This window comes from Carassius auratus, chromosome 49 (assembly GCF_003368295.1).
Source record: "Carassius auratus strain Wakin chromosome 49, ASM336829v1, whole genome shotgun sequence".
NCBI lineage: Eukaryota > Metazoa > Chordata > Actinopteri > Cypriniformes > Cyprinidae > Carassius > Carassius auratus.
The window spans coordinates 9995708-10067796 of NC_039291.1; the positions used below are offsets into that span (position 1 = coordinate 9995708).

At 35.5% G+C, this 72089-nt stretch overlaps 4 protein-coding genes across 16 annotated transcripts in view; 2 read left to right on the plus strand and 2 right to left on the minus strand.

Moving 5' to 3' along the window:
• Positions 1 to 5489: 5489 nt before the first annotated feature.
• Positions 5490 to 7279, plus strand: LOC113065946 (C-C motif chemokine 8). 2 transcript variants are annotated; one of them, XM_026237478.1, is made up of 4 exons: positions 5490 to 5696; positions 6683 to 6809; positions 6892 to 6959; positions 7045 to 7279. In XM_026237478.1, exons 1-4 carry the CDS (start codon positions 5618 to 5620, stop codon positions 7065 to 7067), a joined length of 297 nt encoding a protein of 98 aa, XP_026093263.1. In that variant the 5' UTR covers positions 5490 to 5617; the 3' UTR covers positions 7068 to 7279. The 2 variants fall into 2 exon arrangements, with proteins under 2 accessions (XP_026093263.1, XP_026093265.1); XM_026237480.1 differs by lacking the exon at positions 5490 to 5696 and adding an exon at positions 5924 to 6072 and having other exon boundaries at positions 7045 to 7278.
• A 13328-nt stretch (positions 7280 to 20607) lies between these two features.
• Positions 20608 to 48728, minus strand: LOC113066148 (vasoactive intestinal polypeptide receptor 2-like). Its single transcript, XM_026237839.1, has 13 exons — positions 48500 to 48728; positions 43007 to 43109; positions 40182 to 40289; positions 35776 to 35870; positions 29945 to 30042; positions 29446 to 29581; positions 28171 to 28321; positions 25864 to 25924; positions 25622 to 25691; positions 24366 to 24457; positions 23693 to 23828; positions 23185 to 23226; positions 20608 to 22434 (listed from the first exon to the last, which is right to left on the minus strand). The coding sequence occupies exons 1-13, from the start codon at positions 48557 to 48559 to the stop codon at positions 22261 to 22263; spliced, it is 1326 nt and encodes a 441-aa protein (XP_026093624.1). The 5' UTR covers positions 48560 to 48728; the 3' UTR covers positions 20608 to 22260.
• A 4876-nt stretch (positions 48729 to 53604) lies between these two features.
• On the plus strand, positions 53605 to 68531 carry LOC113066151 (zinc finger MYND domain-containing protein 11-like). 4 transcript variants are annotated; one of them, XM_026237851.1, is made up of 17 exons: positions 53605 to 53787; positions 55799 to 55930; positions 56023 to 56182; positions 57708 to 57731; positions 58067 to 58099; positions 59479 to 59640; positions 60550 to 60627; positions 60751 to 60843; positions 60936 to 61023; positions 61118 to 61173; positions 61821 to 61898; positions 61980 to 62098; positions 63229 to 63472; positions 63566 to 63634; positions 63705 to 63998; positions 64138 to 64323; positions 66484 to 68531. In XM_026237851.1, the coding sequence occupies exons 2-17, from the start codon at positions 55815 to 55817 to the stop codon at positions 66604 to 66606; spliced, it is 1923 nt and encodes a 640-aa protein (XP_026093636.1). In that variant the 5' UTR covers positions 53605 to 53787; positions 55799 to 55814; the 3' UTR covers positions 66607 to 68531. The 4 variants fall into 4 exon arrangements, with proteins under 4 accessions (XP_026093636.1, XP_026093638.1, XP_026093639.1 ...); XM_026237852.1 differs by lacking the exon at positions 53605 to 53787 and adding an exon at positions 53830 to 53949; XM_026237853.1 differs by lacking the exon at positions 58067 to 58099.
• A 100-nt stretch (positions 68532 to 68631) lies between these two features.
• LOC113066150 (disco-interacting protein 2 homolog C-like) overlaps positions 68632 to 72089 on the minus strand; it is a 100679-nt gene continuing 97221 nt past the window's right edge. For all 9 annotated transcript variants that reach the window (XM_026237848.1, XM_026237849.1, XM_026237844.1 and 6 more), the window contains 2 exons: positions 71906 to 72029; positions 68632 to 71002 (listed from right to left, as the gene is read on the minus strand). In XM_026237848.1, coding sequence (XP_026093633.1) covers positions 70750 to 71002; positions 71906 to 72029 — 377 coding nt within the window. In that variant the 3' untranslated portion in view covers positions 68632 to 70749. The remainder of the gene's footprint in view (positions 71003 to 71905; positions 72030 to 72089) is intronic.

Consider the following 72089-nt stretch of genomic DNA (forward strand, 5'->3'; position numbering starts at 1 on the left):
TCTTAAGATACACACTTGGGGACTTAACATATGTGAACTTCACCCAGAACTTGGTCTTCACCAGCCGTGCCAGCAAGAATCCTTTTCCATCCCTGTTACACAATCCTGCTCTATGTCTCTTCTACGCTAATATGCTGAAAACATTGCACAAAGGAAACAATCTGCTTTCACACTTAGCTCTTACGCAGTCGAAAGTATGGTTATCCCTTTGTCTTATTATTTATTTTTCAAATATTGATGTTTTATTTATAAGGCTTAATTTATAAATATTTAATGTCTTTTTAGAACTGAATGTATTACACATTTGCAGACGTGTATGTTTTTGTTTAATATATTTATTTTGTTTCTAATTTAACAGAGCATATATTTATTTTCCTATTATCACTCATGTAATATTATTTTATTTTTTTTTCTAATGACAAACATCAGTTACCTTTCTAACAGTGCTTAAAAAAGTTTATCGGATCCAGTATGTATATAAACAATGAGAAACTTTAATAAACACTTTACTAAATATCAGTTTTCAACTATAAAAAATATTGTGGAATTTGATTTTTTTTTAATACCAGTTAACAGAATTTAAGTTAGTTTAATTCTGATTGTCTACTGAGACGGTCTTGACCTTTGATTAAAGGCCTGAGGCATACAGCAATGAAGAGAGGTTAGCTACCTCTTACAAAAGGTAGCGTGCGTTTCACAAGTATTCTGGCACAGATTTAACCCAGAGGTCGCAGTAGAGATGAGATGAACAGAGACTCACACCCTGCTGTCTGATGAAACAGCAAGTGTCATCCGTTCCGTTTCTCTGCAACACTCTAATGATGGGAACTGTGCATCACCTTCCTCCAGATTAATGACTGTCAGACATGTCTGAGAACTTACATTTACGAAATGTTTAAAATAAAGCTGTGACTACTGATGTCAGACTTGTCAGCCTTCAGGACCATGTTAGAAATTATTTATTTAATAAAACATTTAATATAAACAAAGGCTGTGAAAATAAATATTTATTCTTTTCATCTTCCATTCAAGAAAAATCGAACCTTTCAGTTGAAGTAGGGTGATCTTATTATGAAATAAATGTGTTTCTCCACCTCATGGTGGCCACAGTTATTGAAAATTTTAACTGAATACTATTTTTAACCTTCTTTTTCTAAGATAACAGCTTTGAGTCTTCTCGTATAATGCCTAATGAGGTTGGAGAGAGCCTAACCCATGTTTGTGTTGATTTCGATGTTAGTTTTTGGTTCATTGTCCTGATGGAGGATCCAACCTATGTTTATTATAAGAGTCAGTCAGGTTTAGATTTTTTTTATCTGTTGGTTGATAGAATCCATGATACACCTGAACAAGATGTCCAGGACCAACGGCAGAGAAATGCACAAACCATTAATAATTCAGTAATATTATTTAACTGTAGGCATGGGGTACTTTTTTTTTACCTTGTGTTTTCCCTAACCCTATCTTGTGTGTGCCAAAAACTTCATCTGAAGTTCCAGAGTTTGTTTTTGGATGAGGGCAGAGGATTATTTTCTCTCTAAACCCTCCTTAACAACATGTGGTGATGCTGATGAGAGGATTTTTATTGATTGATAGGTTGAGGCGTTTTGACTCCAAGACTCAACTTATATCTGCAGTTCTCCAGATGTGATCCTTAGAAGGTCTTTGGCCACTCAAACTCTCCTTCTTATCATGCATTACGATGATACAAACACACATCAACAAATGGGTATTTTCAATGCTTTAACTATTTTCTTACAGCCACTTTCTATTTAGTGAAGCTCAACAATCTTGTTCCACACATCAGAACTATATTCTGTTGTGGTGGATGATAATTGAAATTTGACTTGGTATTTACTCATATTCATACTCCTATGAAACAGGAAGTCATGACTGGACAATGTCATGTTCGTAGACACCCTGGTGTGCTAATATGTGGAATGCAAGGGACGATGAAAAAAGATACTGAGACTTTTCTTTTTATCTTTTGTGTGTGTGTGTGTGTGTGTGTGTGTGCGTGCGTGCGTGTGTATGTGTGTGTAAATAATGACCATCTTTTTTGGGTGAACTACTTTTTGTTCTGTCTACATTTCACCCATTTTATTATATATTTTAATATATGAATTTAGTTTTTATATATCCATTTTCAAAATATAATAGACTTGCAGTTGTCAATGTATTCTAATCTGTTCGTAAATGATGCCGTCATAATGAGAAACTGAAAAAAGTGTGTTGCAGTTCAGAAGAATCTGACAGTGTGGAGCATATGAGTGTGACAATATTCTGAAACTGAAAAACTTGACCCATGCAATCACACCAGCAAATAAAACTCCCCGACAAACCTCTTAACAGTACCAAGTTAGCTCTTCCTTCCTATGTTGCTTCATTTGACAACTCAACTTTACGAGATATTTCTGAATTACTGAATAAAAAACAAAACAAAAAAACACAAAAAAAAACTATTGATAGACTGACTTGTCCTATTGGCATATTAAAAATAAAACACTTTTTGTCAGCACGCACTGAATTTATATCAATTAAATGACGTTAGAATTAAATATCATGCAAGAAGGTTTTCAAACAGAGATTTCCCCATTTACACATAATAATTTAGCACATGATGTTTACATGATGAAAATTGTGAATTCATTCACAAAAATAAATGGCCTTAATGGACAGGATGTAGCCAATTCAATTTAAGTTATATTGACTATTTAAGTCGAATTAGTAAGTGTCTTGAATATATTCTCTCTGACACAAGAAGTGAGAGTTGAAGATCGACTGTGACAAAAGTGACACGAAGGATACTCACGAGAAGTTTAGCAGTTGTTGTTATTGCATATGTGATCTAGATTATAACAGGTAAAGTGTTTTAACTGTTCATACATTATTCTATCTGATGGAAGATGCAGAATATTGAGGCTTAGTTGGTTCTTCTATCTTAGCGCAAGATAAAGTGAAATCATGCTGTACTCGAGTCTCCACAGCAAAGGTCACCGAACCCATCAGCAGTTTCAGGAGGCAAAATGAAAGTGTTCCATGTGTGAAGGCCATCATGTAAGAATCATAGCCCCTTTCTAAAGAAAACTTGACATGATTAGAGATCAACAGCTTTTGATGTTATATTTATGCGTTTTCAAAGTTTCAGTTCTTTTTGACAGATTTAAGACTGAACTGGGAGAGTTCTGCTGTGATCCTAGACAACGATGGGTGAAGAAGAAAGTTGAGCAGTTAGCTGAATCTAAAAGGTATGGTGTGACATCACAGTATTAGTACCAGCATAAAACATATAAAACATATTGTGAAGCATTAAAGGAATACTCCACCCCAAAATGAACATTTTGTCATTAATCACTCATCCCCATGTCGTTCCAAACCCATAAAAGCTTTGTTTGTCTTCTGAACACAATTTAAGATATTTTGAATGAAAACTGCAAGGCTTGTGACTGTCCAATAGACTGCCAAGTAACAAGTTTGACAGTGTAACTTACTTAGCAGTCTACTGGACAGTGACAAGCCTTGCAGTTTTCATTCAAAATATCTTAAATTGTGTTCAGAAGACAAACAAAGCTTTTATGGGTTTGGAACGACATGGGGGTAAGTGATTAATGAGAAAATTTTAATTTTGGGGTAGAGTATCCCTTTAAGTATAGTATTCTTGTATTCAAGATTGTTGTTTTGTTTTTTGTTTTTTTAGCAGAACTCAAAGAAACAAACACCCGTCCTGACTTCCACACCACCAGCATCATCTATTAGTGACCAAACTGGAGTGGGAGGATCTACACAAGCAAATGACAGTTCACCAATCATGAACATCAAAAAAAAAAACACTCATAATGAGAACACATTTATATGCTGTTCTATTTTTACTTTTTTTGAATATATAACATTTAATATTTAAAATAATATATGATGTAAAATACATGTAGGGCAATTTGACAGAGACAGTTCTTAATTTATTCGGAAACTGAATTACAGTAAAACTGTTTTAGAATAACACACATTGAAATAGATTTCATTCAATGGTTATGAACTTGTGTCATTTACTCATGAAACAAGAAGGGTGACACAAGTCATTTTAGACTGCTTTGTATAAGAACAGGTCTGAAGATGCACATGAACAGCTGCAGTCTGAAACTACAAATAAACTGTGATCAGCATCTACTGTTTCTGTTTTGTGGTTGATGTTATGAGTACACAGTTGTGCCCATTATGTGGTTCTGAATGTGTGCAAGAAGTCCTTCCTCAGACATGAAGACATCTTTTCTCTTTAGCATCTTTAATCTTTCCTTCATGACTAGTTTCTGGCTATGCACTATTAATTGTAATGTGTACTAGTCATCATGTATACTTCATCCATAAACAAATGTTATGTACTGTAGCATAAGTAAGTTGGTACAGTTTAAATTTGAGTTCTGACGAAAAAGTATTTTTTTTCCATATAATAATGTATAATTGACTTATCAGCTTAATACCAAAATATCATCATAAACCATATAAGACATTAAACACAAAAGTTAAATGTTCCTTCAGCTTCAGGCACTTTTATGCCCCGTGGGTTCATTTTTATTGAACAGATTGGTTTTTTTATTATTATTATTATTATTTATCTTATATGAAGGTGAGGGGAAACTTTTACTTATGTCCTCATTTATAAATGATCCTTTTTTTAAATGTCTTTTATTTATACATTCAAAGTCTGTAAAATAGGGTTTAATGTACTGTTAAAATGAAAAAAATATTTCTGTATTGATTGATATGAACATGTTGAATTATGCATTGCAGTGTCGCCTTTTAGGGTTAAAGAAAATGACAATAAAATGTAATTTTACCAGTATGTTTTCAAATTTTTTACAGATTTTTTTTTAAATGTATATTTTATTGTAATATCTTTGACTCTGACTTTTAATCTTCAAATATGAAACACAAATATGAAAAACAAATATGAGAAACAAACAATTGTGTGTATTTAGGATACATACAGTTCTAGCTATATATTAACTATATGTAAGACAAAGCAGCTGGCCAATTCATTCCAAAGCTGGTTTAATTTTTACCACCATAACTTCTTACACAGAATGATAGTAAAAACACAACACGTGTGAAACGCTGAAATGAAAATGTGGTTGAAATCCAACAACAATCCACAGAAACAAACGTGCTCATAGTTAAACACCCAGTTAAAATGATTTAAATATGTAAGGTTTATTTTGTTTTTCTAAGATAAAGAACATGAAATTACATCCAAATCAGTAAATCAGCACTTCAAATTAAGACGTACGTTTTCAGTTAAAGTTATTAACCCTTAAACTCATTTAACCACTTAACTCATTTCATGAATTGTTGCCTGTTTAGCATTTTCTTTCTGAGGGGGGATATCATTTCTCATAAATTATGTTGATGGGTAAAATTGTGGGTGAGAGGTGTGAATGCTTCGATGATCACTTGAGGCAATGATTTCAGAAGGGTGGTGGTAAGTTTGTGACGCATTATTTCCTTCTGAGTGCTACTATACATCACTTAAAAGACCTCCGCATGATAACTCACCTACATAATCAACACCGGCTAACTGACCATCACCCAAAGTACCTTTGATTTGATTTGGACACCAAGAGCTATGGCATGGACTTCTAGATTAATCAGCGTTGCTGTTCTGATCGCACTCATGGGATGTTTCACTGGTGCACTAGGCAACTGTAAGTAACTTAACATGCAGCACTCAATATTTCAATACCAACGTCAATGTCACTGTCTCTTCATGTACTGCTGATGATGAGAAATCTTAGGATCATGATCCGTCATTAGGATCTCATACTGCTGTGATCATGAATTTTACTTTTGTCACATGGGGTCTGCAGGCTACTCTTACTGGTTAGAGATGTAAAGGAAGTGAATATCCTGTCTTCATAATTAACATATATAAAGACCTGAGTCTAGGTAGCATCTTCAAAACTAGACTGCAACATCTTCCTCGTCTGGTCATCGAAATATTTTACAACATCATGCAGCTTTGGTGGAAATTAGCTCTGATGATGATGGTTATTGTGTGTGTTACCGCGCAGCAAGTCAACTGTAAGTTTTAGGATTTGTTATTACTGGATTTTTATTTTTATAATGCCTTTTGTTATTATTATAATGGATCCTTTGATTTTTAATTAACTTTTTTTTCCGATTTACACTTTCATTTAATTTAATCTAGTATTGATGTTTAAAGGCTTAATCTACAATGTAAATTTGGGTATCGTTTACTCATCCTCATGTCATTACTAACTTATATGACTTTATTTCATCTGTGGAAGACAAAAGAAGAAATTTCGAAGAATTAAAGAATATCACGAAACAGTTTCGGTTCCCATTGACTTCCATTGTATGGACCAAAAATATAGTACAATTCAATGAGAGCCAAAACTGTTTGGTTAACAACATTTTTTTAAATATCTTAATTTGTGTTCAGCAGAAGAAAGAGTAATTGATGACAGAATTTCAGTTTTTTTATGTGGATGATCCTTTTAATCCTTTTTACTGTAAATATATATATATATATATATATATATATATATATATATAGGTGCCACAGTTTTGTTTTCTTTGATGAAGCCCTTATCACAATCACAATCATCTCGTTTTCACACATATACAGTATGCAGACAATATAAGATTTCAATCTCGGTCTCTCTTTCAGATCGTCGTCCCACTCGTGTTGGAGTGAGCTGTTGTAAGGAGGTGTCGAGAGCAAGAATACCTGCTACAACTACCCTGATTGGATACAAGCATCAGAATGCTCTGAGTCCATGTGTGGATGCGATAATGTAAGCTCTCTCGACTGTGTTATTTCACAGACATTAATAATATGCATGATATTGTGTTCATTTTCTTTAATCTATCCTGCAGATTTTACACAGAGAAGGAAAAGTACTGCTCTGATCCAAAAGCGCGCTGGATTAAAGACCGTCTGAAAGGTACAACACTAGCATTAATATAACATCTTAATTTGATGCTTATGCACTGATGAAAAAAATCATACCTTGATCTTCTTTCCCCCAGATCTGGAGGAGATAATGGACTGAGCCAATGAAAGCCGAGAAGCTGCTGCAGATCTTTCTTTAATCTTTTATATCAATTCATCCATCTATAAAAAGAGAATATATATTAAAAGTTTTAATACAATTATAAAAGAATATTAATAAAAGCTGTTTGTTTTGTCTGCTTTCAAAATAAAATGCAATTTTTGAAAAATAACCCTTCGGGCTGCTTACTTTCCCTCACACATCCAACCTTTTCTCTGTTTGGACTGTACAGTATTTATGCGGAATAATTATAGAATTAGTTCACACAAAAAGAAATTCTGTCATTTCCAATCCATATGACTATCTCTTGTGTATATCTTTTATAATTATAACATAATGTTACATTATAACGTTGTTCTTTTTGAGGCTTCAAAGATTTAATTCACTGGTAACTGAATGAAAATAATTAATATTATGTATAATCCTCTGCCTTCTAACTATGTTGCATTTCATCTATAGTAGGTCTCCATCTAGTGGAGAATAGCACCGAATGCACAGAGTAGCTTGTAATGCATTTTATCAACAAAATTATGTCAACCCGAGAGTAGTTGGCTAGCAATTAATAAACAGAAATAAAAATTAACAAAGTAATAATATACCCCCCAAAAATGACATTCAAAAACAAATTTGAATGAATATTAAGATTTTCCTGCTGCTAAGAGGACCGATGCCAACATATATGCTACCAAAGTTCCAGAAGTGATTCACGCATAAATGCCGGAATCCCTCTCAAAATTGCAGTGATCGACATAGTGATGATCATAGCAATGGACAGGAAAAAATATGATACGTCAAACATGTGAGTTAAGCAATATAAATGTAGACTAATGTTTTAATAGTTAAACATTCAAATATTCATTGCAAACTGAAATGCTGATCCAGTTATTTGTAAAAGTATGACTTGTAGATCTTGTGAATCTTAATATTCAAACAATCAAAACATGTTCAGAAATTAACCGTATTGTTAAATCCTTTTTATTCTAACTAAGTGGTTGAATAAAAATGTTTGGACTTTATATTTAAAAATAAGCCTCAGGTTATCAGCTAACAATATTTTTCAAATAGACTATTATAATTTAGTAATTCATAAGTATTGATTATGTTCTTTTTCATTTTAAGATAACACTGCCTGTACACTAATATTGCTGTAAATGTATAAAGCAAATTGCTTTGTCAAAATGGGGCCATTTTACCTCCCCCTTTATACAAATTAAATTTGTGTTCAAAATTTAATCACATGGAAAAAAAATATTTTTCACACTTGGTTAATAATTTATGTCATTATCACAAAAACTATGATAAAACTTTTGTTTCAATGAAAAAAATGACCCACTCTTCCCTACTCACTCTCAGGCCATCCTAAATGTAGGTGCCTTCCTTCTTCAGGAGAATAATAAGAAGATGGTCATAGGCTAAAGATTACGTGGAAATAATGTTGTAAATAATGTTCAGTTTCATGCACAGACCAATTGTTCCACTTCATAAGACTTCACTATCTCATAAGGAGCCACAGGTATTAATTTTGTGTTCCTGGATATGGTTTTTGTTATTCTCAGAAACAGGCAGTTGCTGACTTGCATTTTATAAATCACCAAGGCCCACGGTTTCAGCTAAAATTCTTCTTTCCTGTTCTACTCAAGAAAGAAAAAAGTCATCTAAGTTTTGGATGGTCTGAGGGTGAGTAAATTAACAGAGAACTCTTCCTTTAAGACAGTCGCTTCATTCCTGAATCATTAATTGTTCTATTAATTGCTTCATCAATCAGCCGTTTGAACAGATTCACTGAAGGATTGATTCTGTGGCAAAGGCAACTTGTCACTATCTACCTGCAGATTTATTTTAATTTTGTAGCGCAAGTATGTATTTTGTTGATAATGATTTCATTTTAATTTGCCATTTATTCTACCTTATTGTTTTTATTATTCTACTTGAATTTATTTTTACACATTTAAAAAACTGAAAAGTTTATAAATCTTAATTAAGAATTTGACATAAAAGATGACACATGCATTTAATAAGATAAGAAAAAAATGGCCTTACAAAGATTTTAAAAATTGCACCCGGAAATCAGTTTAAGGAATGAAATATTTCCTCGTAATGTGAAGTTTATTTTCTGTCATTGCTCAGAAAGGACTCCTAAGACGAAATGCAATAACAGAAGCATGATTAACTAATATTAAATGTACATTATGTCACTTTTTTCCTTTTTGGTAAAAAAAAAAACTGCATGCATTTTGAGCATAGGATAGTGATAGTCCTAATTACTCTGAACTCATCATCCCTAGACATTTTCATACCATTCTTTCTAACAGTTTTGCATAGGGCTCCCAAAAGTCTAGAATCAGCACTGAGCGGATGTGTTCCAATCTGTCAGTAAAAAACTCTTCCTTGCTTTTTTTATTCATTTGAAAACTGTAAAACTAACAAAATAGGCCTACAATATATTTGAATTACTAAATAAAAAACACACCATATTAATATGCTGAATGGTCCTATTGGCATATTAAAAATAAATCACTGAATCTATATCAGTTAGGGATAGTTCACACAAAAATTTAAATGATCCCATGATTTACTGGAAGAATGTCATATACACCTAGGTTGTGAGGTTGAGTAAATCATGTGGTAATTTTTTGGGTGAACTAGAAATGACTGACAGCAAGGTTAGAAATTAAATATCATGCAATAATATCCCCCTATCAAGCAGAGATTCCTCCATCAACATTTACATATATTAATTTAGCACTTGACATTTACTTAACCTACTGTACTATCACTAATAAAATCCCTCCCAATCTAATCTACATGGAAAGCCAGATGATGAAACAACGATGAGATCATCTATAAAAATAAATGCGGTCGCAATGGACAGGATGCAGCCCATGCATTTTTAAAACCGCTATATTGACTATTTGGTAAGAGTCTTGAATATATTCTCTCTGACACAAGAAGTGAGAGTTGAAGATCGACTGTGACAAACAAAAGTGACACGAAGGATACTCACGAGAAGTTTAGCAGTTGTTGTTATTACATCTGTGATCTGGACTATAACAGGTTAAGCGCTTTATACTGTTTGTATATAAAGGTTTGCAGTTTTTGTAAGTTGAACCCAATAAGTATGGTGATAAAGTGTTCACATTGATGTATTTGCTATAGTTTACCTGTGTTCAATTTTTTTGTTTGTCATTCTTTAGAGACCAAACTCATGTGGGAGGATCTACACAAACAACTGGCAGCTCCTGAATCCTCAGTGTCCAAAAGTTAGACGTGGTTGTATTTAGAAAATGTTTGTCATTTTGCATGATTAAACTAAATATTTAAAATATTGTGTTGTCAAATATACATAGGCCAATTTGACAGTGATGGTTCTTAATTTATTCAGAAACTAAATTACAATGAACCTGTTTCAGAACAAATGTGGTTTAAATTAAATATTAGCATACATTATATTTCACACTGAAATATATTTCATGTAGGCCTATTTAATGCACTGATAATGGACTTACTAATGCACTCCCGTGTCAAGAAGACGGACTCAAGTGAATTTTATACTGATTTGTATGAGAACAAACCTGGAATTTTATTTTTCAAATGTACATCTGCGATCTGAAACTCCAAATAAACTGTGATCAGCATCTACTGGTTTTGTTTGTGGTTGATTTTTCTGAATGTGTGAAAGAAGTTCTTCCTCAGACATGAAGACAGCTTTTCTCTTTAGCATCTTAAATTTTTTTCTTTGTGGCTGTTTGCAGGTAACACTACTGATTATGTATATTTCATCCATAATCAAATGTTACTTTGCATTAGTACATTAGTACAGTATGAACTTGAATGCTGACAATGATAAAGTCATTTTTCTTGTGTGTAATTTCCACATTTACTGTATGTTTGACTTCTCAGTTTAATTACTAAAATAATCACCATAATCCACATTAAATATTGAAAGCAAAACAGTTAGATGTCTCTTCAAATTCAGGCACTTTTTATATCCCAGAGGTTGATTTTTATTTAACATATTTTTTTTTCTGTTATGTATTTTTTTTACACAAATATCGAGGCATTTCTTTGCAACAGTTTGGACTGTATTTAATCATAGTTAAGATGAATCATTAAAAATATAGCTCATTCTGTCATAATTTCTCACCCTCTTGTCAATCTGAATCTATGTCTTTCTCTCTTGTATGGAATACTATAAATATACTATAATGTTTTTTTAAGACTTTTTTGTTGTTGTTGAGGTTTCAAAGATTTAGCCAACCTGTAACTGAATGGAAAAATCAATAGTGGGTACAATATTCTTCTCCCTACTAACTACATTGTGTTACATGTGCGCCATCTAGTGGAGAACAGCGTCTAATGCACAAAGCAGGCACTGCAGTTTATCAACCAAATAAAGTAGCAACCCTTGTTTATTTCATGGTTTATTTGCCTAGCAACTAAACAATTGACGCATGTTATGGGATTCATAAACAGACAAAGCCATAAACAGATATAAACATGAATAAAGTAACAGTACACAACCAAGACGTTCAAAAAATAAATAGCACGTTTCTCTGTAAAAAAAAAAAAAAAAAATAGTACAGCGGTCATATCAGATGCTGATCGCACGTTACAGGTTCTCCGTATTATTTAAAATTATACAATTTTTTATGGTAATTTGTGGGCAGAAAAATTTATTGAGTGCTTATAATTATAAAATGCTTATAAAGTGTTCACATATTTAGTATTGTGTTCTATACCATTCTAGTGGTGCTTTTACAACAATACTCACATGTACCACTTAAAGACCAAACCTTACCTAGCCCTTGTTTCTACAAGTCATAACCCTAACCCTTTAAAAAAAAAAAAAAAAAAAAAAAAAAGATATTACGTTTTATTGATACATTCAAATTTACACTAAAAACAAGAATAAATATCTGTCATTGGGGTATTAAAACAAAATTTCCCTTTGAAATAAGATATTTCTGAACACACTTGCAGGCAAGGGCGCTGCTAAGGATTTTGGGCCCCATGAAAAGAATCTTGACAGGGCCCCCAACACAGCTGAGAGTTTTTTCATATTTAATTACATAAAATCATGCGCTTTTATGATATTTTGATTATCATTCTCATATATTTAAGTCAATCAGACAATTGAACTCCATCCCATGTTCACACCCGTAATTTGTCCTCTGTAATACTACACTACTGCACTACTTCAGTACTGTGTAATGTATATACTGTGCATAGTTGTAAATGTGTCATATAGTGTATTCACAAATATTTAAATTTGTATGAATGTACTGTACATATTTGTACTGTACACTGGCAATGACAATAAAGTTAATCTAATCTAACCTAATATTTTTAACATGACAGTTGAAATGTAAAGGAAACACTGAGCACTCGTAATACAATGAAATGTATTTATATTTATTTGCTTCAACACTGATACTGAAATTTCTAAATAATTCAATAAAAAAAAACAGGAATTACAATCTGTGGTAGAAAAAAAATATCAGCAAGAAAACACCACCATAAAACAAAATGGCCAAATAAAATGTATAATAATTTAAGCAGAACTTGCATAATATACTATACCAAAGAATGGCCAAGGTATAACATAGATGAGTCTGAGTTACTCTTTCCACATCATTTCAAATCTCTTGTACTTGCTCAACATTTCTAAACAAAAATGTCCAACGTCTGACCTTTTCAGCTGCAAAATCATTAGTCAAATCTTTGAAGTCGAGCTCTCTAGCCAACTCGCTCTCAGTGGAAAGCATAGCAAGCCTTTCTTGAGACATTGTAGACCTCTCAAGTAGTAATACAACTCCACATCATCTTCAAGAGATGCACTGAAACCTCACAAACAGCTGATAGTAGTTTGTACAGTAGCTGGCAGAGGATTTTTATCAGAGTTCATGAAGTTAGATTGCTTGCCAGACAGGTGCAACAGTGTGGACCGCAGCAGCGTGCTGAAAGTACAAAGATGCCGACACCGGCTACATGTGAGGCAAAGCCGTGCACCCACTGCACCCTGCTCTATCGAAACGTGCTAACTTATCGAAAAATGCTATCGTAGAGACCTAGGGCCTCATGTACAAAGCGTGCGTACGCACATACAAGTGCCGTATCCTACGATCATTGTCACGGCCGGTCCACTAACAATTTAGGCCTAACAGTTACTTACAAACCCACCTTTTCTTGTGAAATATTGGGTAACATACTGTCGATCCTTTGCCTCTTTTACTTCTCTTATTTTTTTTCTCTTTCCGTTTTTGACTTCCAGATTTTTGAGGCATTTTCACATCCTCTGTCAAGTTGAATCTGCCGGCGCTATAAGTGTAGTCAAGCTGTTTGTGTTGCCTTGGTTACTGGATACTATTTGCGCGGACTGAACCATTTTTGATAATCGAGAGGGGGAGAGGGGCCACGGACGTTTGTGTTTCCTAAAAAAAATATAATAGAATAGAATAATTTAAAGTTAATAATTTTTACTATCAAATATTTTTTTTTAGCACCACAATTTTATTGGGGGCTTCTCTGGGCCCCCTCTTAGTCATGGGCCCCGAGAATGAAAGAAAAGAAAGAAAGAAAGAAAGAAAGAAAAAAGTGACTTTTCCCCCAGTACAAATATCTAAAGATTCATCAATCAAGATATATTCAAGCAAAATGACAGAAAAAGTCTTGTTTAAGTTCATGAATAAAACAGGAACAGATACCTGCCATTGGCAGTGGTGGTGTATCAGATAGCAAGCGTTACTTGCAGGTGTTAACAAGACCTTTATCACTGGAAAAAACTGACAATTTTTTCAATTGACATTAGTCAAATGTTCACGTAATGTAGTCCACACTACTGCCCTTTTAAACAAACATCAATTTATCGCAATGTATCAAAGATTACCAAGCAGATATAAACCTCATCTACATTCTGAGTGGTGTGACCATATTTCCATCCATTGTTCTCTGAAAAAATATCACGGTCTCTCTGGACCTGCTCTGGTCAGATACCACAGCACATTTCACACATTAGTGGCTCATTGTGCTAAAGCAATATATGTGGTTACTGATAGCAGTGAAAAACAGGACGTGGTTAAAGACCACTGAACAGAATATATGTCTAAGAAATAAAGTCATTGCTTCAGATCCCCACCAGAAAATGCATCTAAAAAAAGCTTCTTAAATCTCTATTTCAGTTCTGATTGTCACTTTATTAGAAGAATTTCTATAAATAGAGTGTCTCGGTTTAAAATGCATGAGATGTCTTGCTGATGCTTAATTTGTATTAAAGACAAAAGATAAAGTTTAGTGTATAAAATAATTTTGTAATAATGAATTAAGGTATTGGTGTATACAAAACTTCAGCCAGTGTCCAATCACTTTGTCCAATTTTACCCTAGAAAGCAAGAAAAAAACAAAATGTGAGTTTTATGCGGTTATTACAGATGACCAACAAACAAACTATATTTAAAGGGAGATTCTGACCTGAACAATATGAATCCAGACCTTGTTCAGGTTATTAGTTCTTCCACAACCTTTAAATAAGAAAACAATTACACCAAAACATATTACTGAACAAATCCGTGGTAGAAATGCTTAAGTAAAATCTACCTTTCCACAGTCCTGTTCCTCTCCAACACACATAGACACTTGACAGCAGTAAGAGCAGCAGAAGCAAGCAGATGACAGGCAGCCACGGGACGACACTGATGATCACTGGATCATGACTGACATCCACATCTTCAGTGCTCACTTCTACACAACAACACAGAAAAATACAGATTTCTACTTTAGTATTCGTTTTGATTCATAGGAAGCAATATAAAGTCAGTGGTCACATTCTTTCCTCTTGTTTTAGGTAAAAAATAAAAATGTAAATGCAATTAATTAATGGAATGTACTTAATAGAAGAAAATTGAAACAAAACCTACCTTCATAGTCCAGTTTTGTGCAGTGAGTTTGCTCAATCTTATAGTCAGTGCAGCAGTAGAGCATGAGATCAGTGTCAGTGATGTTCATCAGAAGCAGAGAGTGAGTGTTTGTGGATGAACTGAGAGCTCTTATACGACCTGCGTAACTGGGGTGAATATTGGAGGGCTCTGGTTTAGGTTCTGGACCATAACCATATTCTAGTCTCAGAATTCTGACAAATGTTTGGTTTCCATTTGTAATGATCCAGGTAATCTCTTTATCATTTTTAATGCTACAGGGAAGTGTTTTGTTTCCTCCTGGATGAACTTTCACTGATGCTCCTTCAGTAAGAATCTCTGATACAACAGTGAAACCTAAACATGAAAAAATACAACAAAAAACATAGCAACGTTTAATCTAAATATGATGACAAACGATGCATATATTTGAACATTAACATCTACTCTAATCTATTAGACAATATTAATATCATAATATATACACTGTAAACAATGCACTTCATGTGGGACTGAATCAGCCAGACTAGATTACTGAAACGAAACTCAGGTTAGATCAAGTAGAAATAACTTCTTACCATAACAACTATATGAATCTATTTTACAGTGCAGGTCTTTATGAAGTAATCATAGTGTTGCAATTCAATTTTATCCCTATACAGCATACTTACATATTAAAACGCTGATCATTGTGTTCTCAAACAGGTACTTGCCCTGCAACTGCTGTCTAGAGGAAGTGTTTCGTGCAATTGAGGAGGTGCTCATGCTGCGCTTTCAGACTTCAGCAAAAAGTTCATTGCTCCTTGTTACCTATGTTACCTACACACATTTAAATTCTGATTTATTAAAAACTAAATAAATAGAATTTAAACTGTGCAGACTTTATCAAATATTTACATACTCATTTATATTTCAGTAAAATCAGTAGTTAGCTGGTAATCTATCACTTTCTAAAGTGACAAAACATTATTTATAATTTCATTTGAAACCAGTAAAATTATTTATTTACTGTAGGTTTATAACTATCATTGTTTTTAATTTCATACAGATAAATTAGTTAACTATGACATTTTGCAGTTTTTATTTTACCTGGCAAACCATGCTCTGGATTTATCTCTGTATGAGATTTTTGAAGGGTCAAGTCAATTCTTGAAATTCAGTGAAAAAAAAGTGGTTTTCAGGTATGATATGATATGAGCTCAGTAAAATATTCTAAAATGGTCTAATTGACCTGCATATCCTCTCATTTAAAATAAAATTAAGACATATTTGGCTACATAGTAAAGTATACAGATATACTTTTAGCCATCCCTGACCAAAAATAACATTATTTGAATCGATTTTACACCCGTAGTAAAACAAATAAATAATTAAATAAATTACATGCTTGTTTTTTGTGTATTATACATATATATATATATATATATATATATATATATATATATATATATATATATATATATATATATATTTTTTTTTTTTTTTTTTTTTTTTAAGAATTTATAAATAATGCTTACCTATTTCTTTTAAATACAAGGTAATTTGAATAACCAAATAAAGGCATGATTTGCGTAGCCTATTTACCTCACATAATGTTACAACACACCCAACAGTGAAGGTAGGTTGTAATAACAGCATTATGTATACTTGATATTAATTTAGCAATGAACTATAGATGTCAGAATTTTAAATGTCAAATGTGACATCTAGCTCAACAGCTGCTGTCACAATTCTGCACGTGTTGCGCCATGCACTGTTTGTAGCAGGACTTTCACGCAGGACGCTGGTTTTGATGACACAACTTCTGCTTGTATAGAACCAATCCACTAGAGGGCGCTGAGTAAATTGACATACAGATATGTCCAGAAATAAGTATACTATTTTATTCCTGTGAGGGCCAAAAGAGGGAGACAGAGAACAGTGGATAAGGTAACAAACGAGCATTTTCCTAAATTGAGAGAGAAAAATGTAGGCTTCTTGTGAGCATCTTGCTGTTCTTCATTGCTTTTCTTTCTTAGATCAGCAGCTTTAAAATATGTTTCAAAAACAATAACAATTTCTTCTGGCTTGAGTAGGCTAAGTCTTGTCTCCTGAATTTTTATACCATTTATGTCTGCCTCTGGTGCCTTAAAGAATAATGGAGACAGTTAAATACACTACAGCCAGGAACTTAATAAATAAATAAATATAAAACTTCAATTCCTTGCTGTATAATTAATCTATGTGATGAAATAGAGGGATGTTTTTCTTTGCACTGTAGAATGTCAAACCATCTCTTATGGACTATTACACCCTCAAATCCAATAAAATCTATCAAGTTCATTGCTCTAATTCATGTGTGTCCACACCAAAGCTCCTAATTCACGCTGAGCATTTAAAGGGGTCATAGGATGCCCATTTTCCAAGTTTACATGATTCTTAAGGAATTAATGAAAAGTTTGTAACATAGTTTGGTTGAAATTTCTCAGTGTAAAAAACAGCTCTTTTCAGAGATAACCATTTTGTAGCATTTTCCTTTAAATGTTAATGAGCTCTACTGGCACTGCTGAGAAAGGGGTAAATATTTGAGCAGATTAAAAATAAAATAAAAACCACTGGGTGTATTTTTATAATTTTTAGGGTGGTTGGTTACACATATTTCAATTCAAACATCTTGTAAAAGTACATGTAGCATCATATGACCCCTTTAAGGAACATCAGCAGCCCATTTACTCTATACCGCATGGATATTTTGGACATGTCCCTGGAGATGGAGCTCAGAATGTTCTTTTTTCCTGGTCAGAAAATGCATTATTCAACGTGTGTAAACCCTCCATCTGCTGCCTGTCTGGCTTAAACACTGCTCTGTCCATCTGAGCCAGTGGAAATGTTTGACTCCATCACCTTACTGTATAAGTGCCACAAACATCAGACACATACATAATTTCAGCATCACCTGGTGTTGATCTGATATTTCACCCTCCAAAGGTATCAAGACTGGGTAACAGTTCTGACATATACATTAAAAACATTGCATTGAAACACACACACACACACACACAAACAAAAACAAAAACCATCAAAAAAACATGGCATTACCTTGAAACTAAAAGAAAAGTAAAAAAGGATGATACTGTATAACCAAGATACCAGGTCAAAAATACATTATGTTGCCTTGGTACAGGTCCAGAAATATGTTAATACTTTGATTTGTATCCATATATTTTTTATAATATATATTTTTAAATATACATGTATGCTATGTTTTTGGATATGTACTAAGACAATAGCACATTTTTGGACATGTGCTATTAATTTTAACACCATGGCTTTTGCATAAAAAATCAAGATATTACCATGCTTTTTGAACATCTACCATGTTAGTACTGTAATTTTTGGATTTGTAATAAGATAATGCCATATTTTAATATGTTCCAAGCTAATGCCACAAATTTTGGGGATTTACCATAATATCATGGTACTAAATTCTTTACAGTACCTTTGAGAACAATGTAAAACATAGCCATCATGACATCATTGTCAAACCAACCAACCAATGCTGCTCATTTGAGAAAAAAATAATACAAGAAAGGTAGCAGTTAATATATTGCCATGTTTTTGGACACACATACTAGGGTAATATTTTGGTTTTTGGACTTGGGAATATGGTAATACTGTAGTTTTTGTATATGTACCAAGATAATATTTTTTTCCATGGTAATGCAGCAGCATTCTTTGAGCACCATGTAAAAACATAACATAGAAATATGTAAATCACTCTGTACCACAGTATACTGTATATCAAGGTATCATAGTATTACCATCTGATACTATCATGGTACCCAGCCCAGCAATTTTGTATGGGTGAACACATGCCACATACCCAGTTATAAATATGTACAGTACATGTTTGCTCAAAGTGTTTGTTGGTTTTGCCTTTTTTGTGGCATCAATCTCAACATATACACTCCAGAGTGACCTGGGCACGTACATCCACTCAGAAAAGAACAAGATCTCAGTGAGAGGTTTCTGTTACAGCAGGAGGTATTGATGAGGCCAGAGGAGAACGGGACAGTTAATGTGTACAATCGTCCTGACTGAGGAACACAAGGAACTTCTCACTGTGAGGTGACACTGACAAAAAGGGGACTAATTGATAAGTACAGCTGTTCCTAATGGACAACATATTTTCAAAGACTCCCAGTGTGTGTGAACGGGGGTCAGTGACTGGTCATAGCATCCCAAAAGACCATTTCTATCCCTCTAAAGCACATGCCACCCAACTACAAATACCAGTAAGTTAGTCAGTGTGCATTTGAAATGCCGGTCTATTTCCATCCGATGCATGGATTCTGAAAGCAGATTTGCAGTTCCTAAGAGTATAGTGTGTGGAGGTTTCCGCTTCGCTGGCTTTTAAGCACACGGTTCTAGCCACTCACTGATCACCACATCCACAGGCCTCTTGTCACAGGATTGGATGCATGTCATTACGGCCTAAGACCCATGTCAAATGATTTAGCTGAGGCAGAGGTCAACAGCACTGATAAGTCAGGATGAATCATGATGGATCACTGCCAAAATGAAGCATCTGGAAATTCTTCGGGTGAAGGGATAGGACACAGGCGCCAGTTAGCAAGTCAGACATATGAGGTTGTCTAATGTAAGCAAACTTTTAATTTACTAATTTTCTTGAAGTTGTGACAAAAATACATTAGCACAACTTTTAAAAATTCAAAATTGTGCAAAATTGTGACTCTCAGCTTGCCTATTTTGCATTTTTTTTAAAGAAAATATGGGTTGTGCATACTTACTGCCTCTATGAAGGTTGGTGTGTACCGGGAATTGCTATGCTATGTTGGATTTTGAAGTGAGAGGACAACAGACTCGTATTTAAACTAGTTTAAAGTTAAAACACCTTAATGACAGATACAGTATATTTTTTTTCCGAACATGCAGCTTTTCGTTTCACAACACTTTAACTGGTGTACTGGAGGGGTATGGATTACTTGTGGAGTATTGTGATGTTTTTATAAGCTGATGGCAAACATTCACTGCAGAAGACGCATTGGTGAGCAAGTGATGTACTGTAATGCCAAATGTCTCCAAATCTGTTCTGCTGAAGAAACAAACATGTACATCTTGGATGGCATGAGGGCGAGTAAATAAAAAAAGAAAAATGTGAAAATTACAAAACAAACAGTGCTTTGTAAATGAATTGTGAATGTGGAGGTCAGCAGCATGAAAATGAGAGCTGTTACTCTCTCTGTACTTTTCTCCAAGGAGAAGCATGTTCACTCCTTTTTGAGGATACAGGAAGGTGAAAAGACAACAGACAGCAATAGAATGGGAAATGAGTGGAAACAACATCATCTGTGTGTGATATAATCTGTGTTGATGGTGAAGCTCATCTGTTTATCGGCAAGGGAGAAGTGTAATCATATTTCACCGGTCTGTTTTTAGCATCTCATTTATTGTTCTCAAGATCCAGGATCATAAACACAAACCCTACCAACGTTATCTACAATGCACTAGCAAATTATTTTGGTGTATTAAATAATTTCAGTTAGCGGAATATGTGCTGAAAATTTAATTCAGATTAAATCAGCTACATTAGTGGGGCCAAAAAAGAATCACTACAGTTGTAAATAGTCTTTCTACTACAAATGTTGCGTTTTATTCACTGTTAATTGTTGTGTAATAATGGTGAAATTTACATTTTTTTTTTTTCACTGTATCAATCAAATTCACATACTTACTAAAAGCAGTTTAAAAACAACTTTCACATTTAATAAAAAATCTCAATACAGTCTACAAGAAACATTCAGCAAAAATGTAAGAACCGAAAAACGTTTCCAAATTTTCCAACTAAGCATTGCAAATGGTTAAACACAATTAAAGAGAAGTGCATAACATTATGGCCTGTTATATATTTTTTTCTACATCATAAATGCATCTGTCAAACACACCATATTCTTCACAGACCAAGACGTCTTTCAAAATGAAGGCATACTTTATTACACAATAAACTCGGAAACCCTCCCTCAATATTTAATTCAGAGTCGCCCACAATTCAGTTCTGCCAGCTCTAATTAAAGCTCCATCTTTTCTTCTCCCTTTGACCATCTGATAATGATGCTGAATGCCTCAGCCCATGGCATCTGTGTCACTTTAAATGAACACAACCTCACATGTGGTGTCCCGGGGACCTCTCACTCCTCAGGCCTGGCTGTAAGAGATCCGATCTCCTCTCCAATCCGTCGTGAAGTCTCTGGACTGCAGTTCCCAGAATCTGTTTGGGACAATAACGCTGAGCACAGCTCACACTGAAATGTCACTTTCATACGCCTTCACACTCACTGTTTAGTCAGTTCACTTGTCCTAAATCTGCATCCAACTGTCTACTGGATTAATTATCTGTTTTTCAGCTGAATGGAAAGAGCACCGGATTCACTGCAGTGTACAATTCCCCAACCCCCCTGACAATGTGAGGCAGAGCAACACAAAAGCAAAAATAATATTTTTTTTATATTGTGGCTTTTCTTCAAAGAATATAAGAGGGGGAAAAAGTCCAAGGGGTAGTATAATGACAACATAACACTATCAAATGCTGTAGATGCAAGAACAGTTCAATACCAGTTAAATAATTTTTGCTTTTTCTTACAATCACCATTTTTCGTTTGAATGCACGACTGTCTTTTCAGCTTTAACATGAATCTGAAGTAACACATACTCTCCTGAAATGAGTCCCTGGCTAATTTGGACACCTCCAGCTATAATGTCCTCTTTAGAAAACCTCACATTTGAGTTTGGCATTGAGGTGACCCACTTCTTGAATTCATTCAAGACATGTTCTTGGTGAGGTGGCTGAGTTGATAGCGCTGTGTCTTCATTAACGTCTAAGAAAATTGCTGTGGGCCTTAAGTAGCATTTACATAACACTATTATATAATCTGACCCTAATGCAATGAAAGAGTTTACAAAGAGCAATGCATATGTAATCTGCATCTGAAAAAATGGAATTGTAGTTTTAAATGCAACCAATATTATCCCACAGAGATTTGGTTTAATGTGCTATTTTGGTGGTTTATAGCAAAATGTGCTATGAAACAAGATTTTGCATTGTATACTGACAAAACAGTGTTGTGCCTCAGAGATGCTGAATCCTCATCATATCTCCTGCACGTCAATCTCATGCTTCAGAAAGCTTTGTCCTCTTCAGCTTAAAGCTTTTGAAAAATACTGAGTTGTTAGCTGAGGGGCAGTGAAGTAAGAGCATGATTCATATAGCGCCGCTTCTGGATGTCTCACTCCACGGTTGTCTCAGTCTGTAGGAAAGACTGGGCTCTGGAGTTCCGATGGAATCGGACCATGTTTTCCGTGCCGTTTCTGGAAATGGATGAACTGTGCAGACGGTAGTCTTGACCGATGTAACGCTTTAAACGCAAACTCCGCCACTTCCTCTTGAGTTCGCTCTGGACCTGCAATGCAGCCAAACATCTGTTAGCATGGTTTTTAGCATTAGCACAGCCACACACAGGGTGGCAAGTCAACATGAAATCAAGACTGAACCAATTTATGCTCAAAATATGTTTCTAGTTTTATTGTAATTGATTCAGGGCATTATTATTTCATCAGACTTTAATTATACTTGCTCTTCCTCAGGAAAAAAAATATTTCCCTTTAACCACCATTCATGTAGAGGCAACTTTTGCAAGACCCATTCAATTAATCTTATATGTTTATCTCCTTTTTCACTCAGAAATAAATTAATAAATAAATTAAAATGGGTTGTGAATGTTTCATGTTGAGTTGAACTAGGAAGGAGAACTACTACTCTGTTCCAAAACCTAGTGAGCTGCCTGAGGATGTAGCATTTTAAGGCATCATATGCACAGAAATTAAGCGTGCTGTAACTTTATCACATTGCCTTTTAAAATACCTTGTTTAGAATGCATTGAGAAAAGCTCAGTTAAAAAAGAAATCGATGATGGTAGATGAGGTGGAAAACTAAAAGTTGATAAGTAAAAATGTCATCTGATATGTTTTTTTTTTTTTTTTTTTTTACTATTAGTGTTGATTCTTACCTAAATTATTTTAAATTGCTCAATTATGAGATTCAGTTATAGTTAGGATGCAGTCTCAAAAGTCCATGTAGGCAATAAGCAGCTCAGGTTTTGGAATATAATTAAAGTAAGATGCATCAAAGGTCAATAAAATTGTAGACTAACCTCACTATTCAAAAAACAGTACAAAATCGCAACCACCAAGCCCTGTGAAAGGAACACAAAGAGTTAATGTGGTACAACTAACTGATAAAGCATAACATATCGTTCCAAAGTTTTAAGATTTTTTAGTAGCAATAGTAATTTGAAGTAAATTTGTGAAATATTATTATAAATTAAAAGTACTGTTTCAATCTACTGTTTCTATTTTAATATATTTTAAAATGTAAATTATTTCTGTTGGCAAAGCTGAATTTTCAGCCATTACTCCAGTCTTCAGTGTAATATTTTTGTAGAAAGTGTGATACTTTTTTTTTTTGCTAGTTTCTTTGATAAGTAGAAAATTCAAAAGAACAGCATTTATTTGGAATAGATTTGTTTATAACAATGTATGTATTTAATATCACTTCTGATGAATTTAATGAATCAAAAAAATCTGCAAACTTTGGAATGGTAGTGAATGTTTAAGTAGATACATATAATCACTAGTGACACATTTAGGCATATTCCTTACCTGAAAAGATCCCAGACCAAGGTCAAAAACTATTTTATAGTTTCCCATCTCTCCATTTTCCTCTATGATGTAAACAAAAACAACATAGTTGATGCCAAAGAGAGGGATCAAGAGAAGTGTGGATTTGGCCAACCTCCTAAAAACAGAAAAAGGAGTAACAGAATTTAAACGGGGTGATGGGGTGGGATGTTATGATAGTATGGCCATTTTTGTCAAATAGGCAGTGTACAGTATTTTCAAGCACATAATGGAGATCTCCAAACTGAAATCTTAAATTTAGGTGAAAAAAAGGGAAAAGCGCATCTGGGAGAGCCATCAAATAGAGCACAGCCTCTCGTGCATTAGCGACTGGGCACTAAAATGCAGAAGGTGCCACTCTCAGAAGAACAAAAACTCAGACTGCTACAAATCACTGCATAAATATTTCACCCCCATTTCAATGCATACACATTTAGCAATGCACAATAGATAGTGGAAGACCTGGATAAAAATGGAAAGCAGCCATCCATTTCCAAACATTTTTCTGAAATTCTTGCTAGAATGCCATTCCTGGTACATTTTAAAAGGATACTGTATCTCAGCTATGACCAGAATAGCATGTAAGAGGGTTCAACTATGGTGCCTGATGTCATGTTTGCAGAATAGAATATTAGTTGTTATCCATTTGGGATACCTGTACTGGGACTGATCATTTCCTCCGACATCAGGACACCTCAGTTTCTGGACCAGGATTCGAATGATGCTGATGAACAGGATAAAGTTTAACTGTAGAACACAGAAAGGAAGAGAAAAATATTTTTTATCATTCCTCTTTTATACAATGACATTATCCAGACTAAACATTACCACTCTTGACTGGATCTGACACAAGAAATTCTCAAAACATTGTGTAAGACTTATCAGAATACAGAACTATTACACACACTGTAACACAAGGTCTTAAAGGAACAGTTCAACAAAAAAATTAAAATTGTTACTATTTATCTTTTCACCATTTTAAGTAATTCTAAACTAATAGTATTTGATTTTTTGTCCATAAAATGAAACTTAAACAGGTCTAGTGTTGACACCATTGAATTTTATTGAATGGGCAAAAATATCTTCATTATGTTCCACAAAAGAAAATTATGAAAATTATGACAACATTTTAACTTTTGGCTGATTATCCTTTTAAGGATTTGATCTGGCCTTTAACATTACACTAAAAACATTAATGTCATTCAAGTTAACAAAATCTATGCCCTGAATGCACCAAAAGTTGTCTTGGATTTGGTTTGGCAAATACATAACTTCGAATGTAAATTGATCATCTTTAAATTTTATCTTGTTTGAATCCATCAGAAAGATTGTAGAAACAAAAGAAGCCACCTGTTTCTGTTCCCCATAATAATGCCCAGCATTAAAACGTAAACCAAAACAGAACATCTTGTCCAAAGTTTCATCTACCAGTGGTATTCTGGGTAGCAGAGAGATTGTGTGCAGAGTTCTGTGAGAGAGTCATCTAAACACACCAGAACTGAGCACATTTGCCAGAAAACGTATGATGTTTTATTATTATTATTGCATTCCCAGGCTCTGGAGTGCTGAGGAACAGAAACATTTTGACCTGGATACTTACGGGGAAAACTGTAAAACACAGCCATCATGCTGTCCAAAGACATTTGATCTCTTACAGGTGAGGGTTTACAAAATGGTAATGGCACAGCGGACACAAAAGAGAGTCCTGGCACGTGTGCTGAGAGAGGCACTTGTGACAGAGTTTCCTGACATGCCTGCACTAACGTCCCATCCAGGACATAGAAACTGTTCGTGAGAGTCAGCACATCCCCCCGCCTGCTTTGCCGGCAGAATCCCTCCCTGCCTGACATAATGCATACAACATGAGGCTAGTCTCAGTGTGTAGAAGTGCTGGTGTGAGGTTATACTCACAATAACAGATGCCATGATTGGCCAGTTAATCAACCGCCAGGGAATCGTAACATCATTTCTCTCCCAGCATCTGTTATGAGAAGACATCAAAGAGTTACAAGTGCTTTCATAACAGCGGTAGCGAATGGGAATGCATTTCATCTTCTTTTGCCTCATTTTAATCTCTTGGGTTTAAATATCTGCTATTAAGAGACTCATGTGAGTTTTGTCACTGTTTGATTATGCTGTGCTCAACTGCTCACCCTGTGTCCTCAAGGTAAATCCTACATACAATCCATGGAATCAGAAACACGGTGGGGAATCCTGGAGGAAGGACAGCAATTATCAAATATCAAGAGACTTCTGTACAATCAATCTAAATATAGGCTATGGACAAACAGTCAGACTGACAGACTGACAGACTGACAGATAGATAGATAGATAGATAGATAGATAGATAGATAGATAGATAGATAGACAGACAGACAGACAGACAGACAGACAGATAGACAGATAGACAGAGGGACAGATAGATGGACAGAGGGAAAGGTAGACAGACATACAGACAGACCGAAAGACAGAGGAACAGATAGACAGACAGACATACAGAGGAACAGATAAACAGACAGACATATAGAGGGACAGATAGACAGACAGACATACAGACAGACATACAGACAGATGGACAGAAAGACAGACAGTGGAACAGAGGAACAGGTAAACAGATAGACATATAGAGGGACAGATAGACAGACAGACAGACATACAGACAGAGGGAGGGAAAGGTAGACAGACAGAGGAACAGATAGACAGATAGACATACAGACAGAAAGAGGGACAGATAGACAGACAGAGGGACAGATAGACAGAGGGACAGACAGACAGACAGACAGAAGGAAAGGTAGACAGACAGACAGACAGATAGACAGACAGACAGACAGACGGACAGAGGGACAGACAGACAGACAGAGGGACAGACAGACAGACAGAGGGACAGACAGACAGACAGAGGGACAGACAGACAGACAGAGGGACAGACAGACAGACAGACAGACAGAGGGACAGACAGACAGACAGACAGAGGGACAGACAGACAGACAGAGGGACAGACAGACAGACAGACAGAGGGAAAGGTAGACAGACAGACAGACAGACAGATAGACAGACAGACAGACAGACGGACAGAGGGACAGACAGACAGACGGACAGAGGGACAGACAGACAGACAGAGGGACAGACAGACAGACAGAGGGACAGACAGACAGACAGAGGGACAGACAGACAGACAGATAGACATACAGACAGAAAGAGGGACAGATAGACAGACAGAGGGACAGATAGACAGAGGGACAGACAGACAGACAGAAGGAAAGGTAGACAGACAGACAGACAGATAGACAGACAGACAGACAGACGGACAGAGGGACAGACAGACAGACAGAGGGACAGACAGACAGACAGAGGGACAGATAGACAGACAGAGGGACAGACAGACAGACAGAGGGACAGACAGACAGACAGACAGACAGAGGGACAGACAGACAGACAGACAGAGGGACAGACAGACAGACAGACAGAGGGACAGATGGACAGAGGGACAGATAGACAGACAGAGGGACAGACAGACAGACAGAGGGACAGATAGACAGACAGTTGGACAGAGGGACAGATAGACAGACAGAGGGACAGACAGACAGACAGAGGGACAGATAGACAGACAGAAATACAGACAGACAGACAAACAGACAGTTAGATGGATAGACAGCAGACATATAGACAGACAGATGGACAGATATATAATGATAGACAGACAGACAGATAAACGGACAGACAGATAATGTGACGTTAGGACACAGCATATTTGCTTAGACACCTGCTGAGAAATTGCTACTTTTATTGTTTCAATAGTTTCCTGTGGGGATGTGTGGCACTATCTCTAAACAGAGGTAAAGCCTGGGAGGAAAAGCTGGTAAACAGAACATGATTAAAGAGGTCATGTTGGTCGTCACTGTCATGATGAAAGCGAAGCTTAATGAGGTGTTGATATGATGAGTCTAGCAAGCCACACCCAAGCCTTTGCTCTAGAAATGAATGAAGATCCTGCTCTCCTTTCTCTCGTCTGGAAACTCCAGGGACACAACAAACTACAAAGACATACTAATACATAATGTAAGACAAACAGACTGAACAAGGCTGATGGCACGTCATCTTGTTCCCTGCGCTGTTTTTCCTCTGAGTAGTGAGCGACATCTATTCAGAAGTGCTTGAATGAATTAAGGCAGAGACATTCAGTGCTACACCGTGAAGAGGTGTGTGTTCTCAAATGATTTTCTATGCACGCATGTGGTTGTGTCAGATAAGATGAAAGCTTAAGCATCAAATGCAGTGGGAAGTAAAAAATCTCTAAGCTTTAGATTCGAATAATCCTTTATTTACTCAAATACCAGCTTGTATGGGAAAACACTGACATGAATAGCTTTAAAAGACTGAAAAGTGATTCTGAAAAGTAACAATTGGTTTTGGAAAATGGAAGCAGCTTAAAAAGTTCAGTGTTTCAAATGAAGACTTACCCCAGCCGATGAGGAGATAGATTATGAAGTGTCTATTCTCAGAGAATATGACCATCAGTAGAGTATGTAGGTACAGTCCTTCCACCAGCAACCAGTAGAAGTTTGCAATGATGAAGTAGTTGAAGATGATCAGACTGGCCTTGCAACCAATCTAAACACAAGCATAGAGAACTTCAATGTGCACTACTTATCTCTGAAACGCCAAAGACTGTGACAAACAAACATGAGTGCAAATTTGGCGGGTTTAAAGGGTCTGTAGTGACAGAAATAACACCCTATTAAAACCGATGAAGCATAAAATGTGTTTAGTTGACTATTCATGCTTTCAAATACTGGCTTAGCTCAGTTCAGACCCTTAAAGGTGAAGTGTGTAATTTTTTCGATGTTAGAATACTGTCTTATGTCCTAGTTTAATGTGCACAGACAGTTTGAAGGTGGACTTCCTGAAAAATATTAGCTCTTTCAAACATTGCTATGTTTGTTTGAAGCATCTGGTAGGACAACTTCTGGTTTTAGTGTTGTGAAACCCTTTTTATCGGTTTTTAAGTCACAAATTGTGCAGAAATTATCCAAATAACATTTGTTTAAAAGTTTGGGGTGGAAAGAATTTTTTTATGTTTGTAAAAGCTGCATCTTATGTTCACTCAGACATTTATTTATAGAAATACAGTACAAAATTACTGTAAAAATAATTGTTTTATATTAATATATTATAAAGTGTCATTTATTTCCATGCTAAAAATAAATAAATAAACATTTCTTATTACCAGTTGAAAACTATCAATAAATAAAAAATGATAATTGCGACTATTTAACTCTCAATTTAATCAAACTTTGTTTATTTTACCTTCAGATTTGCAAAATATAAGCTCAGAATTCTGTCTTTTTGTCTTGTAAATCGAATTTACAAATCGATTTTGTTCACGGAACAAAAAAGAAAAAAGGTAATTGCGAGTTTATTTCTCACAATTCTGACTTTTCTTCTCCGATCTGCGAGTTTATGAACAATTGCTTAATATTTTTGTGTAAACCCTGATATATTATTTTGGTTTCTTTGACAAATAGGAAGATCAGAAGAACAGGATTTATTTGAAATAAAAATGATAATAATTTGCAACATTATAAATGTCTTTATTGTCCCTTTTGATCAATTTAATAAATCGTTAAAAAAAAAATTAAGCATTAATTTAAAAAATAATAATAATAACAATGTACATTCAACATTAATTTATATGAATTGACTTGTGGATCTTCAGGATGGGAGATTTCACTAACCAGTGATGGCTGCTTTGTACATTCTACATTCTGGTGGGAAAACAGAATGGCATCTTTGACCAGGACAGCGATGGCCCTCAGAATGAACGAGAAGAACAGGTTCAGATGGATGTAGTTCCTGGTGCAGTGGAGTTTTCTGTTGGAGCGAGACAGAGATGTAAATAAACATGGCCTCTTTCTATTTTAATTGTGCTTATAGTTAGCTTGTGAGAAAAAGTCAAGAGTCTTGAGCACTGCTCCATTTATCACATCAACAGACAACTTCCTAAATTATTCAGTTCATTCCAGATAGATAAACACTATCAGGTTAAAACCTTGCGCCAAGCATAATGTTTAGCCTCAATGTCAAAAAGTTTAAAATATAGTCGTTCAGAAGCCTGCCAAATTCAACCCCTCAACGATTACAATTAATATAAGGCAGGCTCATTCATCCATACAAAGTGTAGCGTAATATAAAACAGACACAACTACTGGAACTATTTAGGGCTCTGCTTCAGACCTGAACAGACAGAGGATGGTGCTGCCGGTGATGAGTGCGATGAGAGAGAGGCTGTGTCCGAGTGTGTAAAGGGTCTTCATCACCATGTAGAAAACAAGCTGGACAGAGAGAGAAATCAATTCTGAGGAGCACTTTATATTTGCAATATTACATTTTTTGTGGTTTAAAACACCAGTAAACTCTTTGTTCACTATGACAAAAATCACTAAATAACACTAATCGTTCAGTCGTGTTGCACATTCCTCAGTATACTATATATTTGGTTCTCATTTAATTTACATAAAAATAATACATTTAAATAGGGTATATGAAATAATTTTAGGTTAAACAAAATATATATACCAGACTATCCCAATTTACATATGCAGTATACAAAATAAGTAGTAAAAAAAATCCCCATTTCGTCATGTTTTATCAGGTACCAGAGTAATACCATGCTTTTTTTTTGGAACAAACACAATGGCTATATCACAGACAACCACCATGGTATTCTTTGAATTGCCTCAAAGTGCCAGAGTCTTTGCTCCTAAAACTACAGCACTTTTTCCAAAATAGGCATACAACAAAAAAGACCCAACTACAAAACCATGTTAAATAGTCTACAGTACATAATGCTTATATCCCTTACAGCTTTCCTTCAGTCAAAGAAATACATAACATACTGTTTTTCCAAATCACAGATTTAGCCCACAACTGTTCTACTTGTTTGAATACTTTTTTCTTTATTACCTTTAAATATCAGTGGTTTTAAAAATATTTTTTTCTAATTAAAACAATAAATTAATGCAATAAGGTTTTTGTGTATTAATCACTACTTTGAAAAAAAAAAATGTCAGTAGCACTGTTCCTATATTGAACTGATTACAGCATACAAAACGTCTTTTAAAAATACATTTACATTTACCCCACTTAACGGCAATGCGTTTAACCTCTGTGCCATGTTTTAAATGTGATGAAATAATGTACACAAGCTAAATGGGAATTCTCTCACAGATCAAGAATGACTAATAAGCATGGAAATGGTTGTTGGTGGTGGAAGAGCATGATGAAGCTCAGACAGACTCATAAACAGCATTCTTTCAGTCTGACTTACAACCTGGCACACTGGACATCAACATCCCCACCAGGAACATTCCTCCTGCGCTTCTTTAAACATAAAACTCACTAAACTTAGCGTGAGATGGATATTTTACTACTTTTGGTCTGTTTGTTCATTTTTTTGTCTGAATGTGTGCATGTGAATGTGTCTTTGATTCCTGATTATGTGTATATATATATATATATATATATATATATATATATATATATATATATATATATATATATATATATATATATATATATAAATGCCTAAAAATTCATAACTTTATTTTACAGTGTAAAGTATTAGGTACTGTATGTCACATTATAATCTAATGATCACAAGCTTGAGGTCAAAATATTACTAAAATACAGTATACTACTACTATAAAAAAAATAATGTTAACGATATTTTTAAAAGAGTTAATTATTTTTGTTCAGCAAAGAAACATAAAACTGACCAAAAGAGACTGTTAAGACATTTATAAGGTTACAAAAGATTTTTGATATTATTCTGTAATAAAAAATGAATTACTGTAATGAAACGACTGACTCTGTTGTCTTGCTTGGGCTAATTTAATTATGTGAAACAAATACACGTGAAATTTACAATTGTTTAAAAGGCTATTGAATTTTTTTTTTTTTTTTTAAAGTCTATAAAAAAAAAATACTATTTTTTCTTGATTTTCGTCATGTCTCATATTTCATTTCATGCTCTGCACTGACACTGTTGTATATTGGTAAACAAGTAAACTTATTTAAAAAAAAAAAACCTTAAAGGGCAGCACATTTGTTTGGTCACAATTCGGGAAAGTCATAAATTATATAAAGGATTTCCCCAATAAATATCGAAATAATTCATACTTAAATTTACTGATATTTTTGGGAACAAGGATTAAAACATAAAACCTACAAAAAAGGAATTTGAAAATCAGACAAAAACTGTAACAGTTTGGTAACAAGTTTCCAAGAGAGTTTGAATCTATAAAAACAAAAACAAATAAAAAGATTGAACATTCAAGTGACAAAAAGAAACTACTTTAAATGTGACAAACAATCAAAAACATACCTGAAGTTGTGAAAAAAACCCATCAATGCAGAAGTAAAACCAGTGACTGAGTTTTTTTTTGGTCTAGTCTCTCTACTCAGCGCTATCTTTGACATATGTATTTCATACTAAGCCTGGAATACATCATCCATAAACAACTAGGTGATGTGCAGGTTATCAGACGAGGAGACAGAAACCAGCCTGTGTGTTGGCTTTGGATGAGATGAGAAACTTCTTCCTTCTTCAGACGGTCTCTCATTTATTGTTGGATGTGGTATGTGTTTCAGGAAATACCCAAGGAAAACTTCTGGAGAATTTCAGATTAAAAGTGACACTTATATGGCACTTGGACCTCAACATGCCATGCAAGGCAGGAGCATTATTTACATGATGTCTAAGTAGTCTGTTTAAACTTTAAGGCGATGTGTCTCATCTTTAATGTTAAAATAAGAGGTTGACACTGACTATGTAATATTTATCAGTTGTCTCAATGCTGGCTCAACCAGTGGCATGAGTTTCAGACCAACAGCAGTTTAAAAACATTAATTCATTTTGAGATTCAATTTGCTGCAGAAATTTTTGATGTGTTTTAACAAATCAAAGCCAGAACCTATTAAACCTATTAAAAGCCTCTGTTCCTTTCTGAAGAGTAATCTACTGAAGAGTATATTTAAGCTAAATATAACCTTCACTCTAATGTAAAGAGACATGTAATGTAAAGACAACTTGATTGAATACATCTCTACATTTATCAGGTGATATCACTTGCTGTGAACCCTAAAACGAATATCAAGTGTCCCTTTAAACAGAATCAATACCCCAAGGTTAGAAGATCAATGTCCAATTTAATTCAAGTGCATGTTTTAATTTATCTAAAGTGTCCTGGGACAGGACTTCTTTCAGGCGAAGCAGGACATGGCTCAAGAAATCAGGTTTCAGACAGGTTTGACTCAAGGTCAATCGGTGTTCTTATTAACACCTTAGGAGGACAACTTTAGTCATCTCTGTTAATTTCCACAAATGAACTCTGAGAGGATGGGAATGTGCCTCTGTTACTGTCTCTGTACCCTTCAGGAAATTGCTTTAATGTTTCATTTCCCCTGACACAGGATCAGAATGAAAAACACAGAACTGTCCGCTCATCGGTCAAACGAGTAGAGCTGAATCATCGGGGCACCATCCCAAACCACACGGCTACCAACCGTCTTCCTGCGGAGCACGTGCTGAACTCTGGGTGATGTCAAAAGTCCATCGACAATCATTTTGATTTACCATTTCTATAAAAATTAAAGAACAATATGCAAGAAAAACATAAAACAAGATTATCCTTGTAAGGCTGACTCTGATAAACCACAATGTGTTTGTTACAAACGAAGAGTTTAGCCAATGATGCCTGAGCTCATTAACGTAGGCTGGTTTTGATATCAAATAAATGCATTCTTAATGAGCATAGAAGACTTATTTTAAAAACATTTAAAAAAAATCTTTCTGACTCCAAACTTTTGAGTAGTATAAATAAGTCAATAAATAAGGGGGAAGGATGATGGGGAGTCAATTACCCTTTCTCTTATTTTTGATACTCTGACATGGAAATGGGCTTCCACAAAAAAATAAAAATAAATAAATAAATAAAATGGACAAGCTGCTGTATTTGTGAAGCTGTATCTGTTGCTCTGCTTACAGAGCTGTCAAACAGGTTGTAATGAAATCCAGTTCAAATCCAATTTATATGCTGGATCATCCTGTTTTTGTGTCTATAGCAGATTTGCACCATTTCAAGGCTGCTTCAGTCACGGCACGCATCTCCTTTCAACATAAAGCCAGTGAGAGCAGGCCGATGTGTCAGCAACTCAGCATGTCTGCTCTGATCCTTGGTATCACTTCAAGTCATACTGACAACTCTCTGCGCTTCAGAGGGCTGTTTATCCAGTCATAAGAGGCGCTTGCCCTCACTGCTGGAGACGATGCATGTCCCTGAACACCCAAAACCACACACTCATGACAGAAGAAAGAATATAAAACACACATGCTGAAATTTTAAGAGAAAATCCCTAATAAAAGTTGATTTTGTTTCAACTTACTAGAGTTAAAGCAGATTTGAGTTCTGTCATCTTCAAGTTTTTTTTTTGTCTGAAATACACTACTCCCTCCAGTGCAGTTTAATGTCATTTTGGTGTATAACCAAGACTAGACATTTCTGCATCAGAATTGATTAAATTGTACAGTTTTACATTCAAAATGCCTGGCCTGAACTTTAACTCCTGCCAACTGACTTGTGTTAATCTGGGACATTTTAATACTTAAAAGGACATTTATTTATCATAATAACTTAAACAGGATACTTAACATTTGCATTTAAATCCTTACTTAGTCCGTGTAGTGAATCCTGCTCTTTCCCTCAGACAGCTGTTTAAGTTAGTAGACCGGGGAGGTTTCATCTGATTATGCTGGAGACATTTCCTTTTTGTCAAAATGACAGTTTCTCCATACAACCTCCAACATACAATGTCACAAATGTTCCTCTCATTCCCTGCATTCTCTGGACTCCCTACCTCCATAACATAGCACTGATCATTTAAGAGTATTTATTTGATAAATAAAGATATGAAAACATAATTAGGCAACACATTTTATGTCAAAATCAGCCATGGGTACAAGCTGAAAACAAGCCTAAAAATATCATGATTTACAAAAATTACATTGGAAAGATTTCCATTTTTCATTCCTTTTAAGGTAAGGAGAGTTGGGTTTATGAGATGTCCCCTGATGCTCTCGTTACTCTGCCGGGTGTTTCAGTCACTAAAGCTTAAGTATAGATCTAAAATAAATCACAGTAAGATCAGTTACATTTCAGCTAATTAATAGTTAAATCAACTACTAATTTTCCATATTAATAAAGACGGAATCTTTTGTACATGGTTTGATCTGAATAACTAACTACACTTTCTGTACATCAGCAGGTGCAATATTGCGTCATTTTTGGTCACACTGAATAACAATTAATTACTGTATTTGTATTATTGTAATGTTAGGTTTAGGGTTGATGTAGATGTAGATAATGAGTTAATAAAACACAATAGCACATTTAATTTATTGTTATTGGGCAATTGGCTGTTTCATGACATGAACCGAGAGAATATAATTTTGTTATAAGACAAAACATTACATGTTACTGGACATTTATAGTTTATTTCTTATTTCTTTCACTGGTCTAATTTACCAGTTTATCTGATCTTGATCTAAAATGATTTGCCTCTAAATTCAGGATCCTAAGAAATATAATATGGAGAGCAATTTGATTAAAATACCCCATGGAAATACACATGAGCCAGCTTTCTGTGACTGTTTGTCTCTGTCAACACACACGCATGAACACACACGCATGAACACACACTTGCACTTGCATTTCCAAATGCACACAAACATTGCCCCAAAGGTAGTCCCAGCTGGCATAGATTCAGGCTGGATAGTGGGCACTAAAAGGTTCAGGGTCCCGTAGCGCCCTCAGCATCCACACACAGTGATTTTTCTGTGGTTGGAAAGAACAACAGTGCCTTTCAGACCAAATATCTTCCTTTACCACTGCCATTCATGTGTAACTCCTTCAGGATGATCCTTCACAATGATCCTAAACACTGTGTACAATCAAAAGCCCTATTTTCAATTCTGAGTAAGATCTGACTGCATAAATACAGTTTCTCACCTTGCTTGGATTGGGGGTGGGCTCAGAGCAAACGCTGTTGATGCTGGGATACACGTCGGACCAGCCTTCCGTAGTGCAGTTCCTGCTAATGATGCCTAAAACAAACAGACATTGCTTTGTTAGCGGCCAGTTTATCAGACTGATTAATGGCAATTTAGACTGACAACCAGCATTAGTGAGTGTTTTGGTAGGTAACACTTCGCAACTGTGCACGTCTCGGAGGGCCCCGAGATATCAGAGAAAACGAAACAAAAATAAGCTAATCAAAAAATTCATCAAGAATAGAGTGATGCTAAATAAAGCATGCCAAGAAATCAAAAGAAATAAACATATTTTGCAAAAATAAAAATAAAAAAGCTTAAAACAAAGCTTACATTTAGTACCACTGCAATTTTTGGCATTATTTTTTATGATAATTAAATACATTTCAACCCTCAGTTACTTTTCTACAATTATATTTTTTAGAGCAAAACTACTGCATATACACTACTGTTCAAAAGTTTGTTTATTAAATTTTTTTAAGAATTAAATTATTCAGCAAGGATGCATTACATTGATTCAAACTGACAGTAAATACATTTACAAAAGATTTTAATTCTTTAATTCTAAATAAATTCTGTTTGATGATTTCTTAAGAATCTTATGACACTGAAGACTTGTGTAATGACTGCTGAAATGTAAAATATATTTAAATAGAAAACAGCTCCTTAAAATGTAATATTTCACATTAATACTGTATTTACTGTATTTTTGATCAAATAAATGTAACCTTAATGTATATTTTATTAGCATTTTAAATTAAATTCAAGGCAGTAAAAACAAATGTTGTTTACACTGAAAAGTATATATTCAGCATAGTAATATCATTTTTTTTTTCAAGTTATGTTAATGAGAAAACAAGTATGAGATGGGTCATAATGAGAATCAGGGGTTTGAATGTACTGTACACTGCATACACCATGCAAAATTCTTAATGGTTCTAAAAATAGGCTTTAAGTAGAATTTCTAATATTTTCCCTTTTGATTAGTGAAGAGACTCTTTTTTTTTTGCCTTTTCTTTAGGTGGGATTTCTAGCTACATGGGTTGCACTCACTCATTATACTTGTAAATCCATATGGCACCGGTGATAATGGAATAGCATTGTACATCAATGATGCATTCAGTCAAGGCTGAGAAAATTTGCAATTATGAAAAAACTGAAGTGTGAAATAAAAGCTTTATGGATTATCCATCTATTATAAAAGCTAATATATTTTATATTTTTTATTCCATGGCAGAAACCAAAGAACAGAATTGTCTCCGAATTTATATATAATAATTCATTTTTTGTTCTCATAATTGCAAGAAAATAAAAGTCAGAATTGTGAGATAAAAAAATCTAAATGACCTTATTTATTTATTTATGCATCTATTTATTGATTTATTTTTTCCTTTTTGTGGGAAACAAGCTTATATATAATATATTTTAGTATTAAATATTCTGGTTCATTTTTTTTCCCCCAGAAAGGAAAAAATAGCCTCAGTTTTAATGAGCATTAAATTATTTAATAAAAAATATTAAAAAAAAAATAATAATTAAAACTAACACATAGAAATCTAACACACTTTGGACTTGATTGAGTAGAACACTGACCTACAAAACAAAAAGAAGATAATTCTGTATATTTCCTAAAACCAATACTTTGTGATGTGAAAAAAAAACCCACTTCAGTTCAGCTACTTCTAATGTGTAACTCAGAGCTTCTCGTGACATGAGTATGTTCTATGTATATTTTAGGACTCAGAAGAAAGCAGAATGTATATTTAATGGCATTTCATCGGGCCAGATATGAGGGTGAGCACAACTACATCACTTTGCTAGAGAGAGAGAATGTAAACTCCCCTGACATGTATCAACATGGAGATTTATTTTTGTCCGTGTCCAGCCTGAAACAAATCCCCCAAATACACACCCACACATGTTCACACACACCCAGCCATGCAGATCAGAACATACACATGTGCATACAGACACTCAAACACACACAAGCCTAACAAAAGAGACTGTCTGTACAAACAGACAGATTCAGGCTTTATAAAAGTGCTAACTGACCCATCATTGAAATCCTGGAGCACCTTATTCGTCCTATTCACAGGGATCTGCTAATGTACGTCATCATGTGAGCTCTTATCTTGAATTGAAATTGTCAGAGCGGTAATCAAACATGCATTTGTCCACGAGCATAAGTGCTCTGCGGAAACACAATGCGGGACTGCTTTGCTGCTTCTGACTGCCATTCAGGAACACAAAAGCAAAGGCACAGAGGTTTGTGCTGCACAAGCCTGAGAGACAGCTACTTTCCATTCTGTGGATGGCACATCAGTCCAAAACCTTCACGTCTAACATGACATTAGCAACAATGACAGAAAGAAGGCCATACGTGGTCATTTTTTAGATCCTCCAGAGGGCTACCATACAGAAGGCAGGTGTATCGCAGTAATGAAATCCAGTTTTTTTTGTTTCTTTGATGCAAAGGACCCCTAAATTTGACAATTATGTTAAAATAGAAAACATTTTTTTAATTGTACTAATATTTCACAATATTACATTTTCTAATCAAATGGATAATCATTGGACCGTTATACTTATCAAGTTTATTATTATCTATATTATTGTTTTTATTAATATTTTAAAGTAACATTTTAGTAATTTAGTTTACCTTTTAGATTATCTTTTGTGTTTTATAATTTTTTTTCAGTTTTCATTTAATTTAATTTCAGTGGTACTTTAGTATATCAAGATAAACACAATGAAAATGAGAAATGAAGGTTTTTTATATATTATTTTTGGTTACCATTATCAAAAAAGTACCAAAAATAAATTTCAGGTAACAACTATTTTATGGTTTTCGTTAATTTTATATTACTATTTGTTATAATTTGTTTAAAGAATAATTTTTTAATGTTTTTGTCTTTATTAGTACACACTGGAGCACATCTGCTCTAATTATTATACATGAATAAACAATGTCTATAGAATTTTTTTTTATATAAATAAATATTTCACAATAAATATGCCTTACAGTATTAAGATAAAGTTGAAAGTGGAAAAGTATTTATTTACTTATTAATTTCATATTCTTCATCTCTGTAAGTAAATGTATACTTTTCCCACAAAACATGCTAATTTCTCTTAATACAGTTAAAAGCTACTTCTAAAATAATTGTGATTCATTTTGGAATCCATTTTAGGTTTACACACACACACACACACACACACACAAACAGACACACATATACTATATAAACACACACCACATACTTTCTTCCTCTAAAACTGGACCCTGGATGTAATATACATGAGCTCAGCTGAGGAAGAGGAGAGGGAGGCTGAAGCATTTACTGCCCACACAACCCCTAAAACACCTGAATCTACCTCGTACAATGAGAACAAGTTATACATACTGTTGAGAAAGTGCAATGCATTGCTTTTTGAGAGCTACTTTAGGGAAAAAAACAGCAGATAATATCTGGGGAAACAGCTAATGGAGCATAAATGATGCTGATGACAGTGATTCATTTAAAAAAGTTCAGCCATACATTAGAAAGCTCGATTGGAAATGATAATCGTATTCTATAAAACCATAAGTCAGCATGTGTTTCCAGATGTTCTGGGATAATTTGGCTCCTTAACTGTGTGGATATCCAGCGGCACCATGTGTTCATGTGTTCCTGCATGACCTCTCAGAGCCAGCAGGTTAGAAGGCTCACAAGGACTGAAAATAGCCTGATTGGGGAATCAGGGCTGTATGTACTGCCACACTCTGCAGCTTGACAGACAACTTCTCTGTAGGGAAGAAAGGGTGTGCTGGTTCTGTGCCATCGGCTCGGGTCCACGGGTCAATGAGCATGTCCGAGCAGAAGGGGAAAGACATGATTCACTCACTCCAGCCTTCAGTTTACTCCCTTCCTCATTAATTTACTCACACTCACATACTGTATGCATGCTCACAATCAACACAGTTCACACTATTTATTTACAAAAGCTGGACTTATAACTTTTGAGCACATGTGAGCAGAACTAATCAACTTCATGAAATTGGGCTTTATAGCTTTATAAGTTTAGGTTTGTATCAGGTGAAACCCTTTGAAGAACATCTAGGCATCTGTTGGTTAAGGAAAGCCCTCTAAAGGAACTTACAAAATGTAACCTATAAGTTCTTGAAAGACTGTCAACCATTTATCAGATTTGACAATTATTAAAATATGAAGTATCTTAAAAAGAGCAATTAGTGGTTCCCCAGATGCTTCTGAGTGTGTGACAACCATTCATTTTTTCATTTAGCATGAAATTAGACGATTTTTGTTCTCAGCATCCAGTTAAGATGGATAAATGACAGTTTGTAGATATTAAAGTAAAATGTACCATCTCTGGTGAACAAATTTTTTAGGGCAGCAGGGCAAGTATTGACCACCACCTCCCCGATATCTGCATGGTGCCAGCAAGAGATATTGTCCCAGATCCCCCTGCAACCTGTAAGGAGGTAGAACCAGAAAACAATATAAAAGCTCAACACATTTGGATCTTAAAATGTGCTGAAATAGCAGAACTTTCAGTAATATTACTATAGCAATGCACGTGAGAAACTTGACATGTGTTTGACAGGAACCTGGGAAAATGTTTAGTTTAGGATAAGATACGCATCCATTGACTAATGTTCTTGAGAGTCTTTCTGCTTTATGTGTTAAGTGTATTTAAATATGTTTTCCCTTTTAAGCCAAGCCTACAAATATTACTCAAATTAGCCTTTCAGTTAGCATAGGCTAGATACCACAGTACAACCAAAAAAAAAAAAAAAGGGGGGAAAGTAACTGGATGACATGAGACTGGCCCACAGGGACAGGACACATTCCAGCATTTATGGTTAGATGAGTGTGTTGTGAAGATCTGGACATAAATAGAAAGATGGTCAAAGAGGTTTGATGATGACATCACACCACCATACATCATCATCTACAACTCTCTCAGAAACATCACAGCAAAGAGGGCATGCCGTTCTTTATGAAGGCCTACTGAAAGAATAATTGACCTAAAAATGTACAATTTGGCATTACTACATAATTTGTAGTATTCATAATTTATCATTTACTCACCATCATGTGGTTCCAAATCTATATGATGTTTTTCTTTTGTGGAATACTCTATATAGTACATTTGGATTTGGAATATTATTCACGAGTCACATTTCTCGCTTTTATTAAACATTTATGGTGCTTTTTGGATCTTGAGAGGCCAGTCGCCCATTCCCAGTTTGTAAATGGAGAAGTAAATAAATAAAATATTTTATATTATACACTACTGTTCAAAAGTTTGGGGTCAGAGCCAAAGCCAATTTTATCTTTTGTATTCCAAAGAAGAAGAAAAAGTCACACAGGTTTGGAATGTCACAAGGGCAAGTAAATAATGACAGCATTTTAATTTTTGGGAACTATTCCTTTAAACAGCTGCTTCTTCTCTGAAACAGCCGGCTGTTTTGAGAGAAAATAAGGAATCTAAACAAAGAGAAAATATGCCACTCTTCAAGCATTGTTTAATACACAGTAAACATTGCCTCTGATTGGTCAGTGCTCAGTCCACTATGTCCTTTTATGAATCATCATTAATGTGGGATACATTAAGTGGTCCAAACTGCTTTTTTGCAGTCATCTCCAGAGGGATTTGTAACTCATTTCGCCAAGTCGTGTGTGTATTTACTGCCAAATAATTACCATTAATTGGAACATCTGTCCACTGATGGACACCATACAACTGTCAAAAAGGCAAACACAAGCAAAGCAAGGTCATTCCCACACTTAAGATTTTAATCCGAAGTGGAAGCAAAGCATAAAGAACAATACACTTCAAAAGTTTAAAAATAAAGAAAAGATTTTGGATCTATGCCTGCATATTGATAGTGTGTTTGGCTTCTTCTTTTAAATGTAGTTGTTTAATATTAGTATTGTCAGATAAATAAACAAATGCTGAAGCTGGTCCCCCATGGTTATTGACTGCTGGCCAATGACCAGCGATGATATGAGCTGAGAAAAAGCAGAACATTTTCAAACACAGTCCTTTGAAACACAGGCATCAGTAACACTGAGTCATCTCTGAAACATCTGGGTTTTTAAAAGCTTCAATGTAGGATATGCATGCTCTCATCATAAAACTATGAGTACCTTTATACCATTAAAAAGTGATATATCTTCTGTTACTTCATCCAGGCTCACTTAAATCAATTTTGTTTGGCTAGATCACTTTATGAAGTACAAAAACACATACAAAAGTTTGAGGTCTTTAAGATTTCTCTTTGAAATAAATTAATACTTTTATTCAGCTAGGATATATTAAACTGATCAAAAGAGGCAATAAAGGCTTTTATAATGTAACAAAAAAAAAAGTATTTCAAAAAATACTCTTCATTTGAATATATATTCGTCATAGAATCCTGAAAAAAAGTATAACAGGCTCCACACAAATATTAAGTGGCACAACTGTTTTCAACATTGCTAAGAATAAGAAAACTTTCTTAAGAACCAAATCAGCATATTTCTGAAAAAGCATGTGATTCTGAAGACTGGAGTAGTAGATTCTAAAAATTCAGATTTGCCATCACAGGAATACATTTTAAAATAGAAAATGTTATTATAGTACAGTATTACTGTTTTTACTGTGTTTGTAAAATGAGAGACATGAGAGACTTCTTACAAAAACACTAAAAAAAGTTATTATGAGATGAAGTTTAAAATAAGAAAGTCAAGAAATAATGTCACAATTGTGAGACATAAAACTATTCAAAAATGAAAATGGGCTTCTACATGTGGGTCATGTCCATTCCACACAAATTTTAATATAAAATTCAACATTGACCTTAAAATCTGGAGCCAAAAGCTACTCAACCACTATCATCCAACAGTAAATGTGATTCTACATCTGCCAGAGCAAACGCTGCATGCCAACAGAAAAACAATGAGACATTAACTAATTATGTAGGACAAACATTGTGGCTAGAGCTCATTCACATTTCTTTCACTGTACTGTTTATGGGGAACATGACACAAATACACACAACACTTCACATCTTTCAAAGATTGCCGACTGAAATGCTGTTTCACATTCTGGCCATTCAAAATACTGTACAGAACAGACACTGTAAGTGGATTTAGAAGGTGATATACTGTGCGTGTGCACTCACACGTGAACTAATACAGTACCTTTAGTGTGTGGAGGCAGCCCATCTGCCAGCAAGCCCAAACATTCCTTCTCAGCCATCTGCAGCTCATACAGAAAGTGACAGTGTGCATGTCTCCCGCTGACCTTAGGGGGCAAAGGAAAGAAAATCAGCCGTGTGATCTCAATGCTACTGCCTGCCAAGAAGTAACAAACAAAAAAAAGTCTCAGTCAGTGTTTTTCAATATAATTGATTTTTAAACAATATTTTTATTGTCCATTTTTGCTCAATCTCAGGGCCATCCTTCATCAGAACAGATTTAAAATGTAGGATTAAATCAATTGCATCCAATGGATCCTCTGCAGTGAATGGGTGCCGTCAGAATGATAAAAACAGCACAATAATCTACAAGTAATCCACATCGCTCCAGACTGCCGATTAATGTCTTGGGAAGCAAAAGGCTATACATATGTTTGTGAGAAACAAATCCAAGGAGCTTTGATTTGAAACAGTCGCTTCTGGCTAAAGTAAGAGTCTATAATCAATAATAACGCTTCCTCCAGTGAAAAACTCCCCCTTTGATGTCCTACAACATCCACACAACATATTTGTCTGAAACTGGTTTAGACTGTGTGTACTTTTAAACAGTACTTGACCCAAGCATATTTCTCTCCTGAATCAGACAAGACGACTGTCACAGGACAGCAATATTATATACAGAAGACTCAACTTAGCCAGAAACAACAGTTTTAAGTACCAAAACAAATAATTGATAAGGTAAAAATTATAAATTTGTTCATCACAAACACATAGTGTTTGGAATCGTGTGGATTGCTTATGTTATACTGTGATGATTTTCTCAGCTGTTTGGACTCTCATTCTGACGGCACCCATTCACTGCACAAGATTCTATGGTGAAGAAGTGATGTAATGATAAATTTCACCAAATCATTTCCAATGAATAAACAAACTCATCTTGCTTTATAAATGTGGGGGAAAATAATACAGAATCATTCCGAAAATACAGGCTGTTTGAAAATAAAACGTAGATTTTTAAAAATGTAAAATATGAGCATTCTGTTTGACGTAAAAGAGTTAGAACATGTATTTAAAAATGATTTAGACATATTTAAACCCAAATGTTTTTAATGCAAGGTCACCGTCTTATCTATGTGTTTGCAAGCTGTTAGTCACTTTGGCTTCGGGTTTTTCCAAGCGAGCAGCACACAGACAAATCAGCCCCAGATCAGAAGAGGACATAAGCCTACACTTTTAGTCTGTCATTGCTCATCTCTTTCAAAATCTTGAGCTACATCTTTGACGAGAGCGGGGCTTTCTTCCCTATATATCACAGCTAGTAAGATAACCACATACTCTAATGGTATGAGTTATTGTATAAAGATTATTCTGGATCATTACTGTCAGGGCAAATGCATGCTGGCTGAGAGCAATTACAGCCAAGTCGAAAACACATTTGACATTCTCACCAGGTTTTAGTTTTTTCATCGATTTCTCAGCTTCCACTGAGAAAGAATGGATTCAATATGTGGATCACCAAAACTCTGAATCCAAACATCTCAGCACTACTAAAAATATCCAAATGAGCTCCTTTTGCATATCTTATTTGAATGACATTTGTGAGGACAGTGCATCACATGTATCAGGGCTGATAAGTCTGTTGTCCCAGTTTAGCAGCCGGTCACCCAGGCACATTTCTGACTCATCTTTCTGCTTCATGGGAATTGACATGTTTTTCAGAAATAATTTGTTGGGAAAACAAATGGAGACTTTGCAGTTGAAAGGGGAGAATCTGGTGCAATAAACATGTAAAACAGCTGCACCTGAGAGTGGCGCTTTCTAAAAGCAAACTAAGTGATGAGGATGCAAGTAACTAAAATGTCAAAATGAGATAATCAGAGCTCTAAAAGTTGTTTCAAATAAATATCGTTAACATTTCTGTGAACAAGTCACAAAGTCGCAAAAAAAGTAAAATCTTCATGGAACATGATCTTTACTTAATGTCCTAAAAAAATTGACATAAAAGAAAAATCAATCATTTTTGACCCTTACAGTGCGACGAAGTAGCCATAATATTAAGAGTCACATTTAGAGTGGCAGCATGTCCAGTGCATTTAAATCTTTTTTTTTAACAAAGATGTCACTCAGTCACCCTATTTTGTTTGCAATATCCTTTTGCATCCTTCTTTAGAGCTGTGCATGTGACACAGTTTCCTGCTCGCTCATGCTTAAACCCCACAAGAGCAACTGCCAACAAACTCATTTCCATGCTTTTTTTTTTTTTAAGACTACAAATTTATTTGAAGGTTATGGGGAAAATTTACTTACAATGAAAAGTCGTTACTAATCTTTTATTTTCACTGGAAACAATGACAAAGCACAGCACAGACAGCATCTGGTTACACTGGATTGCGGGTGGTTAGTACATAAAACATGGTTTTGCTCTGAAATGCCACACACAAAAGCGGTGTGACTGTTGAAGTTTAATGATTGCCGATGTGTTTCTGCGCTAATCTGTTTCTCTTCTGACACAGTCAAGATGACTTAAGCTGCATGAGGCGAATCTGGATTCTGGCAGACCTTTACAGAACTGAAGTGGGTCAGCTGGAAAGCATGAAACTTCGCAAATGTCATCATCTGATTATCTGAGAATGTGTGGTCTCGTGTTTATGGTGAAAAGCAGTTGTGCAACTGTTTTCTAGTTTGCAAGCCAACTTTCCATTTCTCACACAACAACATAAAGCATCGCTTTAAAAGTAATTTAAAACTATCAAAATGACAATAAGAAATGCATTTCAAGGTCAACAGCGTTCTGAGATTTTGTTGGTTTGTTTAAAAAGTTGTGCAACACACGAAAAGCTGTGTTATTACTATCATAAACAATGCAGAAATTCTTTTTTTATTATTATTACTCACAGTATTTAGTAGAAAAGACCTAATGGAATATTGTTTTTGTCGTTTCAAACCCTAGTTTTTATCAAAAGAATAACACATAGGCTACCTTTTACATTTATGTTGTTTCACGAATCATTCTGTGCTTTATAATTAATTAATTTATATTAAAAAAATAAAAAAAAACTTCCATGAGTGCTCAAAGTATTGAGTGGAAAAAGATCTTCTGGATTATTGTCATTTTTGTACAGCATAGGAGGTTGGGATTTGTTTTAGAGAAAAAAAAAAAAAAAAACTAAAACATTGTATTTTTCAGGTCCACAAAAGCCTGTCACAGAAATATGATACAATACCATCATACCACAGGAGGACAAGGAGTAGCAAAATAAAAAATGGCATTAAATGTTGCTGTATGAAATTGGTCAGGGATTGAATGGATTGAATTTTAATAGAGCACAACCACACATAACTTCCTCTCGGAGCTTTGATGGGATCTCTGTGTAATGTAATATGTCTTCAGTATCTGATGATACCTCTTGATCCATGAATTGAAAACCTAGTTTTATGGATGCAATCATAAGGATTTTTGGGAGCAGAAATTCCATGAGTTTTACAAATCCCTGTAAATAAAATAAAAAAAGTGGTATAACAAGAACATTTTATTTTATATAAATATGAGAAATGCTGCACACAGAACAATTATGTTTGAGTGCATTCTCAATTCTCATCCAAGTCCTCTTTTTGCATAAACCCTGAAGAAGACAAATTACACAGATATGAACTACATTTGAACAATTCTCCAGCATTCTAACATTAAGTAAGTGTGTTACATGGTGTATATGTGGCTCTGGGGATGCAGCCATATGGACAGTGTGTTGCACTTTAATTAAGGTCATAAAGAAATGTTTGATTATCTACAAGATAAGTAACTGAATAATGGACTTTCGAATAGATAAGCTTTGTCTTACTTAAAACGAGATTAACAGCAATGGCTTGTAAACCTTATATAACTTTATTTGTGGTGCATCAATTTTCCTGCATCTAAACAATTTATCTTTGACCTTGGTTTTTAACCTGCTTTTTTGACCAGTAACTTTTTTCAGAAAAAAACTCTAACCAGCCTTAAAACAACATAAATCAACCTTAGAAGTAAAATTGCATGAGACTTGTTTTCAGAGAACATTTCTTAAATATTAGATACTTTTCACTTGTTTAAAGCATAAACAACACTAAATTATTTTTATTTGCTCATTTGTATTATCTAATAACCATTCTGTTTCATGCATGAGATATTACGACTTGTTTTTAGAGACTGTACTATGAATATTTGGTTGTTCTTGTGACCGTTTAGTCCATTAGGAGATCAATGTTGATAGTACTTTTAAAGTATTTTTGCATGCATTTTAAAATATTTAAGGAAAATAATTCAAATTTCAGCTGAGCAAAAAAGCATATAGGTTTTTATTTGTCTGCAAGCCACCAGTTTTATACTCCACAGAAAGAAATTGAGTAGCTTGTGCCCCGTTGAGTCTTTTTGTGAGAACCCTTTGGGCGAAACACCTGAATCACCACAGAGACATTGTCTAGAATAGCCCTGACCCAGTTCTAACACTGTGTTATGTCTCTTTTTAATATATTTGAGAGACTCATTTAAATTGTAATTTAATCTGAAACTGTTTAAGAGTGGACAGCACAACAGAACTGAAAGCTAAGAGGTTGTTGCAAAGTGAAGATCAATAAACCAAATGTAAAAAAAGAAAAGAAAAAGAAACTGTGGTTACCTTAGATTGGACATAAAATTCAGATTTTTTCAGAATGTACCTTCAGAATGTACCTGACCTTCTGTGACAACATTCCCCAATAACGTGGATGTCGTAATAGGGTTTGTTGTCACAACTTATCCTGACATTAAACAGCCAATTTTATGCTTTTTAAAAAGTAAAGCAATTACAAAGCACAAAATGATTCACAAAAATATAAAAGTTAGCCTATGTGCTATTCTTCTGATAGTCGCTGGTTTTGACATAATTTCTAGCTAGACCAGGTTGGTCATTTAGAGTTAGCAGATTTCAATGATAGATCAGCAGAGCTAAGATCAACCTGGCAAACTGTGGCTACTGTAAGCTGAAATGAGATGACTTCCATGATTTTTATAGCAGGAAGCTGCTTGATAAAGCTTTTCAATTCCTTAAAAAACATTTGAAATGTAACTCCTATTTGTGTAATTCATAAATTGATACTATAAGTATAATATAAATAAGTGACAACTTTACATGACCTTTGTTAAAAACACTGAAGACAGAGTTCATTCATTTCATTATACAGTTGATACCTCGAACATGCAAGCATGGTTTTAGTGTCAACTTATTTACCTAACAGCTATGGCTAAAATATAGTAGTTTGGAGGATACTGTATTGGTTAAACGTTTTGATCTAGGTTTAAAACCAATATACAAAACCAAAAGTTGAGAAAACTCGCATTTGTAGTGTTTGGACTTTACACTAAAATTTCATATTTACTGAAACACGGCCCTTATGAAAACACATCGCCCGTATTGACAGCTGAATGCACGCACCTGAGGCTGAGTAACTCAAAAATACCGGCGCAGGTAGGGTCGTTACTTACCGCGTGCGCGTGCCAAACTACGAGGAAAGCCAAACAGTTGTTTACGAGGTTCATCTTCATTTCTTACTGGTTTCATAAATAATATCTCTCTTTAGCGTAAGTTCCGAGCAGTCCTCAGCATCAAGAGCGAGAAGTCAACACAAACCACTTGCGCCGAGATGTCCGCTGAATACACTTCTGAGCGCGCCAAATCCATGTGCAGTGTGCAGGCGGGCTGCGCGCGCGAGCGAGCGCGTGCGCCCGCTGAGTGGAGGCTGTTGGTTCTGTTCCTCCTCCTTTAGATCTTTAGATGAGCCTTATGCACACATATTACACTGCCAGCACTTGGACAGATGTTTAACTGGCATTCATTTCAAACACTTTGAGTGTTTATCTGATTTTGGGTCACTCAAATTGGGGCTGAATCAAATTGGGGCTGAATAATTTTTGTTTTATTACAGTGTATGAATTGAACACTGATGGACCATTAATTTGGACCTGATTGTTTGGAACAGCTATATCTGTTTTTTTAAAGATCTACAGAAATATTTACTGGAGTAAAAAGTGTGACAAACCAGCCCTGGTTGTCACACTTTTTACTCCAGTAAATATTTCTCAGAGTAGATTTAGTTTGAAAGTCGGTCTCTGTGTAGACACATACTCTAATCATTGGCTACACAAAAGTGTTTTGTCCACAGCCCAGGACAAAACACAGAGGTCACTGAACACATTTTGACCTTTATAGACAACATGCCCCAGTTTAGGTAGTCCCAATCGAACCTGCCTTTTAACAGCCTTTAATGGCTTTTCAGCAACATTTAAACAGTAAAACAGTCATGTAAAATAATTAATGACACAGCAAAATGTACACAAATATTAAAAACATTATTATTATTTTTTTTGGCCACTACATATTGTAGGGTATATAATGAATTTATACCAAAACAAGTGATGAATTGCCTCAACTTGAATGAATTGCCTCTGTAATGGCACAAGGACAGAATTCATTCCAGATATTCTAATTTAAAAGCAACATACAAAATCACTCTTATGCAAATATTTTGATATATTTTACTTGTGAAAAAGTTCATCTGGAGAAAAGAGCATAACAAGCTTGAAAATGAGTGTGAAAATAAGCTTGTCAGGTTTGCCATTTAACTTTTGTAACTGAAAAGAAATGGTGTAGGATTGGCTTTGAAACAATTTTATTTATTTTCTTTTTAATTATTTTGCAAATCACATGCAAAGTACACTTAATTAAATGTTTAACTTTGAAGTACCGTAGAAAGACTGAAGTTGCATTTTCTTATCAAACATACTCCAATAATTTTTATTACTTGGAAAAATAGTTTTACAGTGTATGAATTGAACACTGATGGACCATTAATTTGGACCTGATTTGTTTGGAACAGCTATATCTGTTTTTTAAAGATCTACCCAATAAATCACACCCAAGATACAGCCAGTGTGTGTAACGGGTCACTTGAGCTAAACAGCAGCTTAATAAATCATAACTTTCTCAGCACTGAAGTACAGTTCAGTTTTCCACTCTTTGAACTAATGGGAGAAGACTGTATCAAACAGAAACATGTTAATATATGAAAAAGATCTGTCTCAAGTGTTATTATTATAAAGTACAGCTCATTTATACTCTTAAATTATCTTTAAAATAAAGGTTTCAAATGGGGTTTTAACAGTGATGCCATAGGAGAACCATTTATGGTTCCCTAAAGAACCCTTCACTGAACACTAACAGTCTTAAAAGAACCATCTTTTTCTTAGTGTGAAGAACATTTTAAAGTCTAAAGAACATTTTTTTCATTATAAGGAACCTTTTGTGGAATGTAAAATTTGCAATAGATTGTTAAAGTTTCTTCTTTGAACCTTATAAAGAACCCTGTATTTTTAAGAGTGAATTTGAGGAAAATGTTCAAAAATGAATGCAATACAATGTGAGAACTTGCTCATTTAGTGACTTTGTAGTTATTCTGGAGATGGCTGGCTGGGCTTTGACATGACAGTGACCTCTTCTGGTTCTCCTGGGGCTAATGTGACACATGATAAATCATCTACCATATAATGAGCTTTAGATAAAACTATGCCAATTGTGATGTTTGAGAACGCATTTTATTCAAATGCTAACCAGACGATAACCAGACAGAAAAGAACACAACTTAATCTGCGCATTTTGAGGTCTGTCAAACTACACAGGATGTCTGAATTTTCATAAAAATGAGTAGCCAGTTTTATTTTGAATCAAGCCTGATGATCATAGACAGTGTGCAGGGATGAACAGAAGACATTACTCTCTCAAATCCAGGCCATGTCCACTGGAACATTTCACAAAGGAATGTTGTTGATCATCATTTATGGCTTTTTATTTTTAGTGTATGCTTTTACGTTCCCAAAAATGCACCTTGCGTCATATGTGCATATTAATACCCAGACAGGATCTCTTCTTCTATGGAAATTCAATGGTGTATCTTTTCCCAAAAAGTCTGAGAAGGAAAAATGAACAGAGAGTGCACTGAAAAGAGTCTAGAGTAAGACCTGAACTTATAGTTCTCACAGATAGTGGACTGATCCAGGACATGTCATTATGAAGAGATTCCGCTCAGACAGGAATCTGAAATCTGATATTACACTGCTAGTCTCACTCTGGGATATTTCATAGGTTGAGGGAAAAAAGGGAAAACAAATCATTAATATTCTGTTCTAAACATATGAAATAATCTGCATTGCAATAAAGATCAACACTGCTGCTACAATATTACAGAACTATTAATGTTTAAACATAAATATGTCTTGCTGCAGGCTTAAGCTTTAAAGGAATAGTTTACCCAAAAAATGACATTTTGCTGAAACCTCATCATCAGGCAATCCATGTTGTAGATGAGTTTGTTTCTACATCGCAACTGATTTGGAGAAATTTAGCATTATATCACTTGCTCACCACTGAATCCTCTGCAGTGAATGGGTGCCGTCAGAATGAGAGTCCAAACAGCTGATAAAAACATCACAATAATACACAAGTAATCGACTTCAGGCTATCAATTATAATAAACTGTGTCTATAATACTGCTTTCTGAATCAGGAGAGAAATATGCACAAATCAAGTTTCCAAGATAATTTCAAAAAAGTCCAAAACATTTCTCTGTGTTATTATTGATTATGGACTGGTATTTTGGTCAGAAGTGAATGACTTTGATTACTTTCTTACAAACATGCATCTTTTCAATAGATTAATTGATGGACTGGAGTGGTGTGGATTACAGTTGTTTGGATTCTAATTCTGATGGCACCCATTCACTGCAGTGGATCCATTAGATGCAAGTGATGAATGCTTTTTTTTTTTCAAATCAGTTTCAGTCAAAAAAACAAAACAAAACAAAAAACATCATCTACATCTTGGGTGGCTTTAGGGTGTTATTAATTTTATTTATTTATTTTTTGTAAATTTAAATTTTTGGGTAAACTGTTCCATTAAGCTTTATATAAGCATCAACAATAAGAAAATTATCAACTTGCTTAAGAAAATAGTGATGTATGGATCAGGAATATGTATCTTTTTAGTGTTCTCATTCCTGCAAAATTCTTTCTTTTAAAAAATGACCTATTATACAGACTCTGCCAGAGTAACAGAAATAATGACAAACATTTTGTCTGACACTGAGATGTGTCTAGACTATTCATTATTTTCTTGTGATATTAAAAGGGGGAGTAGGGGTGGGGGTGTAAGCACATACAGATAATAAATTTGGTCATGCATACCTTTACAGAGAACTGTGAATATTTGGGTTCCCAGTATTTGGGGTTGCCTCATAATGGCAAAACAATGGAATAGGCTACTTTACATTTCTATGAAATTACTTATGAATATGAGTTCAGATCTCTGACACAGCAGCAGGGACTTTTAAATAGCTAATTTAAATTCAGACATCCAAGACATCCTGTCATCCTGTTATGACATACATTTGTATTCATTTTGGGCAGTGAATTATTAGTGTCAGTAAAACCTCAAAGAGGAAAATAACAGTTTTGCTTTTTACTAACAACTTGGAAAAGGCGATGACGTAAAGAAACAGTATTAGTTATGTACAGTTCATCTTTGTTTATAGGTTGTATACGTGTTGGTGTCAGTCTATGTGTGTTAATTTAGCACCATCTGCTGGAGCTTCTTCTAAAGGTCAACACGAATTATTTTTGGAAAGTCTGTTCATCCCATTCACTCCAATCCAAAGAAATTACAGGTTTTATAATGTGTTTTTTTGGACCTGTAAAAACAATGCAATCATAGAGATGGTTTTAGTAGCATAACTTCTTATTGCCCATAACAACATTACATATAGCTAAGAAAGTAAGGAAGTCATGCTCATCTGTAGACTAGTGCAGGTTAATGCTCACACTTTAATAGTTGGCTATTTATAGATTCAAACAGACTGTGTGAATATGAGGAATGATTACCTCAGTCAAAATGTTCGTCTGTACACAGTTTTCCCTATTGATCGCGTGCCAGTGATTATTCCTCTGCATGCCCCCTACTGCATTTGTTAAACTCAACCTTGCTTAATTAACAAAGTTACCTAAAATGTTAGTAAAATAAAAATAAAAATGATTACGCAAAATAATATTTCTATGATTTATAGGAAATAAATGTTTATGAAACTATGACAAACAACGTCTATATAGTTTTTATTCATTTGCATTTATTAGTTTTAGTTGATTTAGTTTTATTTATTTCAGTAGCCTACTTTAATGAAGATGAGATTTGTTACCTTGGTAACAAGCAGAAATAAAATACATTTTTAATAGGGCTGCAAACCAATAAACTGAAGTGAAAATTAAACTGCTCATGTAACATTGCAAAGCCCCAAAACATGCTGCGGATTTATACTAAATACATTTCTGAGATTATGTGATCCTCATATCCTACAGAGAGGCCACACAAATCATAAACAACTAGGCTAGATAAGTTACATTTTAATTTTCCATTTATGAATGCACAAAATCTACCATAGTGTAGGAAGGCTTGAGAGAGAGAGAGAGAGAAAAAGAGCTTCAATATGTGAGACGTGCAAAGTGAAGCGCGCAACTGCAGCGTTCTGCCACTAGAGTTCTCCCACAGCCAGTGACTAGAGTGTGCGCGCGAGTGTGTGTGTTTACCCCCTCCGAGCTCTCAAGTGTGGCCGGGCTCCTCCAACCAACCACAATTCTGACATTTAACTCCGGAAACACAAATGTAAGCAGCGCTGCGTTACATCTTAAAGTGCGACTGAACGGCGAGGCGTTTGATCAGCTGTCGGACAGCGGTGAGTAAGCGCATACACCGGCTCGATTTCATGACATTCGCAGCAAAGAGGAACAAAAAATCCACTCCCAACTGGTTGGTTTTGTCTAGAAGCGAGGGAGGGAGATCAACATGGCGTCCATGTAGCTCACCAACCAACAAGAATGTCTAGGCACCGATGAAGGTTTTTCCCTCCATTTGCAATTTGTTTGGGTTATTAATCGCGATTGTTTGCGGGTTGATTATATGAAGCGCGAGTCAAAAACGGCTCGCGCGTTTACGATGTCCTCATGTTTATAGTTTAGCGACTGTTAGACACACGTTTGTCGTTTCTTTCAGGCACTGTGCGCGAAATGCGGGTCCTGCGCTGGGTTTTATTTATCACTGATAAGACAGACAGTTGTTAAAGTCATCGTGGCTTTTAAAATGACGTTGTTTTGATCGCTTCGTTAATATTATCGGGTTCTTAATGAGTTTTCGCCGTGCATTCCAGCAGTCGGGTTGTGGATTACATGAGCTGTTGTGGTTCTGTAGTCTTCTGCGGGGGTTTTAAAAATCACTGGCAACATTTTGTAGACCTTAGTGTGAACAAGTTACGATTGTCACAAAAACTTGTAAGTTTGCTGTAGTAACATTCGATCCAGCAGGCGATCGGTTCCCATCCTTTCTGCGTATGTATTGCGCAATAAAGCGAACAGATCTTCGCTGGTCACATCAAAACAGTGCTCAGTGAATTATGATGTTAATTACAAATGTGGACTAGTAATTAAATTAATAGCATTAAAATGATGTAAATACACATGTGGTGAATATTCTAGATATATTCCACAAAAGCTGTTTTATTCTACATGGAGTGGGTCGCCACTTAATGTGTGCTGCCATGGTGACGTCACGTGCACAGCCATGCAATTGACCAAGTTGCCAGAAATGATAATAACAATATTAAACTACGTATCGCTTTCAACCAAAGTGGTTTAAAAGTGTAATAACAGACAGGTTTGTTGTAAACCAACATTATTTAGTATTCAAACTGAATGCATCCAGGCCTATAGGAGTCAGTATGACGACAAGAAGAAAAAACAAACACTTTGAAATTTGTTATAAAGTACAAATGACTTAAAATAGTTTTTCTTTTTTCCCCTAATGAGTCAATTTATAGTGTTACATTTATATAGAATTTTACTTGTTCTTTCCACACATTAAGTTATTTCTGTTCTGAAAGGGGAACATTTTTCAACCAAGGCTTTATTTACATCATGTAAAAAAAAGCTGATTGGATTGATGTCTTTTACTTTGAAAGCTTTATTTATGCAATTTAATTAATAAGTGTGTCTTGGATTCCTGGATGCTCTTTTATTAATAAAAAGCAGCCTACAAAAGCAGTTTCAACTCTTTATCCTTTGTAAGAACCATCTGGCAGTTGAACGTAGAAGCTGTAACTTACAGTATATGCACAACAGCAATAAATGTGACGGTCATATCATGCCACATTCTAATATACTGCAGTCTGCTGAGGGTTTTTATAGAAATGGATGTCATTTTGACTGTAAATCTCTGCTCCTCTGTTATAATAATGAGAGGAACTTGTTGCTGTCTTCAGTATCTTTTGACATCAACACCATTGTTCTTAACAGTTTTATAAGAAAGCTTAATGTTTAACCTGGTAAGTTTTTTTTACATTTTTTTATGTGAAGATCCTAGAAGAATATCTGCCCTAGGTTTACATGTGATTTATAGTTGCAGGAGCTCTTTATACAGAGAACAGAGTTCATTTAGATGGCGACTTAATGATGAAGTTATTATTTGGTGCCATTTTCTGTGTAGATCTATTGTTTGTCCACTACGATGAAAATGCACAATTAGAGGCACTCAAGAGAGAAATGGTGTATAATTTGATGCGTCTCTTACAGAACAAACAAATATTAGCATTTTGCTGTTTTATATAGAAGCGCCTAATCTCTTCAGACTGTACTTTGCTTATTGTGAGCAGTGTAGTTTTTGTTCAAGGGCTTGTCCTGGTTTAATTATTCTAGGTTGAAACTGGCCACAATGTCAAGGGTGGTGAAAAAGAGGCAAGCGGACCCCAAGGTGGTGCAGTATGTCTGGTCAGCCATCGAAGTCATCCGCAATCAGAAACAAATCGCAAACATGGATAGAATCTCAAAGTAAATGCTTTAATTCTCCTCTCTATACTAATAATATCAATGTATACTTGTAAATCCATGTCTAAGAGATGGCCTTGTGCGTTTTGGTGCAGATATTTAAGTCGTATGTATGGGATGCACCCTAAAGACACGGCCAGGCAGCTAGTTCTGGCTGTGAAAGACGGTCTGGTGGTGGAGACGCTCACAGTGGGCTGTAAAGGCTCCAAGGCCGGGATCGAACAGGAGGGATACTGGCTCCCAGGAGACGAGATGGTGAGATATAAACCAGAGCATGTTTATTTTAAACAACATACTTTAATCTACATGCCTCCTAGATAAAAATGCTAAAGGTAAACATGGCTTGGTTTTACTACACATTAATCAAATGAAATAAAGAGCTCAAAATGTAGATATGCTGCTGGCTCCAGCACAGCCATGTGTTTCTGAAGACCATCAATAAGACATTTAATTGGTTCCTCCGCTTATATATAAGCTTAAAAAAAACTCCCAGTGAGTTTTCAGCTGTCAGCTTCCTCCGTGTGCATTGGTGATGGTAGATGCTGATGTTTCAGTGACTTCACCAGCACATAGAAACATTCCTCTGCTGTGTGAGAGAGCATGCTTGAAGGAAGCACTCTTTGTTTTTGGGCTATAGCTAGAAATATACATATCTGTCCCAGGTTTCATCAGCTAGTGGTGTGGTCTTCATTCAAAAAAAATATGTATGATAAGTATGAAAGCCCTTTCTACATGCACTACTATTCACAAGAGTGGGGTCAGTTTGAAAGAAATGCATTTTATTCAATTTGATCAACTTTGACAACTGTCATGACTTTTGCATCGTTACATTTTTCTTGTTTCCAAGAGATGTTCTTCTGAACTTTCTATTCATTTTAGTGTCCTAAAAAATTTATCTCCACAAAAATATTAAGCAGTAAAACTGTTTTCAACATTGATGATAAAAAAATCAGCATCAGCAGCAAATCAGTATATTACAGTTGATTAGAGAAAGATCACGTGACACTGAAGCTTCAAATTCAGCTTTACCATCACAAGACTAAATTACATTTGAAAATATACCGTATTTTTCGGACTATAAGTCGCACCTGAGTATCATCAGTCACATCAGTCCAATAATACGTCATGATGAGGAAAAAAATATACAAGTCGCACTGGACAATAAGTCGCATTTATTTAGAACCAAGAACCAAGAGAAAACATTACCGTCTACAACCGCGAGAGGGCGCTCTATGCTGCTCAGTGTAGACTACAGGAGCATAGAGCGCCCTCTCGCGGCTGTAGACGGTAATGTTTTCTCTTGGTTCATGTCAAATTAATTTTGATAAATAAGTCGCACCTGACTATGTCGCAGGACCAGCCAAACTATGAAAAAAAAGTGTGACTTGTAGTCCGGAAAATATGGTAATCAAGTAGAAATCAATTATTTTAAATTGTAATATTTCACAATATTACTGTATTTTTTATCAAATAAATACAGCCTTGGTGAGCGTCTTCCAAAATATTTAAAATAATCTCACTGACCCCAAACTTTGGAATACTAGTTTACTGTACATAGCATATTTGTGAATATATGAGCAGTATTGGTCAGCTGTTCCCAACCACATTACTGGAATTAAAATATTCAAGCGAATATAGATTCATATTTATGTTATTTCTCACACACACCAAACACCCACCTGCGAGTTCCTAACAAGGAGCGCCTGTGGTTAGTTTCAGCCAACCCCAGCTCTTAGATTAGGATTTTAAACAATGTTTTTTGGATCACTTGCAATCGCAGGAGCAGATGTCAGAGGGAAGCAAGGTATGTTCATGTCCAGTTGTTGTGATTTTCTTTAATTAACAACATAATCTGCCCTTTAGTTAACAGTATGTGTAACCTGTGCATGGGACAGCAGCTGAAACGAAGGGAGCTTCTGTGTGGCCTTTAGACATTTGCCTCCAAAATCTAACATTTTCCATTAAATTGAAATCAATTCTGCACCTTCTATTTAACGGCCAATCAAAATATCATGATAATACACACTATTTATACTGGCATCGACAAGCTTCGTTCACTTCAGTGCTGTGCTGTGTGAGGTTTTGTGCACCTTGTTTTGTCACTGAATGCTCATTATTAGTGATTTCTCTCTTCTTTAGCCCTCTCTGCCTTCTGAAGCTCTTATCCAAGATGTGCGTATGCTTCCCACACATTAATCTTACATGTTTTCAAATCAAATTTTGCAAGATTTGTATGTCAGTGTCAGAACCAGTCACAGTCAGAGCAGTGTTTTGCCAAGTTTACAAGGTGTTTATCAGGGCTAAGACCAGTGTCAGCAGTTAACTTGCTTATTCAAGAACAATATTTGCACATTCAGAGCTGATTTCTCCATTTTTATATTTATAAGGGCATGTTCCATATATGCCGAATAGAAATTCCTTGTGTAAATAATTAGAAATCTATATTTATGAATATGAACAATTATTATATTTCTTCTTATGAAACATATCAGTTATTTAAAGGGAATTTGTCACTGTATTAGCATTTTTGCTTCAAACACCTGTTTACTTCTTACACTGGTTTAAACCTATTTTAAAGGTAAGAATAAGAACTATTTACACAAAGTAGCAGCATTTTCTGAAGTAAAACTTTGGTGAAAGCCTGCAGATTTTGTAATTTACCCAGAAAAGTGAATCTGGTGGAATGTCTCTGGTGTGTGTTGGTGTGTATTGAGGTGTGTGCAGTAGACAATGATATTTTTAGAAGATAGCCTTAACATGCGTTGAATGTGATCGTGGCATGTGAGAATGTGATTGCTCACCGTTTCTTTCAAAGAACATTTAGTCATGTTTAAGGTTTGATTTAAATGGCCATTTGATTGAAAATACATGGTGGAACTTTCTTTGTTTGAAATCTGTTGCTTTCATCAGGCTATAAACAGGCTTTATGAACTATTTCCTGTGTAAATAAGGAAATGGTTAAGAAGAATTTCATTTGAAAGCACCATTGAGTCATAAAAAATGGTCATGTAAATTGAACCAAAGAGCAAAAATGGAACATAATTATGTTCCCCTCATAATATCAAACACATTGATTAATGTTAGTTTGTTACATTACATTATTATAACTAATGAGCAGGTTTTATATTTTTGCTTTCTTGGTGCTTTGGAAAAACAGCTAATTATAGAAGCGCAGCCCTCATACTCTGTGTTCTCTTAACTTCGAATGTTGAGATATATATATATATTATAAAATTAAAACAATTTAAATAATAATATTTAAATACATTGGATAAAACATATTTATAAAAACCGAATTGACATGTGAAAAGCTTTTTGCATGTTGTTGGTGCTTTTACTTCTGCTTGAGTACGGTAGTCTCTCAAGGCTCTGGTCACCAATTTAAAAAACTTTTCAGAGTAAGAGGGCTGATCTTCAATCCATATCGTCAAGAACTTACTTGCAGGTCGTGAAAAGAATAAGCGTTCCTGGATTGGTGGTTTTGTTCCCGGGGGGCTTGGAGGTGGCCCAGGTGGGCGGGGATGTGCATTACTATACTGTGTGTGTTTCAGGACTGGGAAGCAGAAAGTCATGACTGGTACTGCTTCGAGTGTCACCTTCCTGGAGACGTGCTGGAGTGTGACGGCTGCTTCCGTGTCTACCACCTCCGATGTGTGTCTGAAGACCAGAGGCCACGGGACACAACCTCTCACTGGCAGTGCGGCATCTGCAGGGTGGGTATAGAGAGTTCGTTAGAAAACGTCTACCCGTATTTTTCGGACTAAAAGTCGCATCTGAGTATAAGTCGCATCAGTCCAAAAATACATCATGACGAGGAAAAAAACTAATATAAGTCGCACCGGACTATAAGTCGCATTTATTTAGAATCTAGAACGAAGAGAAAGCATTACCGTCTACAGCAGCATAGAGCGCCCTCTGGTGGCTGTAGACTGTAATGCTTTCTCTTGGTTCATGTCTCTTGGTTCATGTCCAATTAATTATGATAAATAGGTCGCACCTGACTATAAGGCACAGGACCAGCCATGAAAAAAAGTGTGATTTATAGTTTGGAAAATACGGTAGATCAGATTGAAAATTCTGACTGCATTAGATGTTCAAAGCCACTTTAGCTGATACACTAATTTGCCACATTCTTATGTTGCTTTGGCAACAACTGATAGTTTAGGATAATTTTAATTTGATGGAAAGAATATGATTATTATTAAAAATGTCAGTAAATTAGAATGACAGCATAGAATAATTTCTGAAGGACTCTGAAGACTGGAGTAATGGCTGCTGTAAATTCAGTTTTGCCATCACAGGACTAAATTATATTTTAAAATCTATTAATATACAAAACAGTTATTTGACATTGTAATAATATTTCACAATGTTGCTGTTTTTACTGTATTTTAGATCAAATGAATGCAGCCTTGGTGAGCATAAGAGACTTCTTAAAAAAACTATTGAACAGTAGTGTAAATTCAGTAGTGTAAATGTGAAATGCATGTTTGTGATTTAATTTTTTTTTATTTAATTTTTTCGTGACCATTAAACCCCCAAATGCATTTTAAGAGTGTTTCACCTCAGATTATGATGTAGTTATTGAGCCATTTGTTTCTTGTGGTGATGTTTACTAACAGGGAAGTAAAAGGAAGAATTTGAGCAAACAGGAAATGACAACATGCCTCAAGTTCATTCTCGGACGCATGAAGGAAAGGGTGGGTTTTCACACTTTCACTTCTCACTTTCTTTCCATACTAATCGTGTAGAAATCAAGCCTTTCCCCCACACGCGTTTTCTTGAAATGTGAAGCAGATTTCTTTCCTTTTATCATCTTTCAGGCTGTGGACCTGCACAAGAGAGGCAAGGAGTCAAAGCAACCCATATACAAAAGACTGATTCACTCACCTCTGGATGTGGATAACATACAAGAGGTACACAGATCAAACACTAGAAGAAACGGTTCAAAGATCATGTCCCACCGTCAGCCTCAGCTTGTCCTCATGTGTCTTCTGTTCCCCTACAGAACATCTCAGAGGGGAAATACAAAAGCTTTGAGGAGTTCAGGGCTGACGCTCAGCTTATTGTTCACAACACCGCCATTCTTCATGGAGGTGAGCCAATACGAACCAAAAGTGTGATTTATGAAATAGCACGTGTTCTCCGTTCAAGTGTAAGCTCGACTTAATCCACATTCTCCGCCAACAGTCAACAGCGATCAAACCGAAATTGCAAGACTTCTCTACAATGACACATGCCATGAGGTCAGCCTGAGCAAACAGCTGGAATTTTAAACTTGTTTAAGTCACTTAACAATCATGGTTAAAGCTGCAGTAGGTAACTTTTGTAAAAATATATTTTTTACATATTTGTTAAACCTGTCATTAAGTCCTGACAGTAGAATATGAGACAGATAATCTGTGAAAAAATCAAGCTCCTCTGGCTCCTCCCAGTGTCCTATTGCCATTTGCAGAAATACATCGCTCCCGGTAAGAAACAACCAATCAGAGCTGCGGTCCGTAACTTTGTTTGCGTTCAAAATGTAGAAAAATGTATATAATAAGCGAGTACACCATGAATCCATTTTCCAAACCGTGTTTTTAGCTTGTCCTGAATCACTAGGGTACACCTATAATAAGTGTTTATATTCAGACTATTTTAGATTGCTTCGGGGGTACCGCGGCGGAGTAACCCAGTACCTTTGTGATTCTTCATAGACATAAACAGAGAGAAGTAATTCCGGCTACGATGTTCTTCCGCAAGACGCAAGCAGTTCTGTTTATTAAATGCTAGAGCGTCAAAAGTTACCAACTGCAGCTTTAGGCTTCCCTGTATAGATTTTTGACAATGTTCTTATGTTAATAGGTAATTTTTTGTTGTTGTTGTTATTTTGCAATTATTTCTGTTCCAGCTGAACGAGTTAATGTTGTGCAGACACTGCTTCTATCTCTCGAACGCACGACCCGACAACTGGTTCTGTTACCCATGTGTAAGCACAGACGTACACATTAATTCTTGCAGATTTCTATGTGATTTGTGAATGTACTTAAGGATGTTTGTCTGTGATCAGAGTCCGACTCATGAGCTGGTGTGGGCCAGGATGAAGGGATTTGGTTACTGGCCAGCCAAGGTGATGCAGAGGGAGGGCGGTCAGGTGGATGTCCGGTTCTTTGGTCACCAGCACCAAAGGTGAGCCTCAGGTTACATTAGGCTAATGAACAAATATTGATTTAAAAAGGCAATCACAAGACTTCCGAAGCTTCATCTTAATGTTACGTGCAATTATTCAATCCCAGTTTGAATAAGTAAATGTGTGTGCATATAATGTATATGTACGTAAATAATAATATCTGTATAAAATTGTGGTTTTTGTATCACCCAGCCCTACCGAAAGCTAGTTTTGTCTCAACTAATTGTAGACCTGGTAGGGCTGTGCAAAAAATCGAATGCGATTTTCATGCAAATCTCATCAGTAAAGACGCTCCTGTAATTAGAAGTATATCTCCAGCACGTGTGTTCAGATCAGGGTTGCCAGGTTTCACAACAAATCCTGCCCAGTTGCTTCTTAAAACTAGTCCAAAACTAGCCCAATCACGTTTCCAGGAGGTTCCCCGATAAAAATTCCTTCCCGGGGTTAAAATATAAATTTTTTGGCAGGATTGCCTTGGTAAAATTCGCATTTTAGGGGCTAAATATCACGTTATTGGTATTGGGGTTGCTTCAAACCATGGATATGAAAAACGACCACAGACTTAGCAACACTGGTTCAGGTGGAGCGGCAGTTACTACACAGAGCCGTAGTCTACCGACAACTAACACAAAATCGTTTTCAAAATCGACAAAGAATCGCCTTTGATTTTAACATTGATTTTGTGTAGATTGTCAGTGAATTACGGCTCAGTGTAGTAAATGCCAACCGGTGTTGCCAAGTCTGTGGTTGTTTTTCATGTCCGCGGGTCACAGCGACCCCAATACAAATAATGTGGTATTTAGCCCCTAAAATGCTAATTTTACCAATCAACCCTGCTAAAAACACTTATATTGTAATCCCGGGAAGCATTTTTATCGGGGAACCTCCTGGAAACGTGATTGGGCTAGTTTTGAGAAGCAACTGGGCAGGATTTGTTGTGAAAACCTGGCAACCCTGATCCAAACGCACGTGCTGGAGTTATACTTCTAATTACAGGAGCGTCTTTACTAATGAGATGCGCATGAAAATCACATAAAAAAATTTTTGCACAGCCCTAAGACCTGGTATAGATCTGTATGTGGCCAAATTAGCTTGTGAAACTAGCACACTTGTGTCTGTCGTGCTGCAGGGCATGGATTCCTTCTGACAACATCCAGGAGATCACGATCAACGTGCAGCAGCTGCAGGTGAAGCGCAGCTCGGGGTGGAAGAAGGCGTGTGATGAACTGGAGCTCCATCAGCGCTTCCTGAGGGAGGGCCGAACCTGGAAGGGGAAGCTGGAAGAGAAGCATGACAGGTCGGACAGACACGAGAGACAGGAAGACCGACAAGAAGAGGCGGAGTCAAGCATCTCCTCCACATCCAATGAACAGGTGAGCATTTTGGTGACAAGTCCCATTTCATTTTTAAATATGCAAGATTGGCTTTGCTTTATTTAATATCTGGGTTTCTTATGTTGTTGACAGTTGAAAGGCAACCAAGAGCCCAAAGCTAAAAAGAGCCGCCGTTCCCAAGTCGCCGAGCCCAAAGAAGAGGTTTGTAATATATCCGGTTTATTGAATGAGATGTGATGTACAGAGTTCACATCACCTGCTGTTATATCAGGAACCGGAGCCTGAGATGGAGGCTGTCAGCTCAAGCCAGGAGATCCCAACAGCTGTTCCACATCAACCAGAACGTACGTCTGTCTCCACCCAGACCAAAAAGTCTGGCTCGTCTTCGTCCTCTTCCTCACCAGGTCCTCGCATGGTACCCAGAGGCACTCAGACGCTCAACGAAGGCAGCTGCCAAAACATGTGCCACGACAAATACACCAAGATCTTCAACGACGTTAAAGAAATGATGAAAGCGGAGAACAAGCGTGAAACCGAACGCGTCCTGAAAGAGGCTCTGGACAAGGTGAGGAACGTTCTTTCATTTCGGACTGACATTTGGCTCCCTCTTGTGGCCAGATTCAAAGATACCCTCTTTTCCTCCAAGAAAGTTGGTGGAAAAGGGGGAAATTGCAGCAAACTCAGCAATGTGATTGTCCTTACAGTTGCGAGCAGAGATGGAGGAAGAGAAAAGGCAGGCGGTGAACAAAGCCGTGTCCAGCACGCAGGCCGAGATGGACCGAAAGTGCAAACAGGTGAAGGAGAAATGCAAAGAGGAGCTCATGGAGGAGATGAAAAAGATGGTAGCTCAGCACAAACAACTTATTTCCCAGACCAAGAAGAAGCAGTGGGTGAGTGAATTTTCAGAAGATCTTTTGTGTAAATACAAACTGTTAGAACCACCAGACAGTCTAATCATGCTGCATAAAGGTCTTTTGACATGGAAGAGATATAGTGATAAAAAAAAGAAAACAAAATCCTTGGTTTATAGTAGCAAACTTTGAAAAACTATCAAGAAATATTAAATTTCTAGTTATTAAGTATTGAGTTCAGGTCCACTCTGACATGGGTATCAACTTTGCACATGATTTTATTCAGATTTATTATGATCTATGGACTTGGTCAAAATACTTCTGTAAAATATATTTTTAGATTTTCCTATATCTTGTACATGCTTTTGTAACTGAACTTTGTTAATAAACATCAATGCACCATCAATATGCACCCCTATTGATAAACCATTGCAGCATGAAAAATGTATCCTATTTATATTTTGTTTGAAACATTCCAGAGTAATTTACATGTTGTTTTGTAACAAAATGAACATGTAGGTTTTATCAAATTTGGACTGGTTTTGAGCAGTCAAATTCTTTGTTCTTATGAATTTAATGTGATGATTCAAGTACATTTTTGTAAAAAAAAAAAAAAAAAAACATAAAAAGGGGTTAAATGTTGCAATAATGCTGTAACATTCAAAACTGCACATTTTTGCACATGCACTACTCCCTAGTTACTGATCAGATATTGTATTTAAAAAAAAAAAAAAGTTATGACTTTTATAAGCTTCCGTTCCACCAGATCGAAACCAATTCTGGAATGAAAAAAAAAAAAAGTACGCAGATTTTGAATGCATTATGATTGCTAATATAATGTTTCTAAACTCAGATAAAATTCCTTCACATGTGACTCATGATCTGTTGAAGAGCATCTCCTCCTGAAATCTTCTTAAGAATCTGATCTTCATTATTTTTCTAATTAGATTAGTTTTTTTTCCCCATGCAAATGAATTCAGCCAACATGTTGTTGTATTTACAATCTATTTATAACTTCTACGTGTTGCTAGGAGATGAGAAATGGTTCTCCAGCATATTACTCACCTGAGCTCCAAAATTGTCTCGTGGGAAATGTTGCAGCTCTGAGGGCAGAATTAGGAAATGAAGAACAATCATTGTCTGAGTCAATAATGAGATGTGGTGATGTGTTATTCCTCTGTAGATGAACACAGTTGAATTTAGTTGGTTAACCTGAATAATGACACATTATTGAGAAAACTATCACCACCCAGTCATTTTGTTGTTCTCTGTATGGCTCTGAAACAATACCTTGTGACTAGGCAACTATGATTTTGTCCAGTACGTGATATCGTTGTGTTATCGCTGTAATGTTTGTATCGCTTCATGTATAAACATTTGAATACGCGTTAGATGACTCCTTGGAGCAAACATATTAAAATTAGTTGATAAAAGCACATTATGTCCCGAAAAAGAGCTGCATTCACTCGCACGCGGACAAAAAGCGCCAAAGCACGCGACATTGCTGCTTATTGTTTAAACTGAACGTGAGCAGTTGAACATAAAAAGTGGAATTCCGCTTCTGTCTGTTATTAATGTTAAACAAACACTCTTAATTTAATAACTTTTTTAGCTTTAATTAAAAATAACCATTTAATTCATAGTGAAAAAAAGTGTTTTATTTATTTGCTTGAAAACCTTGGTGCAATCAAATTGTTACATTTCATATATTGGTATTGTAACCTTATTTCTAGCAAAAATAAGTATAGTATTGTTATTGTGAAATGTCTCTTCTTGTGACACAAGATTTAGGTCATATCAACCACCCGCAGTACTAGGCATAACCTCTCAAAATAATGTTTTTTTTTTTTTTTTTTTTGGCTTTTAGTCCACATATGTTATTTTTGAGGTTAATCTCTAAGATAGTGTGCTAAGTGTTGACAAAAACATAACTTTTAGCAGATAAACGCACTTAAAATTGAGTCTTTCTACTGTGAAAAAAACCAAAGATATTGATGACTCATCCTGCACTTAGATTTTTGTCCAATCTAATGAATCCCATTCAACTTTATTTTTTTTAAAGGGAAAGGGCGCTTTTACATCTTGTTTCAATAGAAATGCACAAATAAGAATGTTGATTTCAGGAGGATATTTTACTGGACAAAACTCTTGTGTGCAAGTCTTTTAGCATCTCATTGTTCTCTTTATTCTGTCTTTCAGTGTTACAACTGTGAAGAAGAGGCGATGTACCACTGCTGCTGGAACACGTCGTACTGCTCCATCAAATGCCAGCAGGAGCACTGGCACGCCGATCACAAACGTACCTGCCGCCGGAAGAGATGAGCTGCAGCGGGCCATGCGACTCCACCCATCCACGAGCCGCGCTATTGGATAGATTTTAGCACTCACCACCTTCCCCCTGCCCATGGATTCTTGATTTTTAGCCAGCATTTTAAACTCCAGCTCGTAGGACACTTCTACCAGAACATTTTACTGAGTTGCGGTGAATGCTAACAGGGCAGCCGGCGCGGGATTTCACAATCCTCGTCAAGATGGTTGTATGTTTGGATTTTTAACGGTATCTCATTGCGTATTCCTTTTTGTTTTTACCCTTTTATTTGCTGTATGACGGAAATCAGCCTTGCTTGCATACAGACTAGCTGAAATGTGAAGTACTAGTAATCTTTTTAAACAACTTAATCTGAAGCTATGTAGATATTTGACTTTTTTTTATAAAAGCGAATCATGTCAGCCTCCTGCATTGAGTGAAGTTGGTGCTTTTAAACTCGACAGTTTGTTTTTTATCAGTGGTTGTGATGTCATTTTCTTTTTTTGGGAACAGGGTTTAGAGATGGCAGGGTCATGTCTGTCTGAATGATACAATCTTCCTTTAATGAATATGCACATTTCGTGGTTACACTTTTAAATAGGCCTTTTCATTTTCAATGAACAAAACTAAATTATGTGCTGATTTTGGGGTCCATTTCTGTAGCTTAAGTGTACGACATCTTTGCGGAGTAGAATCTTTAAAGAGGTTTTGTTATTGTGGGCGAATTCATTCGTATGAACTATTCCCAGTGCTCCCAAACAGAAAAAAAAAAACATCCCAGAAAAAGATCCCATTAAAAATCAAAACTTTATCAGAATTTTAAGATTGTACAGAGATCAGTGTAAATTAAACAATCAGAAATTCTAGCTATAGGGTTTTATCTTTAAGAATGACCTTTCATGGCACTTTTTGACCTAAGAGAGAAGTTAAAAGGATAGTTTACATAAAAATAAAAGTTCTGTCATCATACCCTCAAATTATTAAAACCTGTTTGGCTTTCTGAAATGCTGCTCAATGAGAGTAAATGGCTGTGCTTGGTCCCCATCCACTTTCATTGCACAGAAATGAGCAGCTTGGACACTCTGCTAAACGTCTCCTTTTGTGTTTTTTGAAAGACATCAGTCAGACGGGTTTGGAATGACGTGAGGGTGAATGAATGACAAAATTAGGATTTTTAGGCAAATTATTATTCCTTTATTGCAATACATTTCTAAGAAAGATCTATCTTTAGAGAGTTTTGACTGTCGACCAGGAGAACCAATCAGTTGAAGGATGAAGGGGATCGTGAGGTCCTTCTCTAATGTTTTTGCACAGATTCACATCTACGTGAACCTGTATTCGGTTTCCCTCTAAAGTTCTGGATGCGTCTTAAATCACTTCTGCTACATTCAGGTTTCTGTCCTGCCCTAGTTCTCTTTCTCTCGCTCCCTTCCCAACCTCACTGTTGCACTACATGTAAATAACTGTTTGCAGCTAACAGTGACTGATGACGTTTGCACGTTAGCATATGTACATTTCATGAACACATTAACTACGTACTTGATAAAGTCAATCTGTAAAAGAAAAAAAAGAAAAGTGATAACGGTAATATGTTCCATTCCAGTCTGCATGAAACCAGGTTGTGTGTACCTTATTTTGGGCTAAACGTTAATCTGCGTTCTTGCGTGTCATCGGTGATGCAGTATGTCTCCTTTTTGGTTTTCTAGGGTAATTTGACACCACTTTGTAATTGCAAGTAACCCTTTTTTAAATTTATTTTTAACTTATATTTATGCGGACAGAGTAATGACTACTGAGAATTTCGACACCCAGCAAGAAGTCTGCTATACAAACACCTGTCTTTCATGTGCATACAAATTAAAATGTGATGTAAACGTTTTCCCCTTTCTTGCATTACGTTATGTAACAGTACTATGTTTAAATAAACATATCAACCGGTGGTTGTTTTGCGTCTTTTTGCATCGCAAATTTAAAAAGACAAATTTACCAATCAAAGCACTTTATTGCACCATATTTTGTGAACGTAGGCCAAAGCAGGCTTCTATAAAAGTGTAATTTAATACTTTTAATCGTGTACAAAACAGAATTTCAAACACACCTGCACCATACAAAATAATTTTTTTTGTATTTTTTTTCTCTAACCAACAATATTTACATACACCATGCAGACTCTCTCACTTAAGTCCAGATTTCCAAAAAAAAAAAAAGGGAAATAACTTCACAGGTTGAAAGTTGTGTGCACATTTTTTTTTCCTTTTCAAAATGGGGAAACATTCCTGCTTGTATGGGAATGACAACAATAAAGTTTCCGAACAGGTTAAGACATCTTTCCTTCATCTTTTAAAAACAAACAGACAAAAAAAAAGGAAACTTTGCATCGTTGCTGTCTGAATAAGGGTAAACTCAGTTCCTGGACACAGAATTGACGTCAATGACATGAAATGAAAGGTTGCGTTAAATAAAGACAGACCTCAAGGAGGCCAGAGGGTGCTGATATCTGACTGCAAAATTATTGTCAAATGCTTGCCGTGTTCTCAATCGCTGAGGCAGGATGTGGAAAAGAAAAGAAGAAAATCCTGAATAGGCCTGCTCCGTTTTGTCATGGCGATTGAATGGTGCTCAGAAAATGCGTACTTCTAATGCAGCTGGTACAATGAAGAATAATGGCACGCTTCTTTTTTCTCTCTTCACTATTGTTTGCATTATTATAGCCAGTAGGTCATGTTTCATGCTTTGCCCATATTGCTTGTGCCAACAATATGCCGGCATTTATTTAGCATGTAGGCGATTTCCCCACATAAGCCGATTAAAAACAAGAACTTGATCCATTTCACGTGAGCTGATCGGGGTTGAAAGTAAACCGTTTGGCACTAACGTAAAAGTTATTTTGTGAAAATACCAAAATCTGTGTTAGTCCGTTAAATTATGATTCGAACGCTTACGAATGGTAACAAATGTGATGTTTGAGCAGTAAACAAAAACGCAATTGTGTAAAATGCTTGTCAATAAATAAGGATGCAGTCACCCAAAAATGATATAAAACAAGTAAAAAAAAAAACTATCCAAGCAAATAAAAACACAACAAATCGCGGTGCAGATTAGTCATAAAAGCAAATGTAAACTAGATTCCAGGCACATTTTTAGGGTTCGTTTTCTCTCGGAAAGGGCGTAGCGTTTTAGTATCCATTAGAAAACCTGAAGCATTTGTTCCGCATGTTTGACATCATCTTGAAAGTCCTATGAGTTCCTATTATTAACCGTTCGATTGGTCGAATTTATTAACCGTTCGATTGGTCAGTTGATTCTCTCTACAACAGACACCATGCAAGTGGGATGTACTGCATTAGAAATGCATCATTGGTGATTCGTAGATCTTATTTTATATATATATTTTTATTTTTTATATATATATTTGTTTGTATATTTATATTTTTACATAGACTTGATGTGATACTACTCACTCAAGATGATACAATGTTTTATATCAGCAATATTATTTAATGAGGAAAACATTTCCAAATGTCTTCGCTCACCAGTTCTAAAAAGAGCAAAATAAATAAGAACTATTATCTGTACATAATTACACAATATCAACCGACTTTGTGTTCACCTTCAGCTTTGTACAATGATATTAAACATGGAGGAATCGGAAAAAGCAGGGGACGGTTTTTCTCAGTTTTTGCGTCCTGCTCTTTGAGAACATTTACAAAGGTTGAAAAACTAAACCGGCAAGTTGCTGAAGGACGGCTGCCACGTACATACAAATGTAACAAGTTGATGTTGTACCTTTTTTTTTTTTTTTAAATGGACAGGAATGGCGTCCAGTGTGTTTGATAGCATGTCTACTTTCAACAAGTTACTCCAAATCATCGGGAAACTTAAAATGCACATTTCGCCACAGTATGCAGATATTTAAAAATAGGCTTCGCTCGTGTAGGGCGGGATAAAAATGAATGATGTCGCAACACCTCACGTGAAAACAAAGCGACGCGCACACAAGCAGAAGCAAAGGCGATTCTTCTTCCCTTCAGGAGACTGAATCCTTCTGTCAAACCATTTTTCTGTTTAGTTTCTTTCAGTAAGTGTCCATTCACAGAAGATCGTAGATCGTCCAAGTGGTCATGTGCCACGAACATCCATCCACGCGTACACTCATGCTACATGTTATATGCCACATAAATGGGGTCCAGCTGATCGGCTAGAAAGCCGTCTCGCAGGTGCATCCTCTGTTTCTCTCCGCGAGAGTTGATGGGAATGACGCCGATGTCCACCACCACCACCACACCTACAATCAGGTAGTGCTCCTCCAGGACCGCGTTGGTGACTAAAGGAACCAGATCCAAAGCTTCCTGTTCCGAACCTTCCAGCTCCACGACCACCACCAGCAGGTTGGTCCAGGGAAACACAGCACTGAAACAAACAGATCAGTTCATTTAAAACACGTCCTTTCTAAAGGCCCGTTCACACTGACGGTGATTAGTAGCGACAAAGTTACAGGAAGTCATTTATTTTCAGTGACAACTGCTGATTTGGGATGACAAAATATATCTTAACCAATCAGAACATTGGTGATGTTTAAAATACAACTGCTAATTGAGCTTTCACTGATAAAATGCCTTGTGACGCTCTTGATGGGGGCAACTGATAAGGACAAAAATTAAGTTTTATGAAATTTTTTATTTGAAGTTTTATTTGAAATTTTATTTAAAAAACATAATACATTTAATGTTGTAATAGTTAATGTAAAAAAGGAATATACATTTTTAATACTATAAATTGTTACATTATGATGTAGAATTTAAGTAGAATTTAATTTAATTTATTTCGAAATTATGGTGTAAATAGTATACAGTTTAATATCAAAATAAGCACATAAAACTAAAATTAATTTAAGTATATTATTTGTAATTTATTTAGACATAATAGTATAATCAGTACACACTTGAAAAATCTATTAATTCGAATTTAGTTTTAGTTTTCTTGTAGTCTACATTTTAATCAAATAAATAAATGTGGTTTTAGTTTTATTAGAATTTTAGTGTAGATACTATACATTTTAATATCAAAACAAATTAGCAGTTTGATACATTTTATTTTTATGTTTTGTTTTCATTTATTCAGATAAAACAGTATAAATCTGAATATCAAAAGTTTAAGTTTTAAGTGTTTTAATTTCATTAAAACATGTTAATCTTTAAATAAATAAATAAATGGCCAAATTTTAAATGTCAATACAATAAAAAAAAAAAAAAAAAAAGAAACAAAAAAGATACTCAGGTTAGAAAAGACCATTTCTATTTCCATTTGTCGTACCATTCCATGATGCTCTTGTGGGTGCGTATCACAGAGGTCTCTATGTCGATGGGGTGATACCTCATTCCTCTCAGCTCCATGGCTTCATCCAGAGCACCCACTACATACAGAGCGTCATGCCGCTCTGGAAACACAGAGGATGTCAGTATCATTCTTTGACTACAAATGAAACTACAACCAAAGA

Coding starts and splice junctions, on each gene's coding strand:
- LOC113065946 (XM_026237478.1), top strand. CDS start 5,618: ATGGCATGGACTTCTAGATTAATCAGCGTTGCTGTTCTGATCGCACTC. Junction 6,810..6,891: donor CCATGTGTGGATGCGATAAT/GTAAGCTCTCTC, acceptor TCTATCCTGCAG/ATTTTACACAGAGAAGGAAA. Junction 6,960..7,044: donor GATTAAAGACCGTCTGAAAG/GTACAACACTAG, acceptor TCTTTCCCCCAG/ATCTGGAGGAGATAATGGAC.
- LOC113066148 (XM_026237839.1), bottom strand. CDS start 48,559: ATGAAGATGAACCTCGTAAACAACTGTTTGGCTTTCCTCGTAGTTTGG. Junction 28,322..29,445: donor GTACAAAGCAGCCATCACTG/GTTAGTGAAATC, acceptor GCTTGTGTTTAG/ATTGGTTGCAAGGCCAGTCT. Junction 25,692..25,863: donor ATTTACCTTGAGGACACAGG/GTGAGCAGTTGA, acceptor TTCTCATAACAG/ATGCTGGGAGAGAAATGATG.
- LOC113066151 (XM_026237851.1), top strand. CDS start 55,815: ATGTCAAGGGTGGTGAAAAAGAGGCAAGCGGACCCCAAGGTGGTGCAG. Junction 56,183..57,707: donor GGCTCCCAGGAGACGAGATG/GTGAGATATAAA, acceptor TTGCAATCGCAG/GAGCAGATGTCAGAGGGAAG. Junction 60,844..60,935: donor ATGTGGATAACATACAAGAG/GTACACAGATCA, acceptor GTTCCCCTACAG/AACATCTCAGAGGGGAAATA.